General features: G+C 37.6%; 1 protein-coding gene across 1 annotated transcript; it reads left to right on the top strand.

Annotated features, from left to right (window-relative positions):
- The first annotated feature begins 12,894 nt into the window (after positions 1–12,894).
- Positions 12,895–36,611, top strand: Rgs13 (regulator of G protein signaling 13). The gene is made up of 4 exons (XM_048358046.1): positions 12,895–12,959; positions 16,266–16,327; positions 35,209–35,375; positions 36,429–36,611. The coding sequence occupies exons 1-4, from the start codon at positions 12,895–12,897 to the stop codon at positions 36,609–36,611; spliced, it is 477 nt and encodes a 158-aa protein (XP_048214003.1).
- The last annotated feature ends 35,478 nt before the right edge of the window (positions 36,612–72,089 follow it).

Below are 72,089 nucleotides of genomic sequence, written 5' to 3'. Positions count from 1 at the left end.
GCTTTGTTTCCTTCTAGTTCCTTATTTTGATACAGTTACAAGGACAGCATTGTTCAAATTTGCATGCTTTATGAAAATATGTATTTGTGTATATTACACTTACAAAGTTTAGTGTTTCCAGAAACGTATCTAAACACCCAAGCTAATTATAGATTCTTAAAAAGTTATGTCTGAAAGGATGAACTATCTCTTTGGAAAGTAACCAACATGAGAAAACATACAATAAAATTAATCTCAATTTTCACCCTGTATTTGTGGTGGTGGTGGTGGTGGTGGTGTGTGTGTGTGTGTGTGTGTGAATGAATTGCTTTAAAGGAACTCTATGTGCAGGATATGTTTTGATGAATCTTTTTTGAAGGGAAATATGTTATTTGCTCTTTGAATATTTATTGGAAATCTATGCCAGGTTCAACAATTCGTCTACAAACACTATTGAAGCAAGGTAAAAAGACAGAAGAAGGGATATGGCTGATCATAAGTTTTATTCTCTTTGAGGACTTGTTTGCCTGCTGCTGGATGAATCTATTTCTGTTTCGTTTTTTACATTTAAAAATTATCTTCAAATAACTATGTAAAGGAGATGCCATTCAGCAAAGCAGTTTATAAATACAGTGTTGATGTTACTCCTTTAACTGAGGTGACCACTTTCATCATTTTCTACTTTCCCTTCCTTCCTTAATCCTCTCCTCAATTTTCTTAATTTTGTACTATATTCATACCTTTTTCAAGGGGTCATTACCCACATACATGCTTCCTTGAATCACTGAATACCAAGAGGTGTCAGTGAATTGTGGGATACCACAAAACTGCCTTGAGGGCAGGTATGTATCAAGATGAAGTCAACTAGAAAAAATATTATCTCCACAGCAGGAAAAGGATAGCACACTTTTGTTCTGTTCTACTCTACTTTGCATATGCAAAAGGAGCCAGATTTGTGGAGCAAACAAAGAAGATAGAAAGATAGGAAGAGAAAGAGAAAGAGAAGGAAGGAAGGAAGGAAGGAAGGAAGGAAGGAAGGAAGGAAGGAAGGAAGGAAGGAAGGAAGGAAGGAGAAAAAAAAGCAGTGAATTGAGTAGTTGATTAGGTTCTTTGAAACCAGACAGGCCTACAAACTGCACCTACAGGTAAGTGAGCTCTGAATATTCAAGTCATTCTTCATTTCAAGAACTGAAGTACCCCACTTCTCAGCTGTAGTAATAAGGAAATGCAAAAGTTCCCATTTCCTTGATATTCTATTACATTCACTTTAATCTAAAAGTGAATATAAAACACTATTTATTATGAAGTGAAACATAATTTAAAAGGCAGGAGGTATCTTGGCAGATCTTAATCAAACAATTAGAAAGGATAGAAGAAAATAATGTTCATTCTGTTTTTAAATTTAAAAAAAGTAAAGGAAAACCACAATGTAAGAAAAGAAAATTCAAAGCCATAGTGATTAATTAGCATTAAAATTATAGCCATATTGGGCAAATGCTAGTCTCAGTTGCCTCGAAATCTGCTTCTGATTTGTTTGTTTAGGTAATATGAAGTTTGCATTCAGGGTCATAAATCTTTTGAAGACAATCTATAATTTGAGCCATGCCCCCTCAGCTTTTTCAGCTATTTTTTGCTTGCCTATGCCTTCTATATAGCTTGGATTACAGGTATGTATTAACAGCTTGTTTATTAACATTGAGTGTCACTGACTTTTTGTCAGACAGAGTTGAAATGCGATTCACTCAAGATTTAACTCTCAGTTATCTGGGATTTTAGATATCATGCTAGGATACAAATCAATTTTTTAAAGGTCCTTTGTAGCCAGATATAATGATATGTACCTATACTCCCAACTATGTAAGTGACTGAGGCTAAAGGACTGAACATTTGAGTGTAGGAATTTGTGGCCAGCTTGGGAACCATGACAAATTTATCTTTAAAAAAAAAAAAAACATCGGAACAATTTTTTATTTATATAGTTGTTTTTTACTTCTTTTTAAAAAATTGTATCGTCAAATTGATGTACAGAGAGGTTACAGTTTCATACATTAGGCCTTGGGTACATTTCTTGTACTATTTGTTACCTCCTCCCTCATTCCCCTCTATCCCTTCCCCTTTTCCCTCTCCCCCATGAGTTGTTCAGTTGGTTTACACCAAATGGCTTTGCCAGTATTGCTTTTGGAGTCGTTTGTCTTTTTATCCTTTGTCTCTCGATTTTGATATTCCCTTTCACTTCCCTAGTTCTAATACCAGTATATACAGTGTCCAGTGTACTAAGATGAGATACAATGATAGTGCGGGTACAACCACAGGAAGGGGATACAAGAGGATCATCAACAATAAAAGCTACGATTTCACATGGCATGTTGAAAGTAATTACAACAGTGATATAACACTTGTTTCCATATTTGTCTTGAAAAAGGAAAAGAATCCTTTTCAAGGCAGAAAACATGAATCAAGGTGATGTACTTGTGTCAGCATAATCTTGTGCTTTCATGGTTTAATAAATCAAACTTACACTACCTGTGTGGTTCCATAACCAGAATCCAAGAAAATATTAAAGCAGTTCTGAGATATCCTAGCTTACATCACATAATAGAGGCAGTACAGATTTTTCCCCCGGGAGTCATGCTTGCCTACTCCAGAGTGCAGTTCACAGAACACACCACAGGGATACTCAAAAATGAAATAGACATATCTTAGATCAAAGTAAACAATGGAGGAATCTATTCTTGTCATTTACCTAATTATGTTAATGTTTCCTTAAATGCAGAAGAAATAATGCATTTCTAAATGTTCCTTGGAAATTTTCTTGCAAGGACCTCAGGAGAAAATAGAAAACAAGTAGAATCATTGTTCTTTCTGAATCCCAGGCTGTAAATCTAAGCTAGAGAGCATTACTATTATACTGACTTCACAGGAAGCCAAGAAAGGATGCAAAAAGTTGAATATGGTACCTAGGAATGACTGAGAGTTAGTGATAGATCTTTACGGAATGGTGGTATCACAAGTATAATTAAAACAATCTATATTTTAAAATTTGCATCAGATTGTTGTATAAGTGGTTTGATTTTGACATGACAATTTATACATATAATGCATCATGGCTATACTCACTGCTCTGTCATTTTCTCTTCCTTTTTTTCTCTCTCTTCCCCATCCAGCCTCTGTAATCTGCATTCTTTTATTTTCAGACAAGTACAATAAAGAAGTCTGATAATAAGTTCTCTCCTTTATTCTCTCCATTTTTTAATGGAAGTCATTTAAGTAACAGCAGATAGAACTAGTTGCTAGATTTAATAGTTTCTGAACTGCATATTAGGTATTTAGGAGTGTTGGACAGCTTACAAATCAGAAGCCAAAGTTAGATTATTTTCACTGAACCCCATGCTAGAAAGGACAAGACTTGAAGATGGGTCCAGTCTGTGGGTTAGTTTGAGGGCTCAGTGTTTACATGTAAACAGTAAGTCTATAAAGATAAACATTGGGAGATTATTTTAAAAGTAGTGGAAAAGGGTGGGCTGGGAATATGGCCTAGTGACAAGAGCACTTGCCTCCTACACATGAAGCTCTCCTTCGATTCCCCAGCACCACATATATGGAAAACGGCCAGAAGGGGCGCTGTGGCTCAGGTGGCAGAGTGCAAGCCTTGAGCGGGAAGAAGCCAGGGACAGGGCTGAGGCCCTGAGTTCAAGGCCCAGGACTGGCCAAAAAAAAAAAAAAAAAAGTAGTGGAAAGGAGAGGTAGGCAGAGAGGGCTAGCAGTCACTGCCACAGAGTTCAAGGAGAGTATGAGCAGATTCCAATCTCCCTGCAAATGTTGACATAAACTGCTGCCTAGTTCATGCGTTCACTAGAATTCTCCAGTGTGTAACAGTTTATTTTGTTTCTAGAATATACCAAAAAGTACTACCTAAGAGGATAAGGGTATATTTCTATAGTATCAATAAAATATTGTAAATAGTACACTTATTTCTTAAGCTCTCTTCAAAAGCCTGTAGATGTTTTCCCTTATGTATAAGATATAAATGGCAATTCTCAATATTTGTAGGTTCTAATAAGCTTCAATTAAATTCACTTTGGATTTTAACCCTACAAAGGATATTAAACAGTGTAATACTGTGCACATTTGTTCTTGGCTTCATATTTGACTAAAATAGAACCAGAAAATGCCCAAAAGTAAACAAATCTCAGTTAATCAGAATGATTTGGCATTAAAAAAAACAATTAAACAAGAGCAGGAGATAATCAATCAATACTTTGGAGAACATAATAATCCTGTTAATGATCAGCTCTGAAATTTTCTGATTCATCTATGTACCAAAGACTACTTCTCACATGCCAATAATTGAATTTGGCCTACATTTATTTCAGGAAAACTAAAAATTCTTAGAATTCTGCCACAACTCTCCCCAGAACCACCTTCCATCCTGTCGCCCCTCAGTCGTAGTATTTCTTGGCATCTCATGACATCTGATTTAAATTCTGTCAGAAGATACACACATTTGATGTAAATGAACTTTCAACTTCTTTCTTATAGGATGTTACTATGAGTAGTTTCCAGGTAGTTCCTTTCCTATAATCCTTGATAAAAGGAGAGTTGCTAAAATCTCTCAAAATGAATTATTTGGCAAACAAAAATGTCATGGTTACATTGAAAGTATCCTAGAGAGATTCACCTTCTCAGCATGTATGTCTTCTGAGATAAGCACAGCTATCCACAAGTTAAAATAGATGCTATAAGCAAATAAATCTACTCCACACAAAGTACCCAAACACAGATTTCTATGCTTGTATCATGGCTACTTCTACTTAGCTTCTAACTTTTTGTTTGCCTTTGTCTTTGTCACTTACCCCTCAGAATGGATAAATAACATTTATTTCATTTGAAACTCAAAATCCTTAAAGACAGAGGTAATCTCATTGTGTTTCCGACTCTTTTAAGAAACATGCATGCCATTTTGTGCTGTTTGATCTCAGCATTTCTTAACTCACATATGCATATTGTCAGTCTCTCTCTCTCTCTCTCTCTCTCTCTCTCTCACCTTCTCACACGTACAGAAACACATACATGTACTCACTCAAGCATGTATGATTGGGTTTTACCATGTTCTGTTTCCACTTTCAGTTCATCGTCTGCACTCTGTTCAGTTTGTATTTGATCAACTACTGCAACAAACTTAGTAATGACCAAGAATCCAAAATCTGCACTAGAAGACTTGGTGAAAAAACTAGAAAGTTTTCATACACACAAATAAAGAACATCTTCTGTCTTCTATTGTTGCATGTCCACACTAATTTGATGATTCTAAAGATGCTGATTTTAATACTTCCCAACAAAAAGCAACTGTTTTCATTAGAAGCTTTATTTATTCTGCATGGTTCTATTTTTAAAATGGGTTTTTACTTCAAGTTATACATTTTCTAAAACTTGAAATATGTGTTATTTTGACTTTACCATTGAATATTTCTTGCAGTTGTTATTTCCAATCTTCTGGTCAAGTTGAATGTTCTGATAATGTGAGATAAAATTTCTTTATCTTCAACACAGTAGTACTTTCCATATTCAACCAACCCTCTCTTTGCATAGATATGTGTTGGTAAAAGCAGAGCATTCATATCGAGCCCAGCCCAGAAGGCCACAGAAGGTAATTATAGAGACAGTAAAGTCTTTACACCAGGAAAAATAAAATACTGGGTTTCTCATGAAATTTGAGATGAAGACTTCGAAAGGATCATAACAAAACAGAAATAAACCTTAGCATGGTGGACTGCTGCATGGGATCTATTTGTAAGTATAGGATTCCCTAAGGTGATTATGTGAAAGAATGTCAGGTTAGTAGAAATGACTTGTGGATATTGATTTTAAGAGCAGGGCTGTTAGAAATGTTAGCAAGGCATCTGACATGAGAATAAAACCAACAAAATTGAAAATACACATTCCATTGTCAGTTTCCAGCTTTCTATACTTAACACTTACATAGTAATATATAAGTAAATTCCTAATTTGGACAATAAGGGGCAGATTAGATTTTCTTCATTCCTCCAAGTTGTGCTTAAGTACAACTTTACAAAAAAAATACCCTTTTAAATGACAAGAGTATTGTGAGCTGTGGCACACAGAAACTTATTAAGGTATAAATTGCTTGAATTTTTCCTGAATTTTATGCAATGTGCTAGAGAACATACTAAGTTTTGCATTATTAAAATTAATTAAATTTGTAAAAACGATTGCTTTAAAACAATTCATTTTTTATAAACTTTAATATTTCATTTAAATAGTGAAAAGTAAATCTATTTATGCTATAAAATAGTCAACTAATTTTATCACTAATATATTTATGTCATTATAAGATTCTATAAAATGATGTATTATTTGTTTCAAATAATTATCAGGTGAAAGCATTGCAGATAAAACCGTAATGGAGATTGAAACTTGATCAAGATTCACTCAGGTTGTGAAAGTACAAACAGTTTTACCAAGATGGCACTGCAAATCAAAAAAATATAATAAACTGATGCATAATATTTATATGGGCATCAGATACTTAAGTAACAAGCAATTGAAAAGTACAAATTAAATGCATGGTTGTGTAAATACTTATGTAATTATTCATGAACTTAATATCACTTTAGATTGAAAGTTAATAAATGAAAAATCAGACTTATCATTCATTAAGGTAGGAAATCATTCACTTAAGTCATAAGATATGGAAAGTATAGAAATCCTTGCCAAAAATGCTTTGTCCAAGAAACTTATTATTTTAATATACTTTTAGTTTTACTCTGATTTTATTTTGAAGTTAATGGAATGTTTCCACTTATTATTACCAACAGCATGAGAAAAATAATGATTAGAGTTGATTTGAAGGATGGAAAATTTATCCACAGTATATGTGAGTTTTGTATTTGTCAGTTTAGGTAATGATAAACTAGAAGCTATCTTCTTGCCAAAAGAGTTCAATTTTTATGATGCACTGGAGGTTAATTTTTATTCTCATTTATAGTCTAATTTGAAGGTTACAGTGTAACTAAAATTGTCCTCAGCTTGATATATATAAAATCAAAAACATGTTTTTGCTTGTGTGTGTGTGTGTGTGTGTGTGTATGCATGCGCACACTGTGCACATGCAGATGTGTGCGTGCTTGAGCTCAGGGCTTATGCACAGTCCCTGGGCTTTTTAACATTCTAAGACCTGAGCCACAGTTCCACTTCCAGGTTTCATAGTTATTTATTGATGATAACAGTTTCATAGAGGTTTTTGCCTGGGCTGGACATGAACAACAGTTCTCAGATCTCAGTCTCCTGAGTAGCTAAAATTACAGCTGTGAGCCACTGGATAAAATATACTTTGTTTTGTTTTTTAATCTAATTAAAAGAAGTTTCCCTAGAGAATGTGCCAGTTGATCCTGACCCTAAAAATTATACTTTAAAAAATTTAGATATTACCCTTTGGAAAACCCTCTTTTCTTTTTTTTTTTTTTTTTAGGCCAGTCGTGGGCCTTGGACTCAGGGCCTGAGCACTGTCCCTGGCTTCTTTTTGCTCAAGGCTAGCACTCTGCCACTTGAGCCATAGCGCCACTTCTGGCCGTTTTTTCTATATATGTGGTGCTGGGGAATCGAACCCAGAGCTTCATGCATACCAGGCAAGCACTCTTGCCACTAGGCCATATTCCCAGCCCTGGAAAACCCTCTTTTTAAAAATTTAGATGTTACCCTTTCTGGTTGTTCTTGTTGTTTGAAATTTTCAATAATATCCAGGTTCTGGTGGCTCATGCTTGTCATAATAGTTACTTGGAAGGATGGTATCTGAGGATTTGGGTTTGCAGGAAGCCATAGCAGAAAAATCTGAAAGGCTCTCATTGCCAATGAACCGGGAAGAAGACAAAAGTGAAAGTCTGACTTAAATGGTAGAGCTCTGAGAGGCCTGAAAGACCTGACTTCAAGTCCTAGTAACACATGTGCGCTCACACACACACTCACTCACACACACACTTTTCAGTTATAAATGCAAGTACACTTCACACTGCCCTCCACATTTTGGTATAACTATAGACAGAAATTTCTTAATGACATATGTTGTTGAGTGCAGGATTGCAGACATTTTTTTTTTAAGTAAGAGTTATTTTGTAAATAGCTATTTGGGAAATTCTTCGTCCTCAGACTGAATTATATGTTCTTCATTTAGTCAGATGAAATTCCAAAAACTGAATTTTCTTTTCTCATTTTAGAGGTAGGGAAATTTTAATTACTTTTTCCCATCTGCTTTCTATCTTCCAAGATTATATTGAAACATTTGTTTTGTGTTGCCCCTTTAATCTATGATTTCCTTTACGTTTAAGTATTGAATAACTATTATGTTCCTGTAATTTTATCAGTGTTTTAGATGGAATAATTAATGAAAATCCAGTGGCCAGTCTGAATCTTGTGCCAAGGTTAAACATTTATGAGTTTACCTCTCTATTTAGAGCTGAAGGCACTGAGAAGAGACAGGATTGTTTTTCTGACATTCCAAAGCACTGGTGCATGGTGAGTGTGAATCTAGCAGTGATCAGCAGAAAGGAAAGAAACACAGGCATGTGACTAAACACTGCGTTGCAGAAATCATAATAGACAACAGCAGGGCACCAGGTGGTGGCCAGTACCAGGGAGCGGAACTCCAGTCACCATGATAATATCCAATGATTTCCATTTCTTAAGGCAATGGAAAATTAGAGAACTTTATAAAGCACCATATCCGTGGTCCCTTTGTTTATGCCGGATACTTTTCATGTGTAATTATTTTACTAAATGTTTTCTAAATTCTAATTCATGCTAGTTTTATGTCATTATATTATATTTGTATTTTATAACCTAATAATCTGAACATTTGACTTAAAATACTGGAAAGCAAATAAAAATAAACATATATTATTGCTAAGTGACATTTAAACACAATAGTTTTCATTTAGTATGCATAATAGGTTAGAAATATACATAACATTAATTATATGCATATCTGTCTATATATGTATGGTTTGGTTTCTTTTTCAACTCTTTTTCCAAAGTTGTCCAAGTAATGAATTGCTGGCTTGGACCAGCAATCAATCATGTAAGTGAGCACAGGTTTATTACTGGTCTCTACAGACCTTTTGCTACAGTTTGGAAACATTTCCACCACATACACAGAGCCCTGTTTGTTACCCATAGTTGACAAGCATTATCTATATGATTCTTGGCTTCCTCTCTCATTTTCCATCAGGCATATCTGTAAGAGTGGAGATTACATACTGTTCAATATGGGACAATCTGCCTGTACAGTCTTATCATCCTTCCCACAATAAGACAGAGTTGTATCAGAACACATCTGGAGAAATAAAACTCATCTGGAAGATTTCTCTCCTCAGAACTACACACTTTTTGAGCAGTGTGCATCTGTAACAGATTTACCTGTCTCTAAAGCCTATCAGCCACTAAATATTATGAATAATAGAAATACGGGGGAACAAAATGAAGAGAATGATTCTAGAGAGTATATTCACATTTAAAGGATGAATAAGGTTAATAAAAAAAAACCTGGAGATGTTAGTTGAAATGTAATGTGACAGAATATGTATTTCCTGTGCAAACAAAAGAACTTATCATAAATACTTCCTGAGTGACAAAGCAGAAAACACTAAAAGAAGATCATATAGACTGGAACTGAAAGCTTTCATTTTTCAATTGCATTTCTTGTTCCATTTTAGAGAAAAGGAAATAAAGAATATGAGCGCTTATAAAAAGTTAAGTGTGTTGGTCTTTCTGCTTCCAAAGATGAAATTTACTTGAATGTGCCTTCACTCCTCTTATGAGAACTCAGATGCCCCTATGCTCAAGTTCATCCAGAAAGAACCTTTATTGTATTTTTGCTTTTGATTTCAGTGAGTGTTTCATGTTAACATGTCATGAGAGAAAGAATATGTTAACCAGACAACTCCATGAATGTTAGAATGAATATGATAATCTATACACAGTTAACTAGATACAAGAATCCACAACAACAAAAAGATCAAAATGTATGCCTAGGATTCTAGTAGATCAAGTGAAGAGAGAATGCAATACAAAAATCCATTGATAAATAAAAAGAACATAGGAGAAATCAGGTTCTACCAGATGGCAAGGGATAATTAATTACACTGATATAAAATGTAGAAGAAAGTAAAATTCATATCATCTTCCCACTTAGATAATAACCGATAGATATTGGCTAACTACATCCTGAAAGTCATCAATCACAAAGATGAGAAATTTTGAAACTTGAACTATACTAGTATAGCTCAGTGTCCAATTATACACAACTCATTGTGAACAGCCAGTCACCAGACAGTTTTTTTAGGCTCAATTATTCCAATGTTAAATATTTTCTATCAGATTTATCTTTGTTTTTATTTTACGGTCATTTAAAGACCTCAGTGAATTACCATGATCAATAACTTGGGGTTCACCAACTTAATATTGTATTTAAAGTCATCAAAAATCTAGCTACAAAGACATTTCCCTATAATAAATTCATTTCTGTATAAACTACTTTGAGCCTATCAAAAGAGTGATGAATCCCCCTTTATATTTTATTATTTTCTGTAGAGGTATTTAGCTTTATAATTGTTATTACTTGCAGTGGAAATATATATGGCAATTGATGAGAACACACCTATCATGTTTCTTTTTTATTTGCTTTGTTTTGTTTTCTCCAAACCTCCAAATATACTTGAGTGAGCACTTAGCCTTTCTTCACTTATCATGGCTACCACTTGCCATCTTCAGTCCCATTGCAGAGTTTTCAGGGGAAAAAAAATCATCACCTACATAAATTCAGAATGAGAAAGCAATAATCCTCTTTCTCTGTCCCTACTCTTCCAATCTGTCAACAATTTTGACAAAAGACAAGAAAGAATAATAGACGGAGTGAGAAAAGGGAAAAGAATGGAAGGGATATAGTAAGTTGGTAGAAAAGATGACATATAAATTGCATTTAGCTGTAAATGGCCTGGGTTTCATCTCCACTTGTTTTCTTCCATAGTTTTTCTGTCCTACTCTCACTGCACAACTTTATATTGATAGTTTCTTTTAGATATTTATTTTCTTATTCTCCTCTTGGTTTTTAAGACTTCCATTGGTCAGTCATTCTTTTTCAATAAGCATATCATTACGTTCTCTGAGAGCACATTATTCTGGTTTTTCTCCTTCAAGCTTCTCTTTCATAGTCTTCCTTCTAAGATGCTTATTTGTACACTAATACACTATTTTGTGCTGTCTTCTTTTGTTAAATTACACTCTTTTCTAATATCTTGTTTTTTGTTAGTTCCTTCTACATATGTATTAATATACCCTCCAACTAGTTTCTTTTCTTCCTCTCACCGTCTGTAGCCAATGTGCCAATGAGTTCTAATGGTTTGCTCGTTTGTTTTACTTCTCTCAGCTTTGTTATTGTTGTTTGTTTATGGCACTGGAGTTTGAACTTAAGGGCTTGCACTAGAAAAAAGAACCTCTACTCTTTGACCAATACCTTCAGCCCATTTTGCTTTAAGTTATTTTCAGATAGCTACTTGCTTTTTACACAGGCCAGACTGGTCTGCATTCCTCCTACATATATCTTCCAAATATCTAATATAACAGTCACACACCACTTATCAACAGCGTGATTGTTAAGATATGGTCTCACTAAACCTAGCTTGGTCTTGAATTGCTAACCCCTCTGTCACTGCCTTCCTTGTAGGTGAGATTAGAGGCTGATCCACTGAATTTAGCCTTCTTCTTGCCTTTTGTATCCAATATACAAATAAAATCATATATCTCCTCCCCTCTTCTTCTACTTCTTCTTCCTTACTGCCCCCAGCATGGACACCTGCAATTCCGCCAAAGCGTTGTACCAAATCCCACTATTTCCACTCTATAATTTCCTCTAGTCACAAAGCCAATTTCAAATGTTTGCATGAAAATTCTAAATTTTAAACCCTTCAATGATTTTCTAAGCCCTTAATGTGGGACCTATATCACTTATGTAGAGAAGTGACTAGACTTTCCTGTGTTTACTAATGGCCCTTGAACTTCCTGGTTTAGAGTTTCATCTGTAGTCTAATTGCCTGTCAGTGAACACAGGAAGAGGAAAACAAGCTCACTCACTAGCAACAAGACTTTGTCATGCAAGTATTCAGTACTTCTTTTGAATGAACCAATAAAGACACATAAAAACGAACTGCTCTTTTCCTTAATGATTCATTGTGAAAAATCTCTTTAAACTTAGCAAACCATTTCCAGCCTTCACTATTAAGTGTGAGTTTACTTATTCCTAGCAAAGGAATAAGGTGTTTTCTCAAAATCCTGAGTCAAAAAATACTTGAGACATGTAATGCTATATAAAGGTACCAGAGATGAGTAAGCCACATCTGAATTTTAAAATCAAAATCACTATTTTCAGAATGGGTAAATGTTATAAAAATCACCAATCACAGAATAAATACATTGTGAACTTTCTTTAGCCATCTGTACTATTCTACTTGGTTAATTACAAAGAGGCAAATTTTTTGTTTTATGTACCAAGAACGCTTTTTAAAATAAGAACTGTCCAAAAAAGGAAGAGTTAAAGAGTCGATGAATTCATTGTCACTGAACTATAAAAAGATAATTTGGAGAGTTCTATATTTTTAGAACCCTATTTAATGAGAAGTTGGATAAGTTATAAAGTCCCTTAGACATTTAATCATCCAAGTTCATATAGACTACAGTTGAGAGATGGGTCATATTGTTCCCCTCTTCTCCTTATGCCCACTGTAATTACACCTCAGTAACTTAGAGAATCTTTCCTTATTTTTCATAATTCTTAATTTTGTATATGATTCAAAAATTGAATAACATGTAAATACCTTCATGACTAAATTATACATGTGCTTTAGGAAAATGAACAGGCGTAATTGCTGGATTTGCAAGGTGTGCAGAGATGAATCTAACAGATTTCCTTCAAAGTAAGTAGCCTTGAAATTCTGTCACCATATTAAATCATTTTAACAATGTGTTAACTAGGTGTACATTTATTTTAATTACATTCTTGATATGTTTTAAGCAGAAAATAAAATTTGTATTTACATCTGAGTAATTCCACTGGAGGAACAATCATATATCACACTAAGAATCTCTTTCTTTATTTTTTCTTTATACCAGAAGAATTCAGCAAGACAAATGTGTGTGTGTATTTGTGTGTGTATGTGTGTGTGTGTGTGTATGTTAAATTGTGTGTGTGCTAGTACTGACGTTGTACTCAGGGCCTCTCACTCTTGGTTAGGTCCTACATTCAAGGCTAGTGGCTCAACCACATGAGCCATAGCTCAACTGCTGGCTTTTTAAGTTGGAGATAAGAATTTCACAAACTTTTCTGCTCAGAATAGTTTCAAACCTCAGCCCTTAAATCTCAGGCTTTTCTGTAGCTAGACTTGCAGGTGTCAACTATGCCCAGCAAGTTAAATATTTTTAAAGTTTATTATAAACTTTCTTTGTCAAAAATATTAATATTACTGATATATTTTTTACCCAATTGTTTTTCACAATTCAATCCTTCCATATAAGAAATATCAGTGTTTTTAAGTGGAGGCTATAAGTGTAAACCAGCAATAAGATCCCTACTAAGTTTTGAATCTCATCTAAGGTGTTTGGAGCTTATTTGCTTATGACAGGATTTAGCCATGTAGACTAGGCTCACCTCAAAGTCTTTCCTAAACCTTAGGAATACTGAAATAAGTTTTAACATATTTTTAAAAATACAGAATGTAAAAAAGAATAATGATTACATTCAAATGAAAAGTAAAATGTTGGGAAGGACAACAAATTATTCAGATGTATTATTTCAAAAACTTCCCTGAAGTTTAAGATTCCTATTCATTTCCCCTGAGGCCTTAACCTAGTGTAAGCTCAAGTTTTAGTTCTGGCCATATCGTCCTGAATGTCCAGAGTTCCTAGACCATGTGTTCCATGCAGAATGTCCAAAAATGTCTGCAAGCTACTAGATGGTAGAAACAGAGACGCTACAGTGTGCTAGAACAGACCATTCTAGAACTGTATATGTCACATCAGGTGAGGCTGCTATCACAAGGACACAGCAGGAGAACTGAGATTGACTTACTTTACTTCAGATGATCGATGGAGTCTCACCATCACAACTTGCAATTTTTCCACCTACTTCACCGACACACCATGAGGAAGGGCTGGGGGGGGGGGTCATTTTTTTTTCTTTTTTATTTCCTCTTCTTCTTCTTTTTTTTTTTTTTTTTTTTTTCCAGTCCTAGAGCTTGGGACTCAGGGCCTGAACACTGTCCCTGGCTTATTTTGGCTCAAGGCTAGCATTTTACCACTTGAGCCATAGAGCCACTTCTGACTTTTTCTGTTTATGTGGTGCTGAGGAATTGAACCCAGGACTTCATGCATGAGAGGCACTCTACCACTAAGCCACATTCCTAACCCCCAAATAGAATGTTCTTGATAACTCTGTGACACTAACACATTTGTCTCAATTTTGTAAACAAGTATACCACAATTAGCAAATGTTAAGTACAACACTGGGATTGGAAATTGAGACTTTTAGACTTTAATACTCTTCATTCTTCTGTCCACAATGGGATGCTATCTCAAATGCTACTCACTGTTGTCTAGCCAGTAAGAAATGGGGGGACATAACATAGAAGTTATATGAGGAAAGCCAGATGGGGAAGAGGCAAACGTACTTAAGATAATTCTCAGCAGAGTCACCTGGATAGTCATAGGCAACCAGGAAACTTGTGAAGTCAAAAATAAATTAAAAGCTAAAATTAGATTCAAATAAAACCAAATTTCATTTTGCAACTATACTTGTAAACATAATTAACCATGATCTAGCTCTATAAATGTCACAAAGCTAAGAGGTCAAGGAATTCTCTTACTAACAATTTCCAATACCTAATTTTAAGATTCCCAGCAGTTTGTAGGTTTCATTGTTTCCCGTAGAATGTGAATGAATGGAATAAATATTCCTAGCTCTTTCCATTTCACTGGGTTGAAAAGCTACTCCAGGTTACTCTTTCTAAAGTTCTTGATGACAGGAAAGAACAAAGAGTTGGATATTTTCATGGGAATTTTTTTAAAACCATTTCATTTATTTATTTTCTTTTTTAAAAATTTAATACAGCCTAATGTTAATCCTCTGTTCTGATCAAACAGTACAAGTTAAACTGTTGGGATACATATGAGTTTGATCTTCCAAGGATTACCCATATCTTTCTATGGTCGGAATTACGTTTTCCTAAACTCTTTATCCAATCTTCTTTAATTGTATTAAGAATCGAATGTAGATAGCTGTATCTGTAGACAAACTTTTGGGCTGACTCCCTAACAGTCCATCTAGTGGATAAATCTTGCTTCGATCTGCAGTCATATTTGAGTGATTTTTTAGTACTTAAAAGAAGGAAAATTAAGAATGTACTATAAGCAGTATGGCAAGGAAAATATGAATTACTTTTAAAGAGAAGAAACAAAATTACGTGTATGTGAGAACACACAGTCACCTGTTAGTTCACCTTAGGAAGCTCACCAATCAAACAGTAGTGAAACCTGAAAAGTAAGCATATTTCACATGATTTCTAAACAGAAATAACTATGTTTATACAGCTTAGAGCAACTGTAACTTGCTTTGAAGCTTAGCTTGTTTGTTTGTTTTTGTTTTGTTGGTCATAGGGCTTGAACTCTGGGCCTGGACATTGTCCCAGGTAGCTTTTCACTTACCAATTGAGCCACAGCACTGCTTCAGTTTTCTGGTGGATAACTGGAGATAAGAGTCTCAGAGACTTTTCTACCTGGGCTTTCTTTTAACTGTTATCCTCTGGTCTCAGCAACCTGCATAGTTAGGATTAGAGGAATGAATGAGCTACCAGCACGCGACCTCTGTTTGCTTCTTAGGTGGTAAATGTTTAAAAAATTAAATGCAGGGAAAATTCTCAGCAGATCTTACAAACAAACTTCACAATATTTAGACACATAATATAGGAATGAGAGCTTCCTTGCATGTAAGAATGTGCATAATGCATACATAAGGATTTAAATTTTGGGGTTTGAAATGCATTTTATTTTTTATTAGTTTCTCAATTTTAACTTAATTTGGTCAAAATCATGTATAATATATAATCAAATAAAGAGAGCATCTTAGAATTGTATTTTGGAGTTATTTTCCAAGGAGCATGGATCTATGTAGTTCAGTCAAACCTTGAGAATATCTCATCCCAATCAGAGATTTTTGTTTCTTTTCAAAGCCTCACTTTGGAAGAAGTTTTAGAATGGGCCCAATCGTTTGAAAATTTGATGGCAACAAAATGTGAGTATTATGAATATGTTATTTGTGAATGACTAGCTCACTTTATTTTAGGGGGAAGTGGGATGGAGGGAGAGTTGCTCTCTCTGCTTTCTAAATAGAAACTGACATAGTTTAAAAAAGAAAATCTGAAAATAGTGTGTCGTGCACACCAGTTATTTTCTCTGGTGTTAATTAAAACAAGATATGTCACTGTGAGTATGTGTTATATATATATATATATATATATATATATATATATATATATATATATCTCTGAAATAGCAACACACTGTGAAACTCTCTGCTTTTCTATAGCCTGCTAAAATTAGTGTTTTAAACACAGTTAAAAATGTTTGTCCTTGAGTACTTTCAAAAGTAAGAGTAAATTTGAAAGATGTTCTGTATCTCCTTAAAGTTTCTCCATATCTTATAGGAGCAGGAATGTGCTATATGGGTCTGTGTATATAAGCATCTAAATTCCAACCACATAAATGAAGTATAGTACAATGAATACAGAGAGGCTTAATCAGGAAATAGGCAGAATTTTGTGTACTGAAAAGAACTGTCAATCATGTTTGAGATAGGACACTAGGAGGCTGGAGAAAAAGATAAAACCGGGAGACAAATGCAGGAATGTACACAGTGAGTACTTATAGAAAATTATTCTATTAAATTCAGTATATATATATATATATATGTGTGTGTGTGTGTGTGTGTAAGTAGCGTGTGTGAGTAAGTAGTGTGTGTGTAAGTAAGTGTCCATTAGCTTATGCCATAGGGTTTACCTATTTACCTTGGTTCCCCTTAGAGGCTACCTGTGAATGTTTATCTTTTAGATCTATTGACTATGGAGGAAAATTAGCTACACTAATTAGATATTTAGATTGGTAGATGTATAGGGTTATTGTAAATAGGATAAACACTGTCACCTTGGAAAATTACCAAACTCCTGGGATATTACTTTCTTTAATGTGACTCAAGGCTTCTCTGTGGGGGATCAATGCCTATCCCAGAGGACAATGGTAGGACATGTTGAGCCTTGACTATAGAGAGACCCCCATCAATCAGTCATTCCAGTGCCTTCTTCCTGCTTTGCTTCTGGTTCTGAGATTTATTTTCTTCCAGCCCTGGAGCAGTACTTCAGTGCCCATCCTCATGTTTGTAACAAGGTCTCCAATGACCATTTTTGGCCACAGATTCTTTTTTATGCAATTTAATGTGTTTTTCACTCTTCAGATAGTTTTCATAGTTCTGCAACTGAACTTGCAAGCATAAGCGTGAGTGAAAAAGTGTGGCTTTAGTCAGCTTTATCGACTGTACATAGTTGAGATTTTGGTCACACCATTTTGCAAGACACATTCACAACACTATCAGAATAATCTCCTTTTTGAAAATTTACTATTCATTTGGGAAATAACAATTGTATCATCTGTCTGCTCAACATTATTGTAGAAGATGGATATAAAACAACTAGTTCAATGCCTGACACAGGCTGTGCATTAACAATTGGTACTTATGTTCATTAAAAATAAATTCCTTGACATTGAATAGGCATCTTTGTTCTCTTTTTTCTACCAAACAGTCCACAATATATTTTCCATTAGTATGACTATTGTAGAATTCATGTGTGTGTGTGTGTGTGTGTGTGTGTGCGTGCGTGCAAGTGAGTATGCCAATATTGAGGCTCAATCTCAGGATATGGGTATAATCTATCATTTAGTTTGGTTTTTCATGGTTGACCTTCTGTCATTTGAGCCACAGCTCTACTTTGGCTTTGCTGGTTGTTAAAGTTCCACAGACTTCCCTGCCTAGGCTCCTTTTAAAACATAATCTTAGCCTCTTCAATAGCTACAATTACAGGTGTGAGACACTGTTTCCTACACTGGAGAATTTTTCATTGTTCTGCAGCTCTCCTGCTCACACAGCCTCCTGGCTCACACAGTATTCGTGTTCTCCTCCACACATTCTTTACCTCCTTAAAACCAAATTTTAAAGTTCTACCTTTTCCATGAAACTACTTGGAATAATGTGTTTCTTCCTCTGTTCTATTTTATTGACATCATTACTTATTTGACTTTTAATTTTGACTAGTTTTTGTAATGGCAATTTTCCACAGCAGCTTGCACAGTAGATTGTAAATGTTTAAAAGGTAGATTATCGCTTACTCACCTTTATCCCTCTGACAGATTAAGACATTCTCTGTACCTATTGGAGATATAATAAATGTTGAGTGAACAGATGAAAGATTAATATTAGCAAGAAAAGATCTACATTTAGCCATCTTCTATAAATTTTTCTGCCAATATTGGAGATGTAATAAACAAAGAAAAGAGAGTTAATTGTGTGACATGGATCTCAAGTAGATGCTTGCTTAGGTAGAATTATCAGGTGTCATGAGAATAATGGAGGTCCACATAAGAGATAGTGACAGAAAGACATCACACTGCTTTGTAAATGCCAGCAATAGATGGTAAGATTCTGCATTATTAAAGTTATATTAATATGATGTTTATATAAAGATTTCAAAATGATGCATTAAAAAAGGTATAACAAATCATTTTATAGATAGCCCAGAAGAAAGATAAAACTAAGAATATAAACATTGGATGTACAAATACTTTAACATTAATCAAGGAATTAGGAAAGGGAATCCACTAGTCTAAGATATGCATCTGCAGATGGCTATGATTACAGAGATCAAAACACTAACTGCATGAATATACAGCTAGAAAAATCCACATGCAAAGGACATACATTAGGCTGGGTCTCCATTCCACCTGTGAAGAAAATAAATTAGGATGGGTCTCAATAGATGGAGATAAATCCAATACTTTGTGGAAAAAGAAGATCTAAAAATCAATCAATCTGAGAAAAAAACCTCTGGAAAAATAGAGATGTTTTTAGAAGTTAATAATGTTCTATGGGCTGGGGATATGGCCTAGTGGCAAGAGTGCCTGCCTCGGATACACGAGGCCCTAGGTTCGATTCCCCAGCACCACATATACAGAAAACCGCCAGAAGCGGTGCTGTGGCTCAAGCGGCAGAGTGCTAGCCTTGAGCGAGAAGAAGCCAGGGACAGTGCTCAGGCCCTGAGCCCAAGGCCCAGGACTGGCAAAAAAAAAAAATGATAATAATGTTCTATATACAGTTTAGAAATTATCCAAAGACACAGGGTTGATAAGTTCTTTAAAACATGTTGCTTAAATAATATGTGCCTTAGCTCAATATTTATACAGTAAACATAGTATGCAGTTCTTATATTCATAGTTCTCAGGCAATGTGCTTGAAACAAAGAAAAATAATATAGAAAAAGCACATGCCATGGAATACATAAAACACAAAGAAAAAATATTTAGTTTTCAAAATCAACTGATAGTCCTCTAGAAAAGAACAAAACTCTAAAATAGAAAATGGTTATTAAAGTAAGTATTAGAAGGTCCTTGAATATTTTTTCTAAAAGCAAGACAAACACATATTTTTAAAAATTAATACTGCAACAAACTTTTTAACTAAGGATACATCATGGGCTAGTTGGCAATATTTTCATGAGAGGTGACTTTTTTGGAAGTGTGCTCGGATAGATAAATAGATACAGAAACTAATGAAAAAATTTGCTTTATAAAATTCTTCAGGATTTTACATCAAAGCTAGTATCAGTAAAAAAAATCCTCCATATTAAATTAAGTAGAAGTATCTAATTTTTTTTCCAATTTACAAATGCTAGAATCTGAACATTACTTTCTGAAAATCCAAGCTTTTAGGGGAAAATTACCATTTTAATTGATGTATAAGTGTTGACAAGATTTAGCAAGTGCCAGGAAAATTTTATCATCTTCTCATAAAATTACTTGAGATTTGGCAATGACACCAAAGGATTAGGCATTACTTAATATAAAGTGGACGTGAGATGCAATGGTGTAAATGATGGCTAATCTTTAACTGAGCTATGTTGGAACTAGTGAAGATATAGAAAAGTGTACTTAAAGTACAAAGACCTACAATTATCTAAAAACCAAGGACTCTTAAACTGGAAAGTATAAGAATAACAAATGAAGCTATAATGCCATAGAAAAGCAGAAAGTATATACTTTAGTGTACTAGTTGGTTCTCAAAAGATGAGAATGCACTCTTCATTGCCAATCAACTAAACCATGTTTCACACAAAGAAGTTCATTCCCAGGTGCATAATTCACTGAGGCCTTGCACTTGTTTAGCAGATCATGCAAGGACTGGGGACCTTTGAACAAAATACATGTACAAAGTCATTGTACTCTACTCACGTGTGCCTTCTAGGAGAAGAGACTAACAAATCCATGAACAATTAATTCCAGAAAGTGGTGAGAGCTCTGAAGACAAAGTGATGTGACTTTAAAAGCCAGGTACAAGGACCTTTGGCATGGGGTGAAAATGGAGCAATCATCATAATGGTGAGAAAGAGTCATCTGCTGAGTTTTGCATCTGACTGAAAAGCCTAGTGAGCTGCTGGACAGGAGAGAGAATAATAATAATTAAAAAAGAACAATGGCTATTTCACTGGAGCGCTTGCAGCAGACTCTTAATGCAAATTGAGAATGTGGCAGAGAACATGCAGAGCCTACAGATAATCCATAGTCTTATAATAAAGACAGTTTAGCAGATCTCAGATCCATGGGGGAAAAACAATGGAGAGAAGAAACAAATGAAATCCATATTGAAAAATATTTTTAAAAATTGGATATGTTAATAGGGATTATTTAGGCAACCTAGATATCAACTAACTAGAACACCTACAAGAAAAGGATAAATTACTAGGCATGTAGCCTACCAAAATTGATTCATAAGTGAAAGGACAATTGTCCCAGAAGAACCACAGACCATAGACAAAGTCACGTAGAGCAAGGAGTTTATTGCCAGCAGGACCAGCAAGGCCAAGTTCCCACAGAGGAGAGGAAAATGGCACCTGAACTCTCTTTTGGGGGGTCTTTATACCCTCATGCAACTAAGGTGGGAGGTGCTCCACCTGTCCCTCAGGTAGCCAGGGGCGGAGTCGCATTGCCAAGGGTTGAGCTTATGGGCCGGGCAACATCTATAAGCTTACATTCCCCCCTTTGTTGTTTATTATAAGCAGTACCAGGCAAGGGGGTATGGGCGGAGGTCTCTTCTTCTGGATCTACTTCCTGCTGAAAGGGGGCGAGGTAGTCAGAAAGGGGAAACAAAGGAGACCCGGTACTGTCCAAGTTGGCTGAGGTCATAGAGGTGTTATTTGTCTGCTGTGGGATCTTCTGGGTCCTCAGTGACTGGAGGGAGGCTGGGTCCCAACTTTATCCGTAGAGACAGGGGTCCAGTTGGCTCGCAGGTGTACGAGGGTGGTTCAGATAGGTGTCGTTTGACATTGTGGATATGGATCCAGTGTGGATGTCCCTGAACCTGTACAGCTGTAGGGGTAGAGAGAGTTACTGGATAAGGCCCATCCCACTTAGCAGAAAGCTTGGTGGAACTTGATGTCTGTGCCAGGTAGTCCTTTGAAATGTACACCAGGTCCCCAGCCTTAATGGGGGCTCAGAAGATGAGGAGGGCCCGGGGCTGCATTGGTTAACATACTTCCAAAGGAAAGTGCACAGGTGCTGAAGGAGGGAAGACAGCATTAGGGAGGGGGTGGTAAGGGGGTATCTGAGGCTTGGAACAGGGGAGGCAAAGGTGGGCGGCCATACATCACCTCAAAAGGACTTAACATCAAAGGCCTTTTAGGTAGAACCCGCAGGTGGAGAAGGGCCAGGGGTAGGAGTTTTAACCAGTCTTGGTGTAACTCGAGGGACAGCTTGGTTGAAATCTGTTTAAGGGACCGGTTGGCACGTTCCACCTTCCCTGAGGACTGAGGGTGGTAGGGAATATGGAAGTGCCAGGAGATATTTAGAGAGCTGGGTTACAGAGGAGACAAATTCTGGGCCGTTGTTTGTCTGGATGGAGGCTGGAAGGCCAAAGCGGGGAATTATTTCTTGTAAAAGAAGCTGAGACACAGAGGAGGCTCTTTTGTTTGTGGTGGAAAATGCCTCTATCCATCCCGTGAAGGTGTCTACAAGAACCAGCAAGTACTTGTACTTGCAGATTGTTGGCATGTGAGTAAAATCCACCCCTGGGAGGTTACCTCGAGCCTGATGGGTTGGAAAAGCAGGTGGGCTCACATTAGTGTTGGGGTTCACCTTTTGGCACACCTTACAGGTTTGTGAAAGCTATGTGAGAAATTGTATATCGGCCAGGGTTGGAGGGAGGCTCTACTTAAGGAACTCCCTTAAGGAGCCTGTGTGAGGATGAAAAAGATTGTGTATGTATTTAAGAATGTCCTGTCTGGAGGGAGAGGTAGAACTTTCTGTTATTGGTAGTACTAGTGCCCATTGTTTTGAGGACATAGCAGCCCGCCTGGCAGTCTCATCTGCTGGGTTGTTTCTTTCAGATATAAAGGAGTCATCTGACCTGTGGGCTCTGCAGTGAACTATGCCAATGGCTGAGGGCAGAAAGGAGGCTTCTAAAACCTTGTTAATGTAGGGGCCATTTATGACTGGGGTCCCCTTGGTTGTCAGAAGCCCACATTCTTTCCAGATGGCTGCATGAGAAAGGACAGTATAGAAGGCACAGAGTCTGTATATACTGTCAGGGAGTGGCCTGCTGCCAGATGAAAAGCCCGTGTTAGGGTTACTAGCTCAGCCTGTTGATTGGTGGTCTGGAGAGGAAGGGGACCAGATTCCACAACACCAGAGATTGATATAACAGCATACCCAGCCACCCGTGAACCTTTCCAGAAGAGGTAGCTGCCATCTGTAAACCAAGTAAAATGGGAGTCCTTTAGTGGTCCTTCACTGATGTGGGTTGGATGAGGCAGCAGGTCCTCCAAAGTTTCCACACAGGAGTGTAGCGGTGAGGTTTCCATATCTGGAATGGGTAGTAGAGTGGAGGGGTTTAGTTGGGGGCAGGTTTGGAAGGTTAGGGTGGGGTCCTCTATCAGGGACACCTGTAGAGAGAGAATACAGGAGGGAGGCATTGTATGTAGCCCCTTGTAGGTTAGTAACTCAGAAAGGTGATGGTGGGAGAAAATAGTGAGAGCTGTGCCAAAGGTTAGCTTCTTTGATTCTGGTATTAAGACAGAGGAGGCAGCCAGGTTGCGGAGGCAAGGGGCCCATGCCCTAACAGTCGGATCCAGACGTTTTGATAGGTAGGCAACCGGCACAAATGAAGGTCTGCTCTGTTGACCTAGACCACCCAATGCAAAGCCTTGATTTTCAGTGACATACAGAAGGAATGGGTGTGTAAGATCTGGCAACCTGAGGGCGGGGGCCTGTGACAGGGCCCGTTGGAGCCTCCTGAAAGGGGAGATGAGAGAGGAGGGAGATAAAAGGGCTTCCTCCAGTGATCCTCTGGCTGCTTCATATAAGGGGCGAGCCAAGATAGAGTAGTTGGGGATCCAGGCCCTGAGATAGCCAGCCAAGCCCAGAAAGAAGTGAAGCTCAGACTTAGTGGAGGGAGTAGTGTAGTTAGCAATCAACTGCTTTCTGGGGGTTGTAATGGCCTTGTGTGTGGGAGTAAGTTGAACTCCCAGGTAGGTCACAGACTGCTCAACAGCCTGCACCTTACTGGGTGAGACCTGGTATCCCCTGGAGGCCAGAAAGTTAAGGAGTGTTACAGGATGATTGTAATACAATAGTTTGGTGGGGCTTCAAAGGAGAAGATCATCCACGTACTGTATAAGGGTGGATGGGCTTAAGTTTACATCTTCTAAGTCTCTTGCTCAGGATTGGCTAAACAAATGGGGACTATCCTGGAACCCCTGTGGCAGCACAGTCCAGGTGAGCTGCATTGAGGTTTGGGTGACAGGGTCAGTCCACGTACATGCAAAGAGGTCGTGGGAAGAGGGAGAAACCGGGATAGTAAAGAAAGCATCTTTTAAATCTAATACTGAGTAAAAGGTAACCGTTGGGGGAATTGTAGAAAGTAACATGTAAGGGTTAGGCACAATGGGGTGTAAGGGAATAACAGCAGCATTTATAAGGTGGAGGTCCTACACCAGGTGGAATGAGCCATTAGGCTTGGCCACCGCTAAGATAGGTGCATTATAGGGGGAATTGCAGGGCATAATAACCCCTTTCTTAGTAGTTCTTGGATAATTGGCTGTAGCCCCAAGAGGCTGCAGTGCGAGAGCAGATACTGGGGTTGGGAAGGGAAGTGTCTGGGATCCCTCAGAGAGATGTGAATGGGGGCGTGGTGTTTGGCAACAGAAAGGTTGTGGGTGTCCCACACTGTGGGATCCACTTCGGAGGTGGGGAAAGGGAACCCTGAGGAGTCTCCAGGCGAGTCCACTAAAGCCATCAATAGAGAAATTGTAGGGGAGTCCGAATTATTATTCTGTTCTGTCAATTGGGAGGGGCATAAGGTAATGTAGGCCCTAAATTTGGCCATAAGGTCTCTACACAGTAACAGGATTGGGCAATGGGGAATAACAAGGAAGGAGTAGCAAAAGGTCCCTCCTGAGAAAAGGCAGATAACAGGGAGTGTCTTTTGGGGCTTGTAAGGTTTACCTTCCACCCCGACTATGGAGGTTTCAGCTGGGTAGGTTTAGCCTTGAAACTCAGTGAGCACCGAATATGAAGCACCTGTGTCGACCAGAAATGAGGTCATCCTACCTGCAACCGTGATCACTACCCTGGGCTCCTGTGTGGTGATGGGAGTGGTCGGGTCCAGGAGTCCAGGGCCCCTTCAGTCTTCTTCTGCAGCCAGTGCCAGAATATCGGAAGGGGACACTGGAGCATGGGTGGATGGCCGTTGTCCCTGAGAGGATAATGGATAGTCCACAGCCCAGTGCCCTAAATTTCCACACCGGGGGCATGGCCTGGTTGGCTTCCTTGGCTGCGAGCAGTCTGTGCCTTTATGGCCTTGCTGGCCACATTGGTAGCATGGTTTCCTTAGGGGGCAGGATCCCTTCCAGTGCTCCATTTTTCCACATCCATAACAGGATCCAGGTAGACCCCATCGGGAAGGGGCTGGTTGCCAGGCCTGAGGCTGGTGGATCTTTGCTAGCATTTGGTACTTTAGTTTCTGGGCTTTTTCCTCCCTGCCATGGTACACCATAAAGGCCACCTCCATAGCCTGACCCGCAGGTGTTAGGGGCTCCTTTTCTAGTGCTTTTAGCTTGGCTCGAATATCTGGGGCTGCTTGGTTAATAAAATGGGTCATTAAGCAGCGTTGTTCATCAACAGACTCGGGGTCTAAGTTAGTATATTGGAGGAGAGTCTGACATAATCTAGCCCAAAAGGCCGATGGGTTCTCGTCTCTATCCTGTATTACCTCAGTCATTTTGTCATAATTAATGGCTTTGCGGCCTGCCTGTTTGAGACCCTCCATCACGCAGGTAATAAAATGATTCCGGCTTTGGCTACCCTCCTGGGAATTGTAATCCCAGTGGGGCTCCTGGTCCGGCGTATCTTCAGTCCCAATTGGGTGATCTGGGGTGGTTTGGTGGGCCTCGTCCGCATAGCGGTGGGCATTTTCCCAAACCTCCCTCTGTTCCCCTGGCATTAATGTGCCGCTCAAGATTACATACACATGCCATATTACCTCATATGATTGAAGAACACGCCATAGTTCCTTGATGTAACTAGTGGGATTGGCGGAAAAAGAGCCCAGGCGGGCCTCAACCTGGGATAAATCATTTAGCGAAAAAGGAACATTCACCCAAACTATACCTTCTGCCCCCACCACCTCGCGTAAAGGGAGTAGGGGGGCTGGGGCCGAGAGATTGGAGCCCTGAGCCATTTGGTTTTGGGCAAGCGCGGCACCCAGTGTATCCACAAGACATGTAAGGAGTTCCACAGCATCACTTTGTCTGTCACCCGGTGTCTGTTTTTCAGTGGAGTTGCTTTTTCTTTTGCGGGGTCCTGAGGTGGGAGAGGGGGTGCTGACGGAGAGGAGCTTCCGTGACGGCGTGTGCAGGAGCGGGTAATGAAGTTGGGCATTGGGGGCGCTGAAGGAAGAAGTCCCGCCTTCAGGGGCAGAAGTCCTGCCTCCTGGGATGGAAGTCACCCCTCCCCTGGCAGAGGGACTACCAGAATGGAAGGAGGGGTTGCTGCATGTGTCCGGTATGGCGGCAACTCATCCGCAGGTTCTGGAAAAGAGTCTGGGTTATGTGGCGGCGGTCTTGTGGCTAGAAGTATTGGAGTAGGTGAATGTGAGGTCTCAGAAACAAGTTTAGAGTAGAGGAAATAGAAAGCCTCTATGTAGCTGGCCTCCATTAGCTTGCCCGAATGCTTGCAGTAGTTGGCAAGATCCTGTGTAATATCAGGATCCAGCGTTCCATTAATGGCCCATGTGGACTGATTGTCCAATGGATATTGGGGCCAGATTTTATTGCATAATCACAAAGCTCTTCAGGGTCAATGTCGGACTCAAGTTTTAGAACTTTTAGGTTGTCTAAGAGACAGCCCAGGGGAGAGTCCTGAGGAATGTTAGATTGTGCCCCTCCCATGGTAAGTGATTAGCGGAGCTGAGGAGTCAATACCAAGCGTCCTCAATATTACTCTGGTCAGCTGAAATGTGAGAGACAATCAGTGATGGAATCATCACCCCAATCACTGTGTCTCGGACCGAGCGTGGAGTGTGGCCCTGTGGCCCTATGCTACAGTCATTGAGTGGGGCTCAGAACTTGGCGCCAAGATTTTCAGTGTGTCCCAGAAGCCATGGCCCTGTGGCCCTATGGTAAAGCGGAAAATCGGATCTGAGCCCTCATTTAGAAAATCACTTACCCTGGGTGTGAGGGCAAATTTGCCGCTGTTGGATGTAGGGAAGCATTCGCTCAGGAGGAGGCCAGCTTGGCGGTCTTCTGGGTTAGTTAGGAATTGGGCTAGGTCCCTGCAGCAGCTTGCCCCCCCCAAAAAAAATGGTGGAGCTAATCCGCCGGGGGAACCTCCTGGGTTCTGCACCAATGAAAGGACAATTGTCCCAGAAGAACCACAGACCATAGACAAAGTCACGTAGAGCAAAGAGTTTATTGCCAGCAGGACCGGCAAGGCCAAGTTCCCACAGAGGAGAGGAAAATGGCACCTGAACTCTCTTTTGGGGGTCTCTATACCCTCAAGCAACTAAGGTGGGAAGTGCTCCGCCTGCCCCTCAGGTAGCCAGGGGCGGGAGTCGCAGTGCCAAGGGCAGAGGTTATGGGCCGGGGGACATCTATAAGCTTACAGTAAGGACACAAATCACTCAAATACACTAAAAGCAAACAACAAGATTGAATGAGTAAAGTCCTCCAACAAAGGAGAACCTAGGAATAGATAGCATAACTGCTGAATATTACAAGCTTTTAAAGAAGGTTTTAATGAAATTCTTCCAAAACTATTCCAAATAGAGAAAACTTCCCACACTCATTACTCACATTGCCAAAATGAGACAAGGCTACAACAAAAAGGAACTACAAAAAAGATCAATATATTTTTCCCTGATTGATATATATGTATATATATAAATAAATATATATGAAGCATCCTCAAAATATTAGAAATACAAGTACTAAATGATCAGCAATAGACCCAGCAATAATCCATATAGATAGGTAGGTAGATAGATAGACAGACAGACAGACAGATGATAGATAGACAGATATGGCAGAGAGTAATGGCATAGAAGAGAGTAATGATAATAGTAGGAGCAACCCCCTCCAAAGAAGAGAAAAACAATGAAGTAAACAAACCGGATGAGAGAGGGAAAAAAGTATTCAATCAGTAGAAGGAAGAGGCACAATTTGTTCTCAGAAGGAAACTGAAAAGGATAAGTGCAGTTGGAGGAAGTTTGGCTGATTTAAGGAAGAGAGCTATCACTGATTATGTCTACGTTCTCAGTGCTGTTCAAAGCAAGATCAAACTGCAGATTGCTTAAGAGAGGCTGTGTTGGCATCCCAGAAAGGGCAAAGGGATTAAGTAGTTTCAGGTTATTGACAGGGCCATGCTATTGGGGAAGGGTGAGTTGATTCTTGAGCACTATTGAGTGACCATTCAGCATCTGCAGTGTTGATTTAAAGTCACTCTGTGCTGGTGTGTATGTTTGGGGACATTATATTGGTTACTCCAGCCCAGATGCAGAACACAGATAGTTTTAGGTCATCTGAACTGGCAAGGGTTCTGAATCACAGAGTTTGCATCAATCATTTAATCTTAGTCAGAGTCATCCTTCTGTGTACAGTTTATTTCCCTCCCCCTTCTGAATTATCATAATCATATGTCGAGGACATAAGAAGTGCTTAGGTGAACAGTGTGTGATTGCCACCGCTCTGGGATATTTTAATGGTCATATATCACAGATCTCAGATGCTGAGCTATTATTTCAGTTTTCTTTGTCTGGGAGAGGAGCTCAGTTGCTCACTCTGTACTGGCAGCTTCCCACAAGATCATTTATTTTAATTTCCCCTAACCACCGTGGTTGCCATGGTTATCTGCATCAACCCTTATATAGCCATCTCCTTGTCTCAGCCTTTTCCACGCAACACATTTTGTCTTCTTCGATTTCCCTTATTTTTCTTCACATTGCAGAGAGGAGAAAACCTGGCCTTTTATAGGTATTGCTCTGCAGTCAGAATCTCACTCTCAGAAAATGCAAAAGTAATGTCATGATTCGTGCAATCTTTTGCTCTTTTTTTTTTTTTGGACAAGGACTTATTACAGCTTATTTCTCACTTTTTAAGACCTATTGAAAATCCATTTCAGGGGTGGAAGCATGGGAAATACAAAAGAATGGATAAAAATAATTTGTTTATCCAGTACTGCTATACATCAGGCAGCATGTCATAACAGGATACATAAAGATAAATAGACTGAAATCCTAATTTTCTACACTTCTCAGGTGAGAAGGTAGATATAAGAAGGAAAGCAATAAATACTATATAGAGAGGGTGGGTGAGAGTATTATATATGTAGTTACTCATAAATGTGTATAGCGAGAGGGGGGAGGGGCAGAGAGAAAAAGAACAAAGAAAGGATTAAAATAGATGTGCACCATGTGTTATATATATCCACAAGTGGAAAATGCAGTAACATGGGAAATTCAGAGGCATTTTTCCAGGAATTGAGAAGTATAAAGCATTGATATGACATACTGCTGGGATAGGAAGTGGTTCCATAATGTGTGGGTAATCCACTCTCAGAAAATTATCCTAATGTGACAAGGGAAGAGGAGGAGAGAGATAGAGTGCCCTGTGTTGGTGAACCCTGCCACGTTTCCGCCAATGGAAACATGTTGATAGGTTCTAACAGAGAAGCAGGGCCCCTGTGGCTCTTGCCTATGATCCTTGCTATTGAAGGACTGAGATCTGAGGATCATGGTTCCAAGGTAGTCTTGGCAGAAAAGCCTGTGGGACTCTTATCTCCAATTAAATCACAGAAAGAGCCATAAATGGCACAGTGGCTCAAATGATAGTGTTAGCCTTGAGCAAAAGGAGCTCAGGAACAGTGACCAGAACAAGAGTTCAAGCATCAGGACCAGAAGAGAGAGAGAGAGAAGAAAGAGAAAGAGAGATACAACAGAGGATTGAGAGGCTTTTCCCCCTAGTAAATGACTGAAAATAATACCAGATAGATATTAGATAGTTTATACATATAGCTAAAAATAATAAACACAAAGAAGTCACAAGCAACTTGATGGGATGGATGACATCTGCATAGATGAGGAAGAATGCTGGAAGGAGGTGTGATTGATCAAGGTACATTGTACTCATAAACTGACTTGTTCAATTGAAATGCTTTTACAAAAAAAAACTTAAAGATAATACAAAATAAAAATTACTAAAAAATACAAAATTACTAAATACATTTGACCTAACCTCCCAAAAAAGTTATCACTAGTATCATCCTATAAACTAACATGGTAGAATCAGTACTACCTGGTATTGCTATTGATAATGAAATATAATGCAATATTCTGAAAGGAATCTATAATCTATCTATCTGTATATATGTGTGCATGTATATGTGTGTCCTTTCACAAGCACATGTACATGTGTGTGTTAAAATATATAGATACAGAAGACCCTCGAAATAAAAATATCTCCCATGTTAATGAAAGAATCAATAATACTAAAATGTCTGAGAAAATTACCTTAGAATTCCTAGACCAAGGAAGCTTTAGAGATGCATCTCCTTCTTCAACCTAGAAACTATTCCTTCACATTATGTTCTAAGGGCAAAAAGATGTAAGGACTTATTTACCTTGGGTAAATTATAATAAAAAAGAGGAGAAATCTAAATGTTCAAGAAGAGTGTGTTGCTTATTTTATAGGCAGCTTTCTGCCTCCACCATTCTACGCAGGTGAGATCCACCAAGTGCAAATCAAAAATATCCAGATAAAAATATTTGTCCCTACTATGGGCTGTTTTCTTGTCATTATTTCAGACAATATAGTATAACAACTGTATATTAACATTATATTGAACTGAAAATTATTACTAACCCAGAGATAGTTTCAAGCATACAGAATTATGGATGTAGGTTATTTAAACATACCTTTTATAGAAGGGACTGGACTATAATTGTATTTCTATAACCTAAGAGCCACTGGAACCAATCCCCTAATGATACTAAGAGACACCTTTCCCTTCGATGTACTATTACATCATCAAAAATTAAAAAAAAGTGTTTGCCACAGATGATTAAGTATGAAAGAGCCATCATGATACACAAATGCTCCCATGTTATATAAAAAATAATGTGTACCTTTTTGGTTCAGATGCATGAATAATAGCTAGATTCATGTTTATATATGATTAAAGAAAAATACAAAAGATTGTTAACAGTGGTTATTACTTTATCCAATGTTTTCTGTATTAATAAAAATACAAATTATATTACCTTCTTAAGGCTATGAAAAAGGGAAAGTAGCAGAAAAAAAATTGAAATGATTACTATCATAGCAGCCAAGTCAGAGAATTTTAATAAAACAGGAGATTGACTATAAAATTTCATACAGATTATGGTAGAATATTAGAATTCATTTTCCTTGTGGCACTGACTAGAAGTAAGAAGGACTGAAGTTGAATTAAACATATTTCTGAAGAATAGTAATGGCTCTAGGTCACCTTTAAATTTAATGCAGGGTGTGAAGCTTGTGACCACAGAACATAGAATCATGTAACAGCTGTGCTACTTTTCTGATTCAAGAGAAATATCATGTTTTTCTTCTCTTCCTGGGTTGCTGGAATGTGTCTTCATGTGTGTCATAGAAATACAAACCTCAGGAACTAACTGTAAAAGAGCAAGCTAGAGATTGCTAAAGGCATCACTGTCATTCTTTATAGAAAAGGAAAACATAGCATATGACTTAAAGCTTTGCCTTCCATCTTCTCAAATGAGCAATTAGTTTGCTCATGTTTTTTTTTTTTTTTTTTTTTTTTTTTGGCCAGTCCTGGGCCTTGGGCTCAGGGCCTGAGCACTGTCCCTGGCTTCTTCCCGCTCAAGGCTAGCACTCTGCCACTTGAGCCACAGCGCCGCTTCTGGCCGTTTTCTGTATATGTGGTGCTGGGGAATCGAACCTAGGGCCTCGTGTATCCGAGGCAGGCACTCTTGCCACTAGGCTATATCCCCAGCCCTGCTCATGTTTTCTTCCTTCTACTCAAGCAGAATATGGTCTCTTGAGCACCGTGCTTGGAAATGAGTACCATTTAACACTTCATAATGGGCCACCTTTGGTTCAATTGCCCGATTTGCAAAATACTTTGCTACCTTGTTAAATCCCTTGTTGAATGAGTCAATAGAAATTGTAAACAGAGTAATTCAATTTTGATTTTGATTATTTACTAAGATGCCTGAAACCTTGTGCAACTCCATAGGCCTGCTTGGGTAACTTGCAGCATACTCAAATATTAGCCTAATGTATACAGAATTCTGTAAACGCTCCAATCATTTAAGTTTACTCATTCTATGCACTAGACATATCTGAAATGTCACACAGGTTCAAATATTGTACATTAGTTTTCGTGAAGTTATGATGCTGTAACAAATGACATTGAAATCCTAGTGATTTCAATTAAGAAAGGCTTGTTTATTCTTCATGATACAGAATAGCTGTGGTTGACTTGAGCGATGTTCCATGTCTTTCTTTAGTCTCCCCTGTAGACTAAAGAATAAGAATTTAAAAAATATATTCTTCCTATGACACTAGAAGGGCAGAGTTACCTGTAAATATTGACTAGTATGGTTATATGTGGGACATTGAAATCTAATCCTTAGAAAATGAGAATAACTTATAACAGTACAAGGTAACACACTGAGAATTTATATTTCACTATATTATATATAAACTATAGAAAATATTATAACTTTCTAAGTTATATATGTGCATGTGTGTGTGTGTGTGTGTGTATGTATATAACAATGCCTCAATGGCTTCACTAGCAAATGAACTGAGTATGTCAAGAATCATGATCAAGACCAGTGCTAATGGCTTATGTCCTAGCTACTCAGGAAGCTGAGATATGGGGATCGTGGTTTAAAGTCAGCCTGGGCAGGAAAGTCTCTGAGACCTTTATCTCCACTTAATCAGAGAAACAACCAGGGGGGCACTGTGGCCAAAGTGGTAGAGAGCTAGCCTTGAGCAACAGCTCAGGGACAGAGCCCAGGACTAGAGTTTAAGCCCCATGACCAGAAATAATAATAATAATAAAGAAAAAGAATCAGAAAAAAATTAGTACAGCTTGCCACTGCAGAGACATTTCTTACTCTATCAGGAAAGAAGGTAATGAAAGCAAGAATAGATGCCCATCAGGTTCTGAAATTGGCATCTATAAATAATTTCACATATAATTAGGTTAAAGATGAAACACAAATACAAACTTAGAACACTACAATTTAGAATCTTAACGTTGGTTTCCTGATGGCTTTTCTAATTCATTAACCAATGTAGGTCACCTTCATGGCTGTCTCTCATTTCATGATCTGTGGATTTTATCAGGTATCTATTACTTTGTAAAGTTCCACAGATCATTTTAAACCTCAACTCTTTTATTTTCTTTAGCTAATGAAATATCCAGTCAACATTCCTCTAAATACAAATTATGCCAATTTCTTCATTTTAGTAGAACTTTCTAATTTCAACACGTAATAGAATAAATTTCCATTCAACTTGATCTGTTAAACCAGGAACTACTTTTTGCTTTACATCTGGCTTTGCCAACCTGTTCAACTATTTTCTGCCCTCAACTTTCTGTGTTTACAGTGTGACAAGGTGTATTTTATCATCCCTTTGTTGTGAAAATAAGAAATCTAAGATAAACTCTAGGTAGGTAATAATAGCTAAGTCATGTAATTTCCTTTGCTGATTTATCCATATTCTAGCTCAGCCTTATCCATCTGCTCATCCAGGAGATATGCCTGGCATATCTACTCCTGAATTATGAGGAAGCTACACTTACTCACATGATAATAGGAAGACGTGATCTAAGTTTGTGTTTTCCTGGATGTCAGAATTCTTGTAGGTTATCAGCTTTCTCCGAATTCAGTACTTCATCAGAAGCCATCTACTTCTGTCTGTGTTATTTCTCTTAAATATAAAAGCTTTTAATCATTATCTTCATTCCTCTATTGCTGCTGCCTGTCAGTAGAAATCCAGAATTCAAGAAGCTCAGATTTCTAGTGTTACAGAAATTGATCCATTCTTTTATGTGATGAGCCAAGAAAATATGACTTTTCTCATCATTTCCATTTGAGCAGATTATCTTTATTCCTTTAAGGCAATGATACTAAGCAATATCTGATAATCTCAAGCTTATACTATAGAGCTGATGGATATGTTCAAAGCATTGCTTGTGGTAACAACATTTGTTCATTCTTATGTTTTTATATATGAACTCAAGTTATATACATTAAGTTATGTACAGCTTTTTATATTTAAAAATAAACCTATGCTAATTGTCTCTAATGGGTCTCAGCATTAAATGGGAAAGCCAAATGCGCAAATATTTCTGTTGCCTCAGTTGAAAATTAGTTTTCTGTTTTATCATTGAGCAACTCAATCTCTCAGATACACAAAGAGACTTTGCAGTAAACAAAATAAATTTGGTTTTCATCCCAAATTATTCATTTTGAGCCTTAGAAATACTTGAGCATCATAAGTTTCTGACTAATGTGTTAGAGTTGTGAGCTCTCACATAGTCAAGTATGAGCAGATTAGATAAAGTATCTCTGTCATAAGGTCCCCTAAACCCTCTTGCCTGTGTCCTTATCTTCTTATTTGAGAAATTCAATTTAAAAACCAAGTCGAGGATACCATCTTAACATCCAAGTTGATCAATGGTTATGTGCATGCCACTGCCCTGTACTGGATTTAGAAAGAGTACCAACATCTGCTCTGAATTCCGTTCATTGCCTGGTCATTATTTCTCATTTATTGTGAATATAAAGTTCCAATTTTCACCTTTTTCTGCACTCCTGCTATTGGATAATGGGAACACATCATGCAACACAAACTGATCTGAGTATCACACTTCCATGGCTTGGGTACTTTCCTTCCAACGTTGACTTGCCTATTTAGATTTGAACTCCTGATTTTACCCATATGTTTAGTGTGGGGAGTGAAATGTGCCATGTAAATTCGGAGAGCATTCAGGCTACCAGTCCAGCTTAAATCATTTTCCTGGGTCCTTGTTTCAATCCCAGTCAATCTGTTATCTACAATTGTAAGCATCTCCCACTGAGTGATGCAGTGGGATGACCTCAACAGTGAGCCACATTTTCAAATATGCTTCAGATGAATCGACATCACTGTGTGGTTGCTATAAATATAAAATGCTCACTACATGACATGAAATCTTTTTATTCAGAATTCTGATTAAAGCATTGACTATTGCTCAGCATTTCAGATAATGTTGATCCATGAAAATAAACTAATTTCTTTACTATTTTAGATGGTCCAGTAGTCTATGCCGCATACTTAAAAATGGAGCACAGTGAAGAGAACATAAAATTCTGGATGGCATGTGAAACCTATAAGAAACTTGCCTCGCGGTCAAGCAGAATTTCTAAGGCCAAGAAGCTTTATAGGATCTATATCCAGCCACAGTCCCCTAGAGAGGTAATAATGGGAAGCAGAGATTGGCACATTCTCTGGTGGGCTGGTGGGTGCTGATGACAAGCAGTGTCCACACCTGCCAGGATTTTGGCATCTGAGTATATTTTCACATGTCACAAATTCATTATTGCTGTTAGTTTCATGAAGAAAAGATATAGGAAGCCAAGACACTAACTCACCTATGTAGTATCACACACTTCTGTGGTAAAATAGGATTTAAAGTTGGGCTGTGAGATATGAGGTCTTTACCTACTAAATGGTCTAAATTTCCAAGAAAGTTAAAAGAAAAAAAAAAGACAATTATTGGAAAAATTTTCCTTGCCACTGTGCTCCTCAGTACAAAATATGGTTGCCAACCCTAGTGTTAAACTAGAAAACCCACCGTTCACCCATATTGATTTACTCCCACTGACTTACAACTGCCTGAGCAAAGTAAAGAACCAGGAGTGAAACAGAAACCCAGAGAGACAATGGAAAATGAAATTTCCTGTTAAAGGGGAGCAGCTCAAGGGTGGAATGTAATGTTTCTGTTATGTAGAACAGTCTTGTATTGTTGACTTATTTCCCCAAGTCTCTTGTCTGGAAATTTTTGGTTTACTGAAATAACCACTTCTTCCCCTCTCCTTTCCCACTTCTCCACACTGCTTTTTTATTTCAGGGCACAGTCTGTTAAAGCAACATTTGTGAGTATTGAGGAAGAAAAACTTTGAAAGAGCACCAACTTCCTTTTTCCTTAAAAAGATACTTGAATTTTATAAACTTCCTCACTTACATGGTATCAAACAAACCTCTTACATCTGCCAAAACAATTGCTCTTAAAATTGTACTAGGTTTGGGTCCTGTAGTCTCTTTAAGCTCCTGGTATTCTATGGAAGGTGGATATTTATTTTTTTAAAGAATAATGTTTACTTCTTAAAAGTCTTTTTGTGTATGTACCTCTGAACAAATCTACCTTATTAAGCTGAAAAAGAAGGATCATAAACAAAATCTTTCCCTTATATCTGTCTTTGATTATGCTTACTTATATATGGCTTTACATATAATTTTACTTTTCAGATTAACATCGACAGTTCAACAAGAGAAACTATCTCCAGGAACATTCAAGAACCTACTGAATCATGTTTTGAAGAGGCTCAAAAAATAGTGTATAGACATATGGAAATGGATTCCTATCCCAGATTCCTAAAGTCAGAAATGTATGAGAAACTTTTAAAAAGTATTCAGTCCAACAATTCTTAAATGTCATGCAGAAGTTTAAATGGAAGGTGATATATTAACCAGAAATGCCTTTGCTTTTTTAGGTAAAAAGGACAAAACACAAAAGGGGAATTTATAAAGTAGGGGTATGACAGAAGCCAAGCTATAAATTGTTTACTTGTTTCTAAAGAGAAACCAATTTTAAAAGAAATAAACCCTTGTGTTCTCAGGAGATAAATAATACACGTTATAGCATACCACATAGCTCAATTAACAAATGAGAAAAAGGAAGACATTTCATGATACAAATATTATAACATTTTCCTATCATAGTACACTAATGGATATTCTCTTATTCATGAAGTGTTGGTGTCAAATTAACAATTACTTCTTTAAAATTTCAGCTTGTAAACTATGTCATGTAAATGTGTTTTACAAACAGAAAGCCTGTAGGACTCAAATTAATACATAAACTTGGTACTTACAGTACAGTCAATGAACTTCATCATGAGCAATACTGAGACATATGTTCTTGGGAGATACTTTTCTTTGTTTGTAGTATGTTTATATCTAACCATCTATATCTCGTAGACTTCATATGTGAAAAATATGCAATGATTTCATGATCCCACAGATTTTGTGAATTTTAAAGTATATTTTTGTACTATCACTAATATGAAAGTTGAAAACTTTGTGTCAATATCTTGGGATTTAATTTCCTCATAATATGAGTTTATTGTGGTCTTGGTAATTGGAACACCTCAGTCTAAATTAAAATGATAAATGCATATATTTTCAAAGGCACAATAAAGAAATTATTCTAGTAAGAAATTGTAAAGGTCTAAGTTATTATATTATAGCAATATGAATATATAATATTTTTTATTTTTATTGTCAAACTGATGTACAGAGAGGTTACAGTTTCATACATTAGGCATTATATACATTTTTTGTACTATTTGTTACCTCCTCCCTCATTCCCCCCTCACTCCTCCCCCTTTCCCTTTCCCCCCATGAGTTGTTCAGTTCATTTACACCAAACAGTTTTGCAAGTATTGCTTTTGTAGTCGTTTGTCTTTTTATCCTGTGTCCCTCGATTTTGGTATTCCCTTTCAGTTTCCTAGTTCTAATACCAGTATACACAGTTTCCAATGTACTCAGATAAGATACAGAGATAGTGCAGGTAAAACCACAGGAAGAGGATACAAGAGGATCATCAATAATAGAAGCTATGGTTACACATAGTATTTTGAAAGGAGTTACAACAGTGATATAACAATCCTTTCCATAACATGGAGTTCATTTCACTTAGCATCATCTTATGTGTTCATAAGGGTATAGCTATTGGGCTCTTGTGATCTTCTGCTGTGACTAGCCTAAACCTGTGCTAATTATTCCCTATGAGGGAGACCATAGAGTCCATGTTTCTTTGGGTCTGGCTCAATTCACTTAGTATAATTTTTTCCAAGTCCTTCCATTTCCTTATGAATGGGGCAATGTCATTCTTTCTGATAGAGGCATAAAATACCATTGTGTATATGTACCACATTTTCCTGATCCATTCATCTACTGAGGGGCATATGGGTTGGTTCCATATTCTAACTATGACAATTTCTGCTGCGATGAACATTGTTGTGCTGGTGGCTTTATTGTGTTCTTGTTTGTGGTCTTTTTGGTAGATGCCAAAAAGTGGGGCTGCTGGGTCATAGGGGAGCTCTATGTTTAGCCTTTTGAGGAATCTCCATACCTCTTGCCAGAGTGGCTGAACCAGTTTACATTCCCAGCAACAATGAAGTAGGCTTCCCTTTTGGTCACATCACCTCCAACATTTGTTATTGTTAGTTTTCTTGATATAGGATATTCTTACTGGGGTGAGATGGAATGAATATTTTTATATTCTATAATTTTCACCAAATGTAAAAGTAACACATTCACTTGATGTCACCTTACTGAAAGGAAATAGTATAATTTAATCCCTCCAGAGTTCACTTTTTAAATATTCATGTTTCTACCCACAGCCTTTCCTAGTGATTCCTTAATTCTCCTATCACTGTGTTCTGTATCCCTCATGTCATTACATTTAAAGGAATCAGATTTGCCATTCAGGATGTTTTGTGGTTTACAAGCTTCTTGGCATTTTGTCAGTAATGTCAGTAATCTCCACTTTTCAATGCATCATTGTGAATACCTGCCCAGTCAACCGTATCTTACTCAGGTACTAAGAAGGGCTGGGTGGTTAAGTTACCCTGCCTCCAGCTCTGAAATGTAATGTTCAGAAAAATAAATAAATAAATGAATAAGAAAAACAACAAAAACAAAAAACTCTGATATGGTAAGAATAAATAATTCTTGGATTTCAAACAGTGTAAAGAATGCTAAATTCATTCATAAGAAACACGGGTTACAGTGCTGGATTTCCAAGGTTTTAACTCTATAAATTTATTGATTTCTGCATAAACTGTAGAAAATTATTTTTAAAAATTCTTACTGCTTCTGTTCTTCAGCTTTCTTACTACCTTTGAAACTAGATGATTGAAATAGATAGTACATACCTTACTTACTTTTCATCTTCAAACTTCTAATTACCTTCAACATTTTACAATGACTAATCCATCAACCCTACCCTTTGATTTAATAATGTGATGTACTTCAAACCCAAGGAGAGTTCCTCAGGAGCACTTTTGTAAGATCATATTCCCTTAAATATTTGTAAATTGTGATCCAATATACACACAAAGCAGCCATTTGATCTGTTCCTTAGGGCTTCTCTGGGACTTGAAAACTGTGTTCCAGATTCAAGAAAAGCCTTCAGGGATTAAGGAAAATAGTTTACATTTCCTCAAATAAGTAATTCTAGAGCTATCACATTATCCAGCACTCAATCTACTGGATATCTATTTCAAAATTTTAGCCAGGGATGAGGGTGTATACCTATAATACCAACACTGGGGAGGCTGAAGCAAGACAATTGGGAGTTCAAAATCAACCTGAGACACCAGCAAAATTGTCTAATAAAAATAGCAGTATTTGAGCATGGCACATGAGGAAGAGCATCTGCCAATTAAAATTGTTTTTATTACCAACACACACATGCACATACAAAAAAAATTGAATGCCTCTTTCTCAAAATATTGGTACCACCAGTGTTTCACTGTATTTGTAGAGTATTTTTGTTGTAAAATGAGATGCTTAGGAGATTTATCATACCTGAAACTGAATATGTTGTTCTTGGTTTATGTACACCTTACACACTTATACTGAAGATGATATTATGCAATCTTTTCATGTACCTGCCTTGAACTAAGATGCATCATCATAAGAGATTAGATTGTCAGATTTTTCACATGTGGCAATGTGTTAATGTTGAAAAAGTTTGAAGTTTTTGAAACATTTTGTATTTCAGATGTTTGAATTGGGGTTCTTCAGATTTATTATTTGGAATTTAAGAAAGAGTGAAATCCTCCAATTTCCTCAAAAGTAGGGAAATAACGTAAATAAACAAGGTAGAGGAATAAACATGCTGGATAATTTAGTAGAACCTAAAACAAAGCCATAGAAACATGTAACAATGGTTTCCAAAGTTAGAGGCAGAAGGCATGCCATAGTGTACGTGTTTCAGTTATACATAATAAATAAATTCTAGAGATTTAATATACGGCATTATGTAAACAGGTGATAAAATTATATTTGAAATTTGCTAAGAGGATTAGTATTCTTACCATTTACTGTCACAAAAATGGCAACCATATAGAGATGCTAGCTAAATTAACAACTGAACTGTGATGATCATTTCACAACGTATACTTATCCCAAAGCATCCAATTAGCACAGGTTTAGGCTAGTCACAGCAGAGGATCACAAGAGCCCAATAGCTATACCCTTATGAACACAAAAGATGAAGCTAAGTGAAATGAACTCCATGGTATGGAAACGACTGTTAGATCACTGTTGTAATTACTTTCAACATGCGATGTGAAACCATAGCTTCTATTGTTGATGATCCTCTTGTATCCCCTTTCCATGGTTGTACCTGCACTATATCTGTATCTTATCTGAGTACATTGGAAACTGTGTGTACAGGTATTAGAACTAGGAAACTGAAAGGGAATACCAAAATCGAGAGACACAGGGTAAAAAAGACAAATGATTACAAAAGCAATACTTGCAAAACTCTTTAGTGTAAATTTACTGAACAACTCATGGGGGGGGAAAGGGAAAGGAGGAGAGGGAGGGGGGAATGAGGAAGGAGTTAACAAATAGTACAAGAAATTTATCCAATGCCTAACATATGAAACTGTAATGGCTCTGTATATCAGTCTGACAAAAAAAAAAAGAATATGCAGTGTGTGTGTGTGTGTGTGTGTGTGTGTGTGTGTGTGTGTTATGTGTGTGCATGTATATTGCTTGCTTCTCCTAAAACTTGATCTTAGGGGCTGGCTGCTATTTAAGCGCTTTGGTGCTCAATGCTAGCTCTCTACCACTTCAGCCACTTTCCAGTCTTGGCTTTTTTGGGGGGGTAGTGAAAAATTAAAGTTTCATGGACTTTAGTGTCCAAATGGCTGTGAGCTGCAATCCTAAGATCTCAGCATCCTGAATCACTAGCACACAGGTATGAGCCATCAGTACCTTGCTCAATATATGCATTTATATGTCACTGGATATATATGTATCTATGAATATACACATGCTTTATGTATGTGTATAATTGCATATGTTTTCCTTAACTGCTTTGTCTAGTTTGGACTTGAACCTTCATGATCTTATCCTTGCCTTCCATATAGATGGGTGTCAATAATTTCTTAATGAAATGTTTAAAATGAAGATTGCACTTTTTGTCAATCTAATAAAAATATTTGGAATAATAAAATATAATAATTTTGACAGCATGCATGTGCTTAAATTTCAGTGAAAATATGTAAAAACAATATAAGTACAATATTAAAATTAACTAGAACAAGGGGAATATTTTTCAGATCTTAGAGGCACTCAGTACTGCTCAAGTAAGGGAGCTCAAGTAATAAAAAGATAATATGAATTTCTTCAAAAGTAGCCATACATTATTCTACAATATATCCACATTGAGTATATAGAATATATACTCCAAAAGATAAAGTTTAATGAATCAGTTACTGACTAATTCATTTTAGTCACCAATAAAATGTGAATAAATCTAGTTTCATAGCTCCTTTACACTATAAAATCTATTCCTTGCTTGCACAGGGAACATAAACAATTATAAATAAGAATATACATGCATGCGTAAAATTATTTATGGCTTGAATTTCAACACGTTATAATTCTACCTGATGCACAAAAATCCTTGGCAAATGAAAATGTCATTTTGTTAAACAATTATGACAACAGGAAAGGTCACATGGAAATGCAAGCCAGCTAAAAGGAAAACTTTCTACATTTCGTGTGTGGCTGGCTAGTGAAGAGAAAATAAACCTTAGAACAATTTTCAATAACCTAATGGAACACTGATCATTCTATTTAATTATTTCCACAGCACAAATTTATACACACACACACACACACACACACACACACACACACGTATACTATGTATATGTGTGTTAAGTAAAAATACTATTATAACAATATAGGACTGGTTTATGATATATGAGCTTGATGACACTTTACATGCTATATAAATAATAAAATATTTCTCCATATTTCAAGTACTCTTCTTCTCTTACTGTATTTACAATCAATATGCTATATGCATATCCATATCCAATATGATTTGACCACTTGATCACTGTGGATCTTCTTTTTTTGCAAGGGACAAAAGACTCACATTATTTATTCTCAAGAATATCAGTTATATCAAGGTTTTATACCATACAAATTCAGAAAATGCCAAATATCTAAGAGCAACATCTTCAGTTGAGGCAGACTACAGAATAACCATCCTCATATTGAGCATCCAGTATGTAAATATAATCAATCACATAAGAAACTGTTCATTGGTACTGGATTCTAATATATCACAAAGCATTAGCTTTGTTCTCAGACTTGTAGTTGCACTTGTATTTATACTACAAGCTTGTAATTATACATCACCCTTGACTCTTCATTTTCTGATTACAATAGATCCCTAGCTCAGCACAGGACACATGTCTGTGGTCTTAGAGATTTAGAAAGTAAGAATCAGATGATTTGAATTTAAGATTAGCATGGGAAAAAATAGGAGAATTTGTATGAAAAAATAAATAAATAAAAACAGACTGAAGGAATGGATCTAGAGGTAAGAGCACCTGGCTTTTAAGTGAGGCCTAGTAAGCAAAGCCTGGAGATCTAGCCTAGGCTCACCAAAAACATTATACTATATCTACCAATCACTAATATAACTACTAATAGAGTCAGAATATTTAAGCTTGTATATATATATATATATATATATATATATATATATATATATATATATCTTTGAATGGATACTTATATTTTAAAATAAAGTGTGAGATGTTGAGTCTTGCTTACCCACTGTTTTAACCTCCAAAATAGAGTCTTCTTTTCAAACTTGTCAGAACTTGCACTGCATGTTTGGTAAACAAAGTTCCACATAGAGTCATCAAACAGAAATTTTGCACTGAAATACAAGGCATTGGACTAATGCCAATAGCCTTACCTTGTGTCCTTGGTCATTTAGTATCAGGCATTACTTTGATATAAAATAAAGTGGAACTACATGACCCAGCACACTACATGCTATGTAGGTCTTATCACATCTCATTTCCTTTCCTATAACTACCTTGAACTCATTTTGAAGGTTGATTTCTTCAAAATTAAATACCTCATGACAAAGTAGAAGGAACTCCTGATTTTTCTGGCTAAGGAAGGTCTTTGAAATATTTTACTTGAATAAAATGACTATAAATTGAAATTTGATTTCTATGTAATCATAAATGCTGTCTATCCAAGAATTTTGCATGTGTATATATTTTTCAATCTATCTATACATAATTAAAAACAGCTTCAGACTCATTTTATTTAATATTCTTAATATTGTTCATTTTTCCCAGGAGACTTTAAACAGTTAATATTTTTGTCTTTTGAAAACTGTCTAAAATTTAGTACTTACAAAAAAAATTACAAGAATATACTTTTTGAGAAGAAGGAAGATAGGACTGACACAATAGGGAGGCACCCCAACTCGCTCCAACCAAATAATGAGATGGAACGCTAACACCCAATGCCCCATCAAGAGACTGGCAAACCCAACAACCAGAACAAACAGAGACACACAGGACCTGAAAAAGAACAAAGAAAGAAAAACCTATAATCTGCATGGAGCCGGAAAATCTCCAGGACATCCCCTCCCCCCCCCCCCCCGCCCCAACACACACACCCCAGCCCGAACAGGGCCAGGCTGCAAAAGTGACCCCACCGCTGGAGAATAGGTCCACAGATCATCAGCGACCCCAGAAGCAACACAGAAAAGTCCCACCTCGAGTGCAGAGATGAGACAGCAGGAGCTCCATGGGACCCAGGCCATGCACAGACAGAGCAGAGCCAGACAGCGGCGTGGGACTGGCAGTGCAGGACTGAATGGCCGGGACCAGACAACAACAAAGGATCCGGGTGCCACAGACATGGAGAGCTGGGCTGCCGCCACTGCCAAACCATTGCCACATCCCACCCTGGAAAATCCCACAGCATCATGGGACACACACACAATCCAGGACCAGTAAGTTCCCCACTGCCCCCACCTCCCCAAATGGTAGTTCAGCTCTGTCAGAGACTGAAAACCTGATGTAGAGCTTATCACAGGGGGACAAAGAATCTAGAGCTCCCTCCCGCCCCCTCTCCGTCCCAAGAGAACAAAAGAGTTCCATATCTGGTAGCTCCAGGATCCTACAACCCCTGGGAGAACACAAGAGTTAGCAGCAGGTGGAAAAACTCCCAACAAAGTGGCCAGGGAGACACATTAGGCCAGCGTCCCACAAAGCCCCAGCTGGGGAGCCAGAATCAGTGTGCACCAGCCCACCCCCCTCCCCCCCAGCAGGGACCTGGGGGCTGGTGGGCATTTGACCTCCACTTTAGGCACACTGGTTTGCACAGACTTTTTGAACAACAGTCACAGGCTTGCTGGTGTGCAATACCAGCCCAGCAGGGTCACCTGGACCCAGTGGAGGCGCAGACAGTTTATGGGCACCAACCCACACCCAGGCACTTGAACCTGGTGGGAGCCACAGAAACTGTACCCGCAGCAGAATCATGAGAGGGCACAAGCACACTCCAACAATCCAGGGCAGCACCCCCCCAAAAGAAGCACAAGAGCTCACACGCATGTGCCCCCTAGGGGTCAGCATTCTAGCCCTCGAGCAGGAGAATCCCATAGCCACTCCCCTGAGGTAGCACACAGTTTGGCAAGCTGCCCCTCAGCAGAAAGGCATGCTCAGATAGGCGACTATGCACATGCGGACGTAACCCCCAAGCAGCAATGCCCGCTCTTATAGGTGCACTCCACACAGTTGGGCGGCCCACCCCTCAACAGCAACACCTGATCTGACAGGAGCACTCCGCACAGCTAGGCGAGCTGCCCCTGAGTGGCAATAATCAATTTGAGAGGCAAGCTAACTTGAACCCACAGCAATTAGTGGGGGAGGAATCAAAAAAGAGATAAATCTCCATGCCACACTGAGTCAGCTACCTGCAAACCCCCAACAGGGGCCCACACGGGTCCACACAGTATGGCAGCAGAGCACGGTCCTGCAGAGAAAGCCACAGAACCTACTCACCCCTAACTGTGGTGAGGATAACTGCCTTGGCAACAACCAAGAGAGTCACGCTCACCCATAGGGCAGTGAGATTCAACTCAAATCCAGAGCCCTGATACAAACAAGTCCCTGCTGGCAGACCAGCAGGAACCAGCACTAAGCCAAGCCAAGGCCGCCATCTACAGGCCACGGAAAGGAAGTTAAGGAAGGAATCCATAACTGCTTCATCCAAGATGGGTAAATCACGCAGAAGTATTGTTTGGGTCAGCTGTGCCTTTAAGAGGCCACAGCTGGCTTTGGCCTGTCCCCTCTCCTTCTGCCTTTAACAGGAAGAGAAGCCCCAGCCCCTGGGATGAGTATGGGGGTATGTGAGAGAATGAGTATGGATCCCACACGGAAGAGATAGATAAGCCCAGGAGCCCAGGATGGGGAGGGGTAAAGTGAAGCCCAGCAATTGGCAGCCCGAACCTGGGGGCACAGAACCCACTCGAGTAAGCCCGTGGCTTCCCATAGCCCTTGGGAAAATGGAGAGAGAAATTCTCCGAGAAGTGTAGGTAACCCACCAAAAGAAAGAGAAGGTGGGGCAAAACCGATCCGTGTCCAAGAGACCGGATCAAATTTTAGGCATGGGCCAAGGGCCAAGAGATTTCTGCAGCCCGCGGGGCGGTGCTCAGCCTTTATGCGTCTTAGGGTGACAGGCGGCAGCCGTGGCTGCGTGCTTGGGGTCCAGGACAAACGGCGCGAATTCCGTATCCTGCTGCGAGAGATTGCAGTCCCAACAGGGTTGAGACATGGAGAGCATAGACTTGCTGGGCATCTGGAGCAGCTTGCCCTCACACCAGCGCCAGCTTTTCTTCCCGATTTGGGACTGCCAAGAGCAGCAGCACCGTTGAGTGCCTAGCGTGAGAATGTCTGGGACTGCCAAGAATGGCAGCAGCACAAGAGGCGGGGCCCCGGCAGCTGTGGGCGGCACCAAGCGCCTAGCACGAGAATCTTTGAGCCGCTGGAGCACAGGCTTGGTGCCTGCTCCCAGGTAGCGAGAGTGCTTAACGCGGCAGCATCCCAGGGTGCAGAGCTGTGTGCACTCTCTCCACCCCAAAGCTGGCCCCAAACCCACTGAATTGGATTATGTGGCCACCAAAAAGAGACAGGATCTTAGATTTCTGTTATCAGTGCTTACTAAGGCGGGATGACCTTCCCGCCCCCACCCTTGCTGGTGGGCCCTCGAAGGCTTTTGGGCGGAAACTGCTTTATGCTCCCTCCCCCAACCTGCCTCTGAGGCCTGGGAAGGCTGTATAATCTGCTTTAAAGGAGACAAAGGGGTTCTCAGTTTTTTGTCAATGTTCGCCAGTCGGAGACTCGTTAATTCTGAGTTTGTGGGCTAAATTCTAAGCTTTGTTAACAGATAAAAAAGATTCCAAATTTTCCCACTGCTCACGGCTGAGCAGGGACTCAGGAGACCAGCAATTTTGCTGCAGCTTGGCGGGGCCAGACCCTGTGTCTGTGAAAAAAAAACCCTGCTGTGTTTGCTTGCATGCTTTCCCTGTGTTAAACTCTCAGCTATAGGCTGAGTGAGAGAACAAGAAAAAAGTCCCAGATTTCCAACAAAAACAAAGTAATGGGAGGTATTTTAAAAAGGCGAAAAATAGTTTTGATACAGCAATAAATAATTTGGTTGGATTTCCTATAATTACCAGCTCAGAGATACCAAAAATCAAAAGAGTTTTTTCTAAATGGTTAAAAGGTTTGCTTGCCTGAAGTGATTTGATCCTGTGATACTCTTGTAATTTGGAGATATTAGAAAAAGCAAAAGGCTGAGGCCAAAATCCCTTGTGTTTAAACCCTGGTAAACATGACTAAGTTATCTTGGATATTAGTCCGATGATTGGGATACTGAATTTCCATGTGAGATTCCTATCTTAAGTTGTATATAATCAGGCAAGCGTTTAAAGTATGTCTAACTATGGGGATAAGAGTAAACTCTCATTAACCCTGTATGTATACAAAATATGGCAAAATAAGCTAATGGTTCTCATTAATTTATTAAAAAGCTAAATGAATAAGTGCCTCTGAATTTGTAATTATGATTCCTGCATTAAGAAAAAATTGTCATTTGAGTTCAAAGTCGTTCGGATGCAAACAAGGCTAAGACAAAGGCCTGAAAGTACATTCCTAAATGGAAATTTAAACAATCAAAGTGCCAACATTTGCCAGATCAAAGGCACTGAATTATCTTGGGATTTTATAACTAGGAAAATCTCTTAAAATAATCACTCTGCTTAAGCCAAAAGGGCATCTGCCTACAAGGCCAGGGAATACTCAGCAACCAACCAGAATATGCTGGGGGATTTAAATGTCCTTAGCCAGTCTACTTTTCTGGTTTATGCCCAGGATATATTTTATGTCATTCATGCCAACCAGCTCTGAGAACTTGTCAATACTTTGCTTGATCTTTCTAAAAGTCTCTTTTGACAGAGTAACATCTCCCTAAAGTCACCACTTGGAAACTTGAGGTTCAAGGCCATCATCTTTTCCATACTGCTGTGCCAAGCTACAGGGTGCCCAGATGAGACCAGGACACCCATTGGCCCGGATGGCCATTCCATTCTTGTGATAATGATAAGAACTTTTGCCAGCCACACTGGATGGTGCCAGGCTGACCAGGGGGGACCATGACCACCTCGACCCATTTCAGCAGGAAGTAGCTTCAGAAGAAAGACCGCCGCCCTAATTCCCAGCCCAGCCTGGTGCCATGCCATGTCATAAGAAAAATAAAAATAAAAATTGGAAAAAAAAGTGAGAGAGAGAGGGGAAGTAGCCCCCATGATAAGTAAGGATGATAGCTATGCTTATATTAAATATCTTAAGAAATATCTTAAGAAATTTTAAATCTTCCCCAAACAGTGGGAAAGAGCTTTGTAAATGCTTTTGCAGATTGGAAAACTAAACCCAGAGCACTTGCTCTGGAGTAATGTCTCTTCTTGTTCTCTTCAGGAAAACAAGGAACATACTGGAGTTCTCCTGCTCTTCTAAGAGAATACAGAAAACCTGCCTGCATGCAACAGTGGTAGTGGTAAAAAAGCAGCCAGCTTCCCTTCCCTGTTTGTTTGCTTTCTAAACTCTTCCTTGAGCATTTCTTGAGGTGCAATATTTAGCTGTGACAATGTCGCTTGCAGTTTTGTAAAAAAAAAAACTAAAGAAATTTTGCACTGTGTTTCTTCCACTCCTCACCCCCTACTGTTTGGTTTAGGGGAGTCCCGTTACAGGAAAATAGGAGCTGAGGTTTTGACACCCAACCTCAATGTTTCATGATAAAAATGTTTTTAAAAGGTAAGCACAAAGATTTAGCACCTTTGCTTCAATGTTTATATAAAAAAGAATGTTTTACTAATCACATGTATTTAAGTTACCAGTGGTGGATTACCAGAGATGCCAGAACTTAAGCCTAATTCTACCTCACCGCCAAAAGAGGAATGAAAGATGTCTGTACTTTCCTGCACTTGGCGCAAGACCAGCTAAGGAATCCAGCTTCTCTGGACAAAGCCAGACAGATGGCCACTTTACCTACCCCTTCCGTTTGTGGAAGAGGCCATATATGTCTTATGTCAGCATTTGCCTTATGTCTACATATGACATGTTACAGCATCCCCTGCTACATTAAACAAAACAAAACAAAACAAAACAACAACAAAAAAAGGAGCAGATGTTGGGGTCAGCTGTGCCTTTAAGAGGCCACAGCTGGCTTTGGCCCGACCCCTCTCCTTCTGCCTTTAACAGGAAGAGAAGCCCCAGCCCCTGGGACGAACATGTGTGCAATGGCAGGGGGACCCCAGAAACCCAATCCTTGGGGAGCTGGGCCTCCGCCCACAAGGGAAGTCCCCTGACATCAATTGATGGAAGCCCTCGTGACCAACCTGTTATCCCTCTCTTGTGCCCGCCCTTCGGGGTATGTCTGCTGCTTCTCATTTGAATAAAATTAGATGTCCTAGAGGCTCTCTGAGACCACTGCGTGCTCCTGTCTTTCCTTGGGCTGGCGAGCATGGGGTCTCACCACCGCACGCAAACCGAGGCTCACCCAGGACCCCACTCCCGCGTCTAAACCCTACCGGCCGGGGGTACTTGAGAGAGTGAGTATGGATCCCACACGGAAGAGATAGATAAGCCCAGGACCCCTCCCCACGTGGATGGGGAGGAGTAGAGCGAAGCCCGGCAAAGTATTACAAATTTTATGAAAGGACAAGCCAACTTGCCAGCTCCAAAAAGCAGTATGAATGAAGAGGAGATGGAGAATAAAAAACAACTAAGGCTAAGATAGCAGAAATGATCAAAAGCCTCAGGAACAAATTAAAAAACTATTCCAGGAATTTAGAATGGAAGTCTCCAAGGATCTTCAGGAAGTCAAGAAAGAAATGGAAGCAAAAATAGATACAGTCTACTCCTGCTTTAAAGAATACCTTAACATCCTGAGAAATGAAATGCATGAAAAAATAGATTCAAAATACAACTCATTAAAAGAAGAAATTACCACAATGAGAGCTGATCTGGCAACCACAAACAGCTCACTTGCCTTAATGCAAACCACACTCAAAGCCACATCACAAATAATTGATCATCTTGAATCCCGAGTCTCTCTTTTGGATGATGATTCAGCTGATAAGGACCAGATTATCACACTCCAAGAAACTGTCAGCCTTCAGGGTAGACTAATCCAGGAGATAGTGGACAGGGAGATGATATATAATCTGCATATTATCGGAATAGAATAAGGAGGGGAGTAACAGAGCAGGGTATACCATACATATTCAAAAGAACTATTGCAGAGAATTTCCCCAAATCCCAAAGGGAAACCCCACCCAAATAACAGAAGCATATAGAATATGCTAGCAGATCAGACCCTAGAAGAAACACCACCTGACACACCATAGTCTAGGCCTCAGATTTCAACAACAAGGAACATATTCTGAATGCAGTCAAAACAAAGAAAGTACTGTACTATGATGGAAAAAAGATCAGAATCACGGGAGACTTCTCCACACAAACTTACAATGTATGATGAGCCTGGAAGAACACCATCCAAGTCCTGCAGGCCAACAACTGCCAACCAGACTTAGATACCCAGCAAAATTATAATTTACTTTCCAGGAAAAACCAGATCTTTCCATAGCAAAGATAAACTAAAGGAGTATGTGAAGAAAAAAAAAACAGCCTTACAACAAATTCTAAGAGGGGAACCCCACCCAACAGAAAACGTACAGGACCTCCAGACAGAAACAGATAGAAACTACAATAGCCAGAGCCCAACAGGAAGAGCAGCTCCATAAAGTCAAGAAAGAAGGGAGAGGAAACACAGCCTAACAGGAAAATGGAAGGAAAAAACCCACACCTATCCATGATCTCTTTGAACACAAATGGTTTTAATTCTCTAATAAAGAGGAGATGTTTGGCAGAGTGGATTTGAAAACAAAATGTTGCTATTTGTTGTCTTCAAGAGACCCATCTTGGTTGGTTCCATATTCTAGCTATGACAATTTTTGCTGCGATGAACATTGTTGTGCTGGTGGCTTTATTGTGTTCTTGTTTGTGGTCTTTTGGGTAGATACCCAAAAGTGGGGCTGCTGGTTCACAGGGGAGCTCTATGTTTAGCCTTCTGAGGACCAACCCAGATGCCCCTCAGTAGACAAATGGATCAGGAAAATGTGGTACATATACACAATGGAATTTTATGCCTCTTTCAGAAAGAATGACATTGTGCCATTCATAAGGAAATGGAAGGACTTGGAAAAAATTATACTAAGTGAAGTGAGCCAGACCCAAAGAAACATGGACTCTATGGTCTCCCTAATAGGGAATAATTATCACAGGTTTAGGTAAGTCACAGGAGAGGCTCACAAGAGCCCAATAGCTATACCTTTATGAACACATAAGATGATGCTAAGTGAAATGAACTCCATGTTATGGAAACAATTGTTATATCACTGTTGTAACTACTTTCAACGTGCTATGTGTAACCATAACTTCTATTATTGATGATCTTCTTGTATCCCCTTCCTGTGGTGTGCCTGAACTATCTCTGTATCTTATCTGAGTACACTGGAAACCGTGTATACTGGTATTAGAACTAAGAAACTGAAAGGGAATACCAAAATTGAGAGACACAGGGTAAAAAAGACAAATGACTACAAAAGCAATACTTGCAAAACTGTGTGGTGTAAATGAGCTGAACAACTCATGGGGGTAAAGGGAAAGGGGGAGAGGAGAGGGGAGAATGGGGGAGGAGTAACAAACAGTAAAAGAAATGTATCCAATGCCTAATGTATGAAACTGTAACCTCTCTGTACATAAATTTGACAATAAAAATTAAAAAAGAGAGAGAGAGACCCATCTTACAGCAAGGGACAAAAACAGGCTCTGAATGAAAGGATGGAGCAAGATCTTCAAAGCAAACGCACCTATGGCAGGGGTAGCCATCCTGATTTCAGACAAGCTAGACTTCTCATTAAAATCAGTTCAAAAATATAAAGAAGGACCCTTCATTTTAATACAAGGAAAAATCCAGAATCAAGATATCACCGTGATAAATTTATGCTCACCGAACAAAAGAGGCCATAAATATGTCAAACAAATTCTTTCAGAACTACAGAACAAGATAGACCCAAATACAACCATAGTGGGGAGATTTTAGTACTCCACTCTCTCCAAAAGACAGATACAACACACAGAGGACTAGCAAGGAGCCAAAGACCTAAGTAACACCATATCCCACATGGATCTGACAGATATGTACAGAGTGTTCAACGTACAGAGACCCAATTCTAAGCATCCCATGAAACATACTCCAAAATAGATCATGTCATAGTCCACAAAAGAACCTCAGCAAATTGAAGACTATTGACATTATCCCATGTATTCTATCTAATCACAGTGGAATCAAGGTAGCCCTCAAAAACAAAGGACACCATAGAAACTACACAAATACTTGGAGGCTAAACTCCTCACTGTTATCTAACATTTGGGTCACAGAGCAAATTAAGGATGAAATTAATGAGATCATAAACCACAACAACAATGAAAATACATCTCAAAGAAACATATGGGACACAGCAAAGGCAGTGCTGAGCGACAAGATCATTGCCCTCAGCACACACATTAAAAGAATGGAATCAGAACAGGTAAATAACCTCCAGATGCAGCTAAAATGAGAAAAAAGTAAAAATTGAGGGAAACAAAAAAAATGGAATCTAAAATGACTATGAGGAGAGAGATCATAAAGATTAAAGAAGAGATAAATCTGATTGAGAATAGAAAGACCATTCAACCAATAAATAAAAGTAAAAGCTGGTTCTTTGAGAAGACAAATAAAATTGACAGACCTCTTTCAAGACTTTCAAAGAAAAAAAAAAAAGAGAAGAGATTCATATCCATAAGATCAGGGACTCCACCGGGAAAATTACAACAAATACACAGGATATTCAAACAATTATAAGGAACTATTTCCAGAACCTTTACTCACTAAAGAACGAAAATTTTACAGAAATGGATTAATTCTTAGAAAACTATAAACTGACCAAACTGAATCAAGAAGAAATAAATCAACTAAATAAACCCATAACTTACAGCGAGAAACAGGATATAATCAAGAGCCTCCCTACAAAGAAAATACCAGGCCTGGATGGATTCACCAATGAACTTTATAAAACCTTCAGTGAGGAGCTACCATTACTCCTCAAACTCTTCCGTGAAATAGAAACAGAGAGAGAAATCCCAAACTCATTCTGTGAAGCTAATATTATACTCATCGCCAAACCAGGCAAAGACCCAACAAAAAAGAATTACAGACCAATATCACTAATGAACACAGATGCCAAGCTCCACAAGAAAATATTAGCTAACAGGATCCAGAAACTAATCACAAATTTATACATCACGATCAAGTAGGCTTCATCCCACAGACCCAAGGATGGTTCAACATCTGCAAAACAATAAGAATAATTCACCACATCAACAGAGCTAAAACCAAGAGCCACATCATCATCTCAGCCGATGCCCAAAAAGCCCTTGACAAAATACAACACTCATACATTTTAAAAGCCCTGGAGAGGACAGGAATAAAGGGAATATTCTTTAAAACAATAAAAGCCATGTACAATAGACCAACTGCTAATATCATATTAAATGGGGGAAACTGAAACCATTTCCCCTAAACTCAGGAACAAGACAAGGAAGCCCACTCTCCCTGCTTCTATTCAATGTAGTGCTGGAATCCCTAGCCATAGCAATAAGGCAAGAGGAGGACATCAAAGGGATCCACATTGGCAAAGAAGAAATCAAACTATCCCTATTCACAGATGACTTGATCTTATATCTGAAGGACCCAAAACACTCAGTCCCCAAACTCTTAGAACTAATAAACCATTTTATCAAAGTAGCAGAATACAAAATCAACCCACAAAAATCAGCAGCTTTTCTGTACACCAGCAATGTCCAAGCAGAAAAGGAAATTATGGAAATAATACCATGTGTGATAGCTAAAAAAAGAATAAATTCCTAGGGATTTACCTAACTGAAGATGTGAATGACCTATTTAATAAGAACTATAAAAATCTAAAAAAGGAAATCAAAGAGGACACAAGGAAATAAAAAGACCTCCCATGTTCATGGCAGAATCAATATTGTGAAAATGGCTATATTGCCCAAAATGTTATACAAATTCAGTGCAATCCCCATCAAGGTCCCAGCTACATTCTTCACTGAAATAGAAAAACACCCCATAAATTAATATGGAACACCAAAAGACCTAGAATAACCAAAGCAATTGTAGGCAAAAGAAGCAGCACAGGAGGAATCACAATGCCAGACTTCAAGCTCTATTATAGAGCCATCATAACAAAAACAGCCTGGTATTGGTTTAAAAACAGACCTGAAGACCAATGGAATAGAACAGAAGACCCAGAAATAAAGCTGCATTCTTACAGTCAGCTGATATTCGACAAAGGAGCTGAAGACATACAATGGGGAAAATATAGCTTCTTCAACTACTGGTGCTGGGAAATCTGGGCAGCCACATGTAGAAAACTCAAATTAGACCCTAGCCTATCACCATGCACCAAGATCAGCTCAAAATGGATCAAGGGCCTCAACATCGGACCTGAATCTTTGAAACTACTGAAGGACAGTGTAGGAGAGACGCTGGAACTTATAGGCACAGGTAGGAACTTCCTGAACATAGTCTCAGGAGCACAACACATAGGGGAGAGTCTCAACAAATGAGACTACTACAAACTAAAAGTTTCTGCACAGCTAAAGTCATAGCCACTAAACTAGAAAGAGAGCTAACCTTATGGGAAAGGATCTTCACCAGCACAGCAACAGACAAAGGCCTAATATCCACCGTCCTCTACAGAGAACTCAAAAAACTAACCCCGTCCAAACCCAGTAAACCAATTATTAAATAGGCAAAGGAGCTAAAGAGAGACTTCACAGGAGAAGACATAAAAATGGCAAAGAAACATATGAGGAAGTGTTCAACATCCCTGGCAGTAAAAGAAATGCAAATTAAAACAACCCTGAGATACCACCTCACTCCAGTTAGAATGGCCTATACTCTGAACTCAGGAAACAACAAATGCTGAAGGAGATGCGGGGAAAGAGGAACCCTTCTCCACTGTTGGTGGGAGTGCAAATTAGTACAACCACTTTGGAGAACAGTATAGAGGTTCCTCAAAAAGCTCAGCATAGACTTACCCTATGACTCAGCCATAACACTCCTAGGCATCTATCCTGAAAAAGAGGTCTCAGGATATCATAAAGACATCTGCACATGCACATCCATGTTTATTGCTGCACAATTCACAATAGCCAAAATATGGAAACAACCCAGATGCCCCACTACACATGAATGGATCAAAAAAATGTGGTACCTATACACAATGGAATACTATAAAATGATTAGAAATTATAAAATATTGGTATTCACTGGGGAATGGTCAGAAATTGAACAATTAATGTTGAGCAGGACAAGCTCACAGAGACACAGAGACACAGAGAACAAAGGGGCATGGCCTCCTTGATATGTGGCTGTTGGGGGGGGAGGGCGGACAGTAGAGACTAGGTCTGCAAAACAACAAACTTCTTTTCAAATGGTATTTCCACAGGGTTGGGTCAGTGACTTTACATTATGTATCTAAAACCAAACAACTACTAAACATAAAAAGTTTTCGAATAGGTCTATTCAGTTGATTACAATAGCTCAACAGCTATGTACACATGATCATATAAGATGAGGATAAGCAAAAATAGCTCCAAGAGAAGGACACAGGAGGAATCTATTGTTGACATTACATTTAAAGTTCTACGTGAACTTTTTTTGGTGTACCCTACTTGGTTACTGTATATGATTTTGGTACACTGGATATTGTATATATGCCTGCCTGATCTAGGGAAGGGAAATTAAAACAAGGGTGTAAGATATCACAAGAAATGTCCTCACTGCCTTATTATGTAACTGTACCCCTTTTGCACAACATCTTGTCAACAAAATCTAGTTAATAAAATAAATAAATAAATAAAAGAATATACTTTTCATGTTAAAAAAAATTGATCTGCTGTTTGTTTCATCCTTAGTAGTTTGAAAGTTAAAAAGAGCATAGTGATTATTGAGATCAGAACTGAATATGTGTATGACTGCTCTTCTATATATAGTTATATATTTCCAAATGCTGTGGATATGTGAAATAAGCTGTCCTTGCCTTTCCATATAAATAAACTGTTATCATTTCTAAAATAAGATGATAAAGATTTTTGTTGCTCAGATATTAAGCATCTTGTCAGACATGAACATCTTTCTATTTATGCTCCATCAGTCTCACCATGGTTCCATTAACGGAAATAGACTTTTTTCCAATTTTGGAAGAATGACTATGGAAATGAGATATGTAAGACTTACTTCAAAAACATAAACAGTTGAAATTTAAGAAAAATTTAAGACCCACTGCTTTACATATCTTCCATCTATCTATGAGTTAAAATTCCCATCACCTTAAATATATGATATATAAATATACATATAAATACATATTGTGTATGAAAACACACATAGTGGTACACTGTAAAATAAGAAGAATGAAGTCCTTTTGGCAGGAAAATGGATGGAACAAGAACATACAAAGCCAAATAAGCCAAACATCAAATATTTTCTCTCATATGTGGGAACATATAAATAAATGTATTGGGTGGTATGAAATATAGTAGATTCAAGGGAGAACTCAAATAGTTTAATTCCAAAAAAAAGGCAAAATCAAAGTTCAAAATAAAACCCAGAAAGCAGGTATTCAAAAATAGTGGAGTGGGGGTCAAGGGGAAAGGGATAGATGAATGAAGAGATGAGAGAATGCAGTCAGGAATCCATTGGATATCCTACAAATTAAGAAATGTGAGGGAAGGGGTGGACTGGGATACGATGGGTGAGAATGTTGAAAGCCGTAATGTTGATAAAGATATACTGTATTAAAAAACAGTTTGTTAAATAGCAATTCCTTTGTACAACTACTTAAAGATAATTAGAAAAAGAAAAGAAAAACAAATGACTTGAAGTAGAAGAGCAGCTATTAAGGACTGGAAAGATTTCCGTGGGAATAAGAGATAAAAGAGAGGGCACGTAAGAGTTGAAGGAAGGATAGGCATAACCAATTCAGGATACTTGGGTATATGAAATGTCAAAATGGAACTCATTATTTTGTTCATTAAAATATGTTAATGAGAAGACAAATTGTTGACAAAAGTGAGCACAAAAATAACGAAATATATACTATTCTTAACACCTTCGCAGAAAATCAAACTAAAAATGTGTGTAAGATTTACTAAAAATGGATGTAAGACTTAACATTATAAACATCAAATATGAATCTGTAAGGGAAGCTTACAAGACTGACACCAACAATAGACTTATGGACATGACACAGGTACAAAAGCAACAGGTCTACAGGGAGCTGAGAGCCCTGGGAAACAAACAATACATAGCAAAGCAACCAACGAAATAGGAGGAATCGTATGCAAACTTCTACTGAAGTGTAAATGTTCAGAGAACACCAATAATTCTTGCTACTAAGTAACAGAAAAACACTAATAACTTAATTGAAAAATGAGCCAAAGACATGAATAAATGATTTTCAATATTTGTTAGTTATAACTAAGATTTTTTGCATGTTATTCTAATGCAACATAATCATTAACAATACTGCCTTTCACAAGGAAGCTAAATAGAATGCAACATAATAATACTGATATATATGATATATATTTGACTATTATGTATAACATAATTGGTTCTAATAAACTCTTGAAAATTGATTTAAAATATTATTGATGCTTATATCTCCTCTAGAAAGAGTTGTTACCAGGTAACTGAGTAATGATGTCCAAATTCAAGTACTAAAATGAAATAATTTCCCCTTAATTAGAAAATGTGTTGATGAAGCTGGTACCCACAGTGAGTACCCAGAAAATACTTATGTGGAAAGAGGTGAAGTTACAGGTACCAAGCTACCAGCCTATCAAAAACGAAAAGCCATGGTTCTCTCCAGGCAGCAACCCTGAATTCCATGGCTTTCTTATATGAAAAGTGAACAGAGGAGATCAAGGGTCAGAGTCAGGGATGGTTAGGGTCTTGGTCAGCTAGTGTCAACTTGAGACCTTGAAGGAAAAAGGATTGGCCAATAGCCAAACATTTCATTCAAAACATCAAAAGCAAAAGAAAGAAAATATTGAGAATAATTTAGAATGTATGGCCAGGGAATTTAGGAAAGCAGTGTAGCAAATTACAATTGGACATTTAATTTTGATAATCAGCATCTTTCTCATTAATAATTATTTATAGTTAAAAGCCACACATGCCATAGCATGTTCACCCACCCTCTGCAGACACCAACCCACTACTCTACTTTGCCCATGAACTTGTCTCAATGAGAAACTAGCTGCTTAGGGTGTAAACCGTTTATCTAAGTATAAACAAATATGGTCACAAAAAGTGTTTTCACACTTTAAAGTTTATGGGTGGGGGAGGGGCCTTCATATGTCAATAAAGTCCTGATTCCATAAAGAACATGAATATGTAATGTTTTATTTGAGCCTCAAAACAATCCTAAGAATTCACTTTTATCTGTAGTATAGAGAATATGAGTAGAGAAATTCAACAAGCAGATATTTGGAGTTCCATGAGCCAATGAGGGGTGGTGAGATTCAAGGAAAATCAAACAATAATCACCAAAAATTTAGTGGCAGAATGAAAATTGAACCTGCCCTGCAGAGTGCCATGAAAATTAAGAGTTAAAGGACAAGAATATTCATACTTGGCAGATAATTGGGATTCTGGACACATGCTTTTTTGAAAAGAGCCCATGGTTTCAGAAAGTAGTAACTGAAAGGAATCAAAATAGATCAAGAAAGAGGTTAAGATTCAAGAGAAAAATTCAAAGAAGAAACATGTAAAGGGAAAGAGAAGATGAGTACAAATTGAGAGGAAGGAAGAGCAGTCTTAGGAATAGTATTTACAAACCTGCTGTATCTTGATTTATTAAGCTAAAGGTACTCACTACTTTATTAGTATTTATTTACTTTTTCTTTAATTTATTGTGCAACTGTTAAAGCTTGAACTCATGGTCTCATGGTCTCACATGGCTATTTTTTTCAAGGTTGTCACTCTACCACTTGAACACCTCCACCAGTTTGTTTTTTTTTTTCTGGTTATTTGAAGAAATGTCTTGTGACCATTCCTGCCCAAGCTAGATTGTAACTGCAATCGTCAGATCTCAGACTTAGGTGTAAGCTATCAGTGCCCAGCTACTAGTATTATTAAATACTTAATAAGTGTGTGTTCTATAATAGTTGTTAGAAGACTTCAGTATGCAAAGAAAATTTACTTCAAACCTTCCAGATGTTATATGTCAGAAGGAAGAAAAGATAAATTAGCAGATAATTCAGAGAAAGGCTATGACAATAGATAAGCAATGTCTATAATGACAAACATCCCTCATTAGAGACTTTTCAATTCCTAACAAGGGAAGGAAAGTTTTCAACACAAGAAAAAGACAAGGCAGGTCTATAAACACTTTTTTGCTTGAAATGTATCCTTTTGAAGGAAGGATTTACAGAAAGAAGCAAGAAAACTTACTGGGAAATTTGATTTCTTAGCAAGATTATAACACATCTTGCTGCATCTAATTGATGAAGCATTTTTGCCACTGTTAGGTGCTTAGATGTGTTTCTCTGCAGCACTTATCACTGAGTTCTTTCTCACAGGACTCTGCAAGTGAGAAAAAAAAAAAGACAGTTAGGATAAATATAGCCTGTCTTACATTGATGGTACCCAGCCTCTGAGTGATTCATAGGCAAGTTACATCGCAAGCCACTCACTCTAAAATTGGAGCCAATATTCTAGCAGTTTTTATGTCTCAATTTTGCAGTCCATGTCTGAAACTGCCACCAAGGTTGTATTAGCTGAAAGGTGTATAGTGAGCACTTATTCTTTGAGGAGAGGAGAAAGTAAAATAAGAAACTGAACCTTCACTTCCAAGAAAAAACCTTGGAAGCTACCAGGTGCTAGGCACTATGGATGATCATTTTGCTCCTTTTAGCTCTGATAAGTCTCACAATAAGTGTCCTGTGAAGTTATTATTAATTACATTTTAACTTTTGGAACACTGAGTTTCAGAGAGATTTTTTTAAAAATGTCCAAATTTACTCCAAGAGCTGGAAATCAAGGCAAAGTTATAACTTAGAATTTTCTCATTTAAAACCCAATGTTTTCCCATTGATCAAAGGAGATTTTTCTTAAATTTGGATCTTTTACTCAGCTACATGAAAGGGAGGGGATGCTGTGTGACTAAGGATTGATCTTTTATGAAATGTTAAAATACCTACTGTCATCAACTTCCAATTATCTCTTGAAGAACACTGTGATCATTATCTTAATGTTGTAGATGTTAGAAAATTCCTTCAAAGGAAGGAATTATTAACATGTGAAATCAAATAAAATCATAAAGTTCAAGTTTAAGAGATGTAGAATTTATTTGAAAAATTACTTCTGTTACCCAAGGGTAAAGTGATCATAAAGTGAATAATTGTTCAGGGGATGAAGTGCTTAGAAATTATCCCATCATCTCTTACTCCATGGATTGGCCAGAATAGGCTCTCACTCTCTGAAGTAACATTACTTGGTAATGTATTATGATCTCTTTATCCCCTATAACTCTGCAGGTGAACCTGGATCCCATCTTCAGGTGATTGAATTGTTACTTACCTCACAAGTGATGGAGTCAGACAGGAGTTCAAATCAAGGCAGACTCATGTCTCTACCTATCACTTCATCTCAGCACCACCCAATCTTCATGTATGCTTCTACAACTTTCTCAATATTTTGTTATATATGGAACTAAGCCTGTTACTTTCCTCATATTCTGTGCATGCTATCTTTCCACCCTGTGTTATTCATCAGAATGAAAGACAATAGTTATCAAGTGATATTATTTTATGCTTACTTGTCTATCTCTTGCATTAAAATCACTGTTACTGGAATTGGATCTGTGGCTCAATTGGTAGATAATCAGCCTTGAGTGAAAAAGCTATGGGATAGTACGCAGACCCCACCACTGTTCAAACCCCACAACTGTCCTCTTGTCCCCCAAACAAAGTCCCTGAACCTATCAGGGAATCTGAAAAGTAGTTTAAAATAGAAGCAATAGAGAAACTGTTACCAAATAAGTGATTCTGCTCTGTCCAGAGAGACAGAGAGACAGACAGAGAGAAGAAGGAGGTAGTGGAGGAGGATACCTATAATCCCTCCAAAGGTGTTCGTTCATTCATGACCAAAGGCTCTCCTTTCAAGATCTACCTCTTGACGTCCATGCTGTCTCCTAGCTGCGTTTCTCTGGGGATCACACCTGTAAATGAGAAAACTGTAGGACTGTGTTCTGCCCATTTTACTGAAAAAGGTGGACATATCTTCTATCAAGGTAGCTCACCTTCATGACTTTGCCAATAAAATATGATACAGCAAAAATTCTTTACTATTTCTTTATTGCCTCCAGCATGCTATATGTCTTTAGAGATCATAGTATTGTTAACACCCTACTTATCATTGATTCCTCTCTTGAGTTTTTCTCTCTCTCACATACATCCATATTCATACACATACACAATTTGAAAGCCCTTTAAATCTTGATTCTTATACTCAATTACACAAATTTCTCCACATGATATCCCTTTTGTCTATCAGCTTTGCAATTTGTTAATTGCAAGGCTAGTCAAAGGTAAACCAGTTGTCATCCCCTTAGTGCATCAATATTTAAACATTTGATCTCAAAAATATAATTTATAATCATTTATATAATGTACCTAGATTCATATTCCAAATATCACCTAGTACTTTCTCTTAGTTATTGTTATTTTTATTTTATATTGATACTCATAATATAGCAAAAACACATATGATGCTATCTAGGATGTTGTCTCTTGTATTTACAGATACAAACAATAGCTCAATGAAATGAATTAAGGTGGCCTAGGATAAAAATAATCAACTCTAAGCTCCTTCGATTTCAAAATAAACTCTTAAAATTTATAAAATGGCCAAAATGTCTTAAAATGTTTTTATATAATTTTCCCTATATTTTGGCAAGATTGTCTTGAAAACTCAAACCATTAGGAAAAACAATAAAACAAAAGGTCTGTAAAATATTCCAATAAGTACTCTACAAAATTTTACAAATGAGAAAGTTACATATATAGCCATTCATTTTTCTTAGCTGTATACTTTATTATTCTAATATAATTTTGAAAAAAATTATCAGAAAGGCTTGTTTCATATGACAAAAGTTATAGCATGTCTCCAAATACCCTAATGAACACACTTAACTCTCATCAGGTCTGTATATATTTTTCTTTTTGATTTTTTTTTTTTTTTTTTTGGCCAGTCCTAGACCGTGAACTCAGGGCCTGAGCACTGTCCCTGGCTTCTTTTTTGCTCAAGGCTAGCACTCTGCCACTTGAGCAACAGCTCCACTTCCGGCCATTTTCTGTATATGTGGGGCTGAGGAATCAAACCCAGGGCCTCATGTATATGAGGCAAGCACTCTTGCCACTAGGCCATATTCCCAGCCCCTCTCTTTGATTTTTATCTGCTTGAAATTTCTGCCCTTCATCTTTGCCCCCACAATATTCAGTTCAAATGCTGGTGTTCTTCCTAAGTTCTCTAAACCTGTCTAAGGCTAGATAACTTGCTTTCTGCCATTTCTGAATGTCCATAGAAACCATTACCAGAGGGACATAATTCTTGAGCTATTCTACTGTAATTTATCTAATTTATGGACTAAATAGGTTATTTGTTTTTCTTTTGAGAAAGGAAATCTGGTCGCAGCTCAGGTTGGCCTTGAACTTGTGCTTCTCCTACCTTAGCTTCCTGAGTGCTGGTATTGTAGGTATGAGCCAAAAGTCCTGATGTCAACTACTTCTTAACATTTTAATTATTATGTCATTTAAAAAATCTCTCAATAATAGTACTGTATTTTATTGTGTAGACAAAAATCTGAAATTTAGTGTCAGTAAGCACTTTATTTGAGAACTATGGGTAGGAAATTCCAAATTTAGCTTTAGCTTCTGTGTTAAATTTCTACTTATGGGAATCCATATCTGCTATTTGGTCAAGGAAATACATTTTATCAGCAGTTTCTTGATGTGGTTGTTTTAGGAAATGTATTTTTTTGTCAGTAACAAATGTCCATTCAAGTAGCTATGTTAGCCAAGAACAAAGAGGTCTGGCATAGATCCCATAAGACAAAAGTAGATGATGTTTTAAAGTTGACTCATAGCTTTAATAAAGAAATAAAATTATGGGAAAAACTAAATCACACTTAAAGAAATAATAATGCATAAGAATGTTGTAATAAATTATGATGATTTGACAAATATTAGGCACTGACACTTGAACACCAAAGCTAGTGATAATCATGAAGAACAATGAACAGCTAAAAAATACAGTTTGGAAGGAAAGATTCATTGCCAACTAAATCCCTAAGAGAGAGTGAAGTGTTTCTGGAAAAATAAAAGTCCTAATAGAATTATGAATTGGCAAATCATCTTCCCATGAATCACAAATAATAAAAGTAAGGCAAGGTGATTATAAAGCACTGTCAGTGCAGTACGATTTGTTCTTGGTTCTATGATTCTCAGAGACAAGGAACTCTTACAAATAGGGGTTACATGAAGTGTTTGAGGAACTGTGACTAGTTAAAGTATCTAACAAAACATGACCAAGATGAATTTCATCTTCTCAAAATCCTCTCCCTTCACAAGTTTTCTCTTGTAGGAAACCATCATTGAACTAGAATATAAGCACAAAACCTAGACTCTTCCTGAGGGAAATCTCTTTTTTTTATTTTTGGTCCTATCACATACACAGTTTATCAACATATCTTCTCTTCCTATGAAATATATCATGTATCTTGTCACTAATCATTATCTTCATAGTTTGACACTTCCAATACACCATCACCTTCTCCCCAGAATATCACAATAAGCTTCTAGATGGTCTTTCACCTTGAATCTCCCTCAACACAATATTATATCATTTTACACAGACACGCACACACACACACACACACTATTAAAAATGTGTTTATGTGTCACTCTTCAAACTTCTCCCCAGTGAGTTCCATCTCACTCAAGTTAAAAAAAAGTCCCAAATCCTCATAAAGTCTACTAGACCACAATAGACCACAAGGACTCCATTATAATACTGTTGAATAACCTGACACACTAACACCTTATGTCCTATTCCTCCACACATTGAGGCCTTCCTTGCTCTGTCATAAATTCCTCATTATTCTCCTCTTACTACACCACAGGGCATTTGTACTTCCTTACCCTGTGCCTGGAATATTGTTTCTTTCTCTGCTTAAGTGAACAAAGCAGTCATTCTCTGACCAACCACATCTACTTCTTTCTATTCCATTAACTTTCTAAAAGGTCAGCTTAGCATATATTTTACATAATTATTTTAAGCCTCTTAGATGAAAAATCTTCCAAATGAAGGACTTTGCTAAGAGTGTGCAAAATAACCAACTAAAAGTACATTTTAAAAGTACCTTACTTTCTTAAGCATCAGGAAAGCCCTATAAATCGAACATAGATTTCTGGCAAATCATGTAGACTCAAATATGTAATCTCAGCCACTCAGTAGGCTGAGAGTTGGAGGATCATAGTTTGAGATGAATTTAAGAAAAAAGTGGCACCTCCATCTCAACAGATAAACTAGGCATGCTGGATTTCACCTCTCATCTCAGCTACTTGGGAAGCATAGAAAGTTAAAGTGTGATCTAAGGTTAGTCCAGGCAAAGACTGCAGATCCTACCTGACTTGTCACTCATTTGGTACTTTGGTTAACTCACAAAGATAAGGCCCTGAGTTCAAATTCAAGTAATGCCAAATGGAAAAGAAAAAGAAAATTTAATTAGGCTGCATATTTACCTATAAATGTGTTTTGTATGGTTGAAGTTTATAATAGAATGCTATGGGACACAAATTGTTATATATTGCTGCAGTAAAGCCAATTTACATATTCAGCCATCTTCAGTTTACTGGAAACAGAAACTCAACCAGAAAATAGAGAAGGCAACACATATTTCTCTCACTGAAACCCCAGTGTAACATAGTGATATTAACTTTAGTATTCTCTAGACTTGTTCATCCGACATGTCTGGTATTTTGTATCTTTTGAATTATGTCACTTCTTCCTCTTCAGCTTGTATTTCATTCTTATCTTTGCTTACTTAGACTTTTTAGTTTTACTGATTCTGGTATTTGACATAGAATTTTGTACTTAGTAGTAAGACACTCTACAACTAAAACCTCATTTCAGACTTTTTAATGTAATTTTTCAGGTGAGGTATCACACTTTGAGCCTGGAGCCAACTTAGACTGTAATCTTCTACCTATGCTTCTTAGACAGCTAAAATTACAGAATGTACCATGTCCAGCTTACTTTTTGAGGGGAGTTCTTACTTTCTGTTTTTCCTAAGTTGTCCTTGAACTGTGAACCTCCTGAGCTCTTCATCCCAAGTAGTTGCAAGTACAAGCAGGAGTCCTCACATCCATTCTATGTATAATGGGGCTTTAAAAAGAACCACATGTGCTCAGAAAAATAAGTCAAACATAGGAAGAAAAATTTCACTTACATGTGGAATCGAACACTGCTTAAGTTTTCCAAATGTAAGGATATCAATATGTGACCCTGAATTTCATTATGGGTAGAAAGAAAAAGGGATGATGATAAGGGTAATAAGCCAATAGGAAGATAAACATAGACTTATCTGTAGTGTGGTGGAAAAACATTACTTCTCAAAGTTGTAACCAAGTTGAAATCATTTCCAATCACATATGTTTTATTGTCTAAACATAAAATGTCTCCTGAAGGTTCACGCAGTAAAGGCCTTGGTACTAAGCAATGGGCTCTGGGAACCTAAGGAATCTGATTTGAACAGTGCACTAAGCCATTAATGTATAATGCAATGTCCTATTAGAAGGGAGAGCATTGTTGTAGAAATAAGTCACTGGGATCACACTTTTGCAGGATGTATGTGGTTTCTGGTGTCTTCCTATTTCTGTTCCCTGGCCACCATGTTAGCAACCTTATTGTACCATCCATTCACCACCATATACAAGCCCATACAGTCAAGCCTCTAAAATCACAAGCCAAATAAATCATTCCTCCTTCATGTTATTTGTGTCCTGATATTTTGTTTGTTTGTTTTTACTGGTCCAGGAGTTTGAACTCTGGGCCTACGCTTCTTTTCCTCAAGGTTAATGCTCCACCACTTGAGCCACAGACCCACTTCTGGCTTTTTCTGTGATTAATTGGAGATACGAGTCTATTGGACTTTCCTGCCTGGTCTGACTTCAAACCACACCCCTCAGAATTCAGCTTCCTCAGTAGGTAGGACTAAAGGTGTGAGCCACCATTGAAGGTCTGTGTCATGCATTTTGTTGCAGGTCTTCCTTCAATAAATCTCCACAAACACATAATTTTATTTCTACTACTGTCATTCTCTGTTCTTTAAATGCAAATAGTATTCCCTAGTAAATAGTTATTTGATACTATAGTCTGGGAAGGATGAAATATGGCAATGGTTTGTTAGCCAATTCAAAGATAGGTAAAGAATAGGTTTGTTGGCTTTTGTCTTAAGGAAGTTAATAAATTCAGGTGTTCATCTACATCCGAGGTAGTCTAGAGTAAGCAAAATAATATCCTAAAGACTGATATTACTATAGTCTTCATTATCTTATGGAACAAGTGCTCTTTCCCATATCACACCTACACAATGTCACACTGTTTGGTGGTCCTATTTTCAGGTTACTAGTTGAATAAACACATTGATGCAGAAAAACATCAATTTTAGTTCTTAATATTTCCTGGAGAATAATTACTTAGAGCAAAATAAGCAGGTGCTGTGTCAATAATCCCAGACTAGTGTCCTTTGACATCTAAAGTTTTAAGAATCTATTAATTTTTTGGATTATAATTCAAATTAAACACTAAGAGTCATGTCACACATAGCATGAATGATCAAGTCTCCTGCCAGTTGAGAGGATGAAAATTATAATGAGATGTGTTAATGATTTGCTCTCTCTGGAGGCTGAGATTGATTAATTGTGACTGGTACATCTTGTAATGATAAGGAAAACAGTAAATATTGGTACTCATTATTTTTCCAGGACAAGGTAACTGTGCTCTCTAATGACTTGTCTCATTTATAGCGTCTCTTCAATCTGCCACAGTACTGCTAAATTCAAGGAAACCTTTATTTTCAAGTGAATTCCAATTAGAAGTCCCATCCTCAAGTCAAATGAGTTACCTGAAATTTCAAACTCTGCTGTTGCTCAAATATTTCCCTTCCCCCCTCTAATTTCAGTTTTACATAGAGCTATACCTATGGGGAAGAAATCTCAGCTATATTAGCAACAAACAATTTCTGGGACATTATTTTTTCTCTTATGTATCTTCCCAAGAATCACTTTAACCTCACAGGTACAATATCATACTTATGAGAAAAATTCACTAGAGTCTTTATTCTACTTCATCACTTCAGTCATGACAACTATATCACATGCTTACCATGGGTGCTCATGAGGCAAATTCATCCAATGTCCAAGTTTGCCCTAACCGGAGTTAGTCAAGACAAAGCATTATATTCTCTTCACCCTACTGCCAAGCACAGACAGGAATCAGACTTAAAACATCAAGGCAGCTGGATACTGGTGGCTGTTGTCTGCAATCCTACTACTTAGGTAATCTAGCCTACCATGGTAGTTCGATGTCATTCTAGACAGAAGAAAGTTCCTAAGTTCTGGCTAAGTACTGCTTAGCTCTTGTCCTAACTATTTGAAAGCCCAACATAGGTGTATCATTTGAGGCACCTGCCTGGGAAAGAAATAAGTCCCTATCTCAAAAATAACAAACAAAAATCAGTGCTGTAGGTGTGGTGTAGTTGTACAGAATATCTGCATAGGAAGAACAAGTCTCTGCATTCAATTCTAATATCACTACACACAAAATTTCAAGAAGAAAGAAATCTCAATACATTCATTGGCAAATTTTTCTCTACAGTAAAGCTAGTTAGTAGGACCCTACATTCTACTTGATAAAGTACTTTTGTGAGTTTTGGTATCTACATTTATTAAATGGAAATGGCAACCATTACCTTAGATGTTTTCATTCAATAAATAACATGTTAGCTCAGTTGAAACCCATCAAGGAATCAACAGGATACACCTATTTACCAAGAAAATATGACTTCCTTAAACTTACTGCAATAAGCAAAGAGAGTGCCTTCATAAAATCTTTGACTCTCCAAAGGAAAACAGTCAAGGTTATTTGTAAAGTTGTAGGACCTATTCTTAATAATTTTAAGGTAGTTATTGTTTCTGATTTGTTTTATCTTTTAACCTGAGGTTCCCATGTATGAAACTAGTCCTCTTCCTGGAAGCTTCATTCCCAGCCCTTAAGGTCATTCTCAAAAAGCTGGGCAGAGTTAATGACACAGTAACTTTGGAGCAGCATTTTATGAGCAAGTTATATAAGTAAGTTGTGTTGCTTTGTGGTCTTAACTTCTCATCATTATTTAATAAAGAAATTAGAATCTGTTTCATTATAAGTTTGAATAAAAAGTCAGGCCTTGATTTAGGGATAAAATATAAGGTGCTTCCTGCCCTCAAAAAATTCCAGAGCATCTCACTAAGTGAATGATAATATTTAACATTCATTATACCAATTTTGAAAGCAATTTACACTACTTAAAGTGAAGATATCAGAGCCCTCTAATAGCCTTAGCCTCTGTTATGAATCTTCCATGTACTCTAAATTGTGTATTTCTCATAAGTTTATCTAAAATGTTACCTAATGAAATTAAGAATTGATTTAATTGGTTAACACTTTCCGTAATGAAGTGTTTTCAGAGTAAAATTTAGAATATATCATCAACACTACCTCTAACACTTATCACACACATTCATCTTGATAGAGTTTCTTGATTTTGACACTTGCCAACTAGACATTTATCTGTTGTGATGACGTTTACATTTGTACATTATAGGGTGTTTTACACACTGATGGTCAATGAGATATTCGTAACTTCTTCCTCCATTTATGACAATATAAATGTGTACAGATATTGCAAAATGTTACATGAGGGTAAAGTTGCCCTTTTCCTTTAAGCCTCATAGACCTACAGCTACTAGGCTGCTTTACTTTCTTTACTTTTGCTTCCAGTGATCCCCAAATTTTAACATTATCACTTCTACACTCCTAATCAAATGTGACTCATCCTTTTAATGCAAGGAATATCCAAGAATCTTATAAAACACACGAAAGTCACAGATGGTGCTGTCTGCCTACAATCCCTGCAATCAGAAAACTGAGGCAAGGTATGCAAGATTAAAGACAACCTGCACTACATAGCATGATACTGTTAAAAAGTAAAATATTTTTTAAAAAAGAGAATATTTTAGTTGAAGTTCAACAAATAAAACAGCAGGAAGTAAGTACTTGAAAGGGATGGGATGGACTGAAGGGAAAAGTGGTGGACAAATAAAAAGGAGAGGAGGGAGAGAATGCAGTCAAGAATATAGTGTATATCCTGCAATATTAAAAAGAGTGAGGGAGGAAGAGTGTAGGGGAGGAAGGTGTGAGAATGTTGAAAGGAGTGATATTAATCAAGATATATTGTATTCATAAATTGGTTAATTAAATGGCAACTCCTCTGTACAACTACTTAAAGTAAAATTCAAAATACTACCCCAAAAGTCAGGCACCAATAACTCATGCCTGTCATCCTAGATACTCATGAGGCTAAATTCTGCAAATCACAATTTGAAGCTGGCCCTGGGCAGAAAAGTCCTCTTGAGATTTGTACCTCCAATTAACAACTTTAAAAAAAAAGGAGTTGTGGTTTAATTGGTAGAGGTCTAGCCTTGATCACAAAGAGGCTCAGGGACAATGCTCAGGCTCTGAGTTCAATCCCACAGCCCAAAACAAAACAAAATTCTCCCTCAAAAATGTGGAGAAAAAAAATCCTCCACGAAGCTATCAAATGATTTTTGTTTGTTTGCCTGTGCAAACATGTGTTTGAGACGATCTATCCCCCTAATTCTGTGCATCCTCCCTTCACCCTCTCTCTCTCCCTGCTTACCCCAGTTATGTTACAGACTACAGTCTTCACCAAAAGTCACATCTTAATAATAAACCCAAATCATCTTTTAAGGAAATATTCCACTCATGCTCACAACGACTTGTTTCTCCTCTGGGGAAGTTTCATACTAAAAGAAAAAGCATCAACATAATTCTAATTCTCACATTTCCTTTAACTTAAATTGATTTATTCTAATAGAAGTAAAATACAACACCACAATGTACTAAAGTCATCTATTCTTTTAGTATTCATAGAAGCAATATACTTTTAGACTTGCACAAAATAACTCATAATGGTTTATTTAGTTCAATATGGAGTATAATCTATCCTGATTAGCTAGGGTTAGCTTGAATTTCAGTTCTAGGCCACCAAGGTCCAACTATTCTGCAGTTCTCAAAGGCTACCGAAAAAACAGCCCTGAAAAAAAGCAAATGCAGAGAAATATGTAAACTTGTTTCCATTATATAAACACATTAACCTTTTTCTTTTGCAATCTATTATCTGGAGCTTTGTTCATATATATATTTTTATTTGTAAATAACCCTGTACTAAGATGTTTTATTGTTGTATTTCTATTCATGTGCTTAACATATTTTGATCAATTTCATCTTCTCATTTCTTATCCCTCTCTTTTAAAACAATTTAAACAAGTTTGATTATTCTATTTTCATACATGTTTATAAATACTTTGATCATATTAATGTTTCTTCACTCTGAAAAAATTCTGTAAAGTTTCTAAAAATGACCCATATCCTATTTTATCAAGAACATCATAAGCTAAGCATTGACAAAATACAGTCTGAGGAACACAATAAGACCCACAGCTAATAGATAATTAACTGAGTACTGGGAAAAAAAAAAAGAAAGATTATCTGCATGTATTCTGAAAGTGGTCTAAAAGAGATTTTACCTGAATCAGTTTGTAGTGTATATGAAAAATTTTAATATATATGAAAGATTTTAGTTTACTCAAATACCACTGACATAGTAATTTGATAACATTTTATTATTATTTTTTACCTTCATAATTGTTTTAACTCAAAAGTCTCTACCAACACCCCGAGTATTTCCCATAATAAAACAATTATTTTAGGAAAGTACACACACACAGAGACACACAGACACACAGACACACAGACACACACACACACACACACACACATTATCTTCTTTTTGTTAAAACATGCTGTTCATGGATCTTCTCAGCCTTAGCAGACAAATATCCATGACAGTGCTGAGTTATGCCCACTTTGCTCAACACCTTCTATGTAAACATGCCCACAATATTCTGGTTTTGTTTTCAATATTTCATGAGATAAACAATAATTTAGTTAAAATGCAAAAAGGTAGAATATAAATAAGATACATATGAATATGCATAATGCTTTGATAATATATACAAAGAAAAGTGGAAAATATAAATATAGCATTTATGTTATGTATTGTAGATAAAAGTGAGGGTCTAAATAAATGTTTATTCTTTTTTCAGCTAGTGTGAATAAGAAAATTATTCTTCCTTTGTATTTCTGAGAAATTTTTGTTTTTATAGTTACTAAATTGTTTTTCTGTCATCTATTCTGTCACAAATAATGGCTCCCTCGGTATCAGAATCTTATTTTCTTTTTTTCAATTAATTTACTTTATTGGTAATATAAAGGCAATGTCCAGAGGGATTACAATTACATGAGTCAGGTAATGAGTATATTTCCTTTCCTACAGTGTCTTTTCCCTCTCTCTCTCCTAGGGCCTCCCTCCCATCTGGACCCACAAGTTAGTTCACTTTCATCAGTATGCAGTCAGCTCCACTGCTTTACTTTTCACCCTTTTCCATCAAGTTCTATGCCATTCCTCCCCCCCCCAAAAAAAAGATATATAGGTGAATTCACCATACACAAGGCAAAGAAGACAAAATTATGAAAAACTAAACAAAAAAGGAGAAAAGGAAAAAGAAAATTAATGTCTTTGATTTCCATAGCTCACAGTTTGTTTCATTATGCATATTATTTTATATAAATATAAAGAAGCACATAGGCATTATGACTTTGTGTTTCTCTCCTAAGACA

This window comes from Perognathus longimembris, chromosome 11 (assembly GCF_023159225.1).
Source record: "Perognathus longimembris pacificus isolate PPM17 chromosome 11, ASM2315922v1, whole genome shotgun sequence".
Classification (NCBI taxonomy): domain Eukaryota; kingdom Metazoa; phylum Chordata; class Mammalia; order Rodentia; family Heteromyidae; genus Perognathus; species Perognathus longimembris.
This window is presented reverse-complemented; position numbering and strand designations above follow the sequence as displayed.

Coding starts and splice junctions, on each gene's coding strand:
- Rgs13 (XM_048358046.1), top strand. CDS start 12,895: ATGAACAGGCGTAATTGCTGGATTTGCAAGGTGTGCAGAGATGAATCT. Junction 12,960..16,265: donor TCTAACAGATTTCCTTCAAA/GTAAGTAGCCTT, acceptor TTCTTTTCAAAG/CCTCACTTTGGAAGAAGTTT. Junction 16,328..35,208: donor AAATTTGATGGCAACAAAAT/GTGAGTATTATG, acceptor TTACTATTTTAG/ATGGTCCAGTAGTCTATGCC.